Raw genomic sequence first — 60,948 nt, forward strand, 5'->3', positions numbered from 1 at the left:
ACTACAGATGAATGATCTGAAAATCAAACATTCTGTGATTCACAGATAATACCTGGAGATATTAAATATATAAACAAGTGAATAGTTACAGCATTTTACAACCTTAAACCCAAATAAAAATATAGGCTGTGTTAAGTCTCTATGGTGGAAATATGAAATAAACTTATTTTTGTCTCCTGTTGACTGGTTGATGTTTTAAAGTTCTGCAGTCAAAGCAAATGAGGTGAAAATTATGTGTTCCTTCATCTCATTTTCATGAGGCGGATCAAAATGTGATCAAACACTGTCTGCAATAAACTTTGAACCTTTGAAGAAAGGTCCTTCATGGGAGAAGAAAAATATATACACAGTATACACGTGTGTGTGTGTGTGTGTGTGTGTGTGTGTGAGAGAGAGAGAGAGAGAGACAGATATGGAAAGAAGAAGAGCGAGAGAACTGTTTTTCTTAAAAGTGTTGCCCAGGGCTTTTTATGCTACAAAGTCTATCCTCAGATCAAATATGATGCGTTAGGTCTTCATAATTCGGAGAAATCGTGCACACAACACCCCCACAAGAGAAAAGCTATATTTGTGCAGACATTCGCAGCATTTCACCCATGTAGCTGCTTTAAATATATGGTATTTACACATGTAATATATGATTAAGACCATACAAGACACTTGACACTGCTCTCATAATAAATTACTTCCACATCCATCCACATTAAGCTGGTTCTTGAACCATTTTTGAGTACCTACCGGCTCCAAGCCTTATCTTTATTTTCTTCTCTTGCTACAAATGTAAATTGTCTGTATACATGAGTAGAGGACCACTGTATTTTCTCTCAACCAGTTTTAAGCATTGTTCTGGGAGGTTTTAGTAGGCTGAGAGCCAAAGACAGGCTGGGGAAGTTGAAAAGTATTGAGAGAGAATAACACATTGTTGGTTTTAGGCTTTTCTTGGGATTTGTTGACAATGACAAAAATTTTGAAACAGCCTGTTTAAGTTAACACTGTTTAAGTGTTTTTCTGTAAAATAACAGCAGCATGTTCATTAGTGTTACTTAAAGCAGCTATAGTGGATATTTTTATAATAATGTATCAAGTGACAATGTGAAAACAATGTGTAAGGTGTCGCTCGTAGTGATGAACCTACACAAAATTCTCATTCAAATTTGCAGCTCTGCTTTGCTTTACAGAGCTTTATATGGAGTTTCAACTCATAGTTTAGCTGTCTAACCTGCAACTTTACTGTTTTGGTTCACTCTCACCACTTTCATAGCATTGTTTTCGGCAGCAGCAGGCAGCTGTTTTCATTGAAAAAGCTCTTAAAACAAACTGTACACTACCTGCTCAGCACCACACAGCAGACACAGTTAGCAACTAGCTGGTACACATGGTGGAGCATTTAGCAGCTAAAGAGGCAGATATTTCCCTTGGAAGTTGGTGGAGACAAAAGTACTGCTAAATTATAGTGAATATTGCTCCAGAACTGCTGAATGTGTAAATAATCAACTGTTTGCTATCAAGATAGTCATATCAACTTAAAAGGACTTGTTTCCGTTGCCCCTAAGTGGCCAAAGAAATCAGTTATTGCAGGTTTAAATTAAGTTTATTGTGCAGGTTCAAAATATAAACAAGAAGTAATGTAATCTACTCATCATAAACTTTTCTCACTGATTACAAGCTACACCCCCATTCACATAAAGAATAAATAAAATGCACCACCCACACCTCCAGCCTTCACCCATATATTATTTGATTTAGCTGATTCATGAACTATAATTTAACCTTCAATATATCTATTATACAATTCAGGAATTTGAACCTGTATTTCATCCAGTTATTTTGATGGTATTTGTACAAATATTTACTCAGTCCCAGCAGACGGTTGTGTTTTTGTCGTGCACAATATGACATGGCTTAGACAAAGAAGCTGCTGTAGTGGCTTATTAATAAAATGTTCATGAATTAAGTTTCTCATATTGGGAAAACAACATTTCTGCCACGTGCTGGTACGCCAAGCCTTGGATGTTTTGACCTTCAATTTTTTCTTTCTAATCGGGGTCCATTGGATGTTTGAAGTGTCGCAACCAGTCTCCACGACAACCTCCACAGTAATGCAGAAAACAGAGTGCACTAAATTACTGATGCATGTCTTCAAATAGGGCTAGTATAATCTGAGAACATTGGAATTAATTACAGTCACAAATGCTTACCGTTACTCACTGGACATAATTTATATTTTCACCACATGGGCACATTGTGTTTTAAGGTGTGTATCTGTTTTTGCTAACTTGACTGATGCTGATATGATGGGGAAAAAAAGAAAAGCCATTAGGAGAGCCAGATCCCGCAAGCTCATTAAATGGCCTGTTGGAAGCTCAGCTACAGGTCAGCATGCAAGTCAAGTAAACATTATAGTGAGTGAGCTACTTTCTGGATCCATGATGTGTTATGCAGACTGTCACACAACAGTATAAATGCACAGTTAAGTATTTTAGATTATTATACAGCTGCACCACATAAAGACTAATATCCTATTGATTTTCTGTACAGCTTGATATGTAGCCTCCAATAAAAAATATTTCATTGAGACAGTGAATTCTTGTGCAGTATATAATACAAGGGTCATTATATTATTGACATGTCCATTTTTTCAGATATAAAACACAAACTAAACGAGTTTTCAAAAAAGTAAAATGGAAACAACCTTAATGTTTCAAGCATGTGATCAAGTAGCAGGTTTATTGATTTTTGCATTTACATAATCTGTCTTTTAAAAATGCTCACACACATATTAAGAGACATATCACAAGAAGTAAGTACTGAGGGTGAAAGCAGTTGTGCAGGTGTGTGTGTGTGTGTGAGAGAGAGTGAGAGAGAAAAAACAAATCTATCCAGTCTTTAATCCAGATCTATTTTCAGTTTGAATTTACACACATCTAAGAAGACCAAACATCATCTCTGCTCCACTTTTCTGTTTGAAAACAAGTTTAAAAATAGCTTAGCCAACAACTGACTGACACAGTATTCAGGGTACTATTAATAGATCATTGAGAATCATTAATACATCATGTCTACAATGTCATGCAAAATGTATCACTTGTACTTTCTATTGTTTAGCAAAATGAAAAGTTAAATGTGTTGAGTCCTGTTTATAAAAGGCTATGATCCAGGAAAGCTTTATAAAAAACTCTGTATGTATGTCTGCAAGTATGTAACTCTTTCCTGTAACAGTGTGCCTTATGACTTATCTAAGACACTCTCATCTGTGAAGAAAATCTTGCTGCAAAAGGTGAAACGTTTTTTGGTAAGCTGCTAGCCAATGGTCACATCTCTCTATAAAGGGACAGTTGACCCCAAAATCAGAAATACATATTTTTCCTTTTACCTGTAGTGCATCTATCCATCCATCTAGATTGATTTGGTGTGAGTGGCCATGTTTTGGAGATATCGGTCATAGGGATGTCGTAGGGACTATATGGCACTCAGCTTGTGGTGCTCAAAGCACCAAAAAAATACATTTGAAAAACTCAACAGCAATGTCTCTTTCCAGAAATCGTGTCCCGGTTACTCAAAATAATACACAGATTTGTTGAGCAATTTCATGTAGGAACTATTTTTTTTCTACCGATAGTTCCTACATGAAACTGCTCAGAACAAGGTCTGTGGACAAAACTGAAGTTATTGTTCTTGGCCCCAAACACCAATGTTATCTAAAGATATAGTTACCCTAGATGGCATAGCCCTGGCCAGCACCACTGTAAGGAAACTCAGAGTTACCTTTGATCATGATTTGTCCTTTAACTTCCACATAAAACAAACTTCAAGGACTACCTTTTATTTCCTATGTAACATTGCAAAATTTAATCACATTCTGTCTGAAAATGATGCAGAAAAACTAGTCCATGCATTTGTTACTTCTAGGCTGGATTATTGCAATTCCATAGTTAGGGCTGGCTTGGGTGAGTCCTGAACCATCCCTTAGTTATGCTGCTATAGGTCCAGACTTCCGAGAGACTTCCCATGACGCACCTCTCTCCTCTCTCCTCCTCTCCATCTGTATGCATTCTTATCGCATTACTGCATGTTACTAACTTTGCATCTTCTCTCTCTGGTAATTGTGTGCTTTCTCGTCTCTCTCCTCTCTCCTTCTGTCACTTTCCACAGGTATTTCTGCCTGCGGAGCTGCAGAGTCTGGATATATGATTGCATAAATATATATATGTATGATTGAATTGAATTTTGTGTTTCCCACCAGTTTTGAAAATCCAATAATTAAAAAGTCTATTAGCAATTGTTTTCATGCCATCCATCTGTGCAGGTAGCCAGCATGAAGTCAGCTAGCTTGGCTAAAGAAGAACTCTAGTGTGCATGCACATGGGCCCACAAAGTCAGTGGGAATGAATGGGGTGCCATCTTGGAACATGGTATCCAGTTCTCTCAATGCATCCGTGGCACGTGATTTGAAAGACATGAGCGTTTACCAGGCATGGAGGGTCTAATGAAAGACGCTATTGAGTTGTGTTATGGGAACTGTAGGATCCAGAATATTTGGTACTAAGTCAGCATATCTCTTATTTGCTTGTTTTTTGATAATGCCAGCTCTCTTAGCCTCTTATCAAATCAGACTCTTAACAGATTTTACATTAGTTTAGTAGAGAATCTTCCCTCACTGTGTTATGCCCCATCAAACTATTTCAACAGGAATTACATCATATGTAGGAAGCTAGACCTTCTTGCATATTAACATGCAAGGCTCGTGTCTTTTTTGATGCTACCACAAGGAGTAGCCAAAGTCAGAAATTTAAAATCCTACATAGGGGTGTTAAAAATGTAAAGTCAGTTATCAAGTCATCAAGAGATCAGTTATTTCTACACTGTAAGCCACACTCCAATAACATCTTTTCTTTTGCCCTGAAAGACTAATAGATACTGAGTTAGCGGCAATTTATATTACTTCAAGGCTGCTGGTCACAATAATGTGACCAAATAAACTAATTGGCAATTGAAGAATGAGGTCCAGTCCTGCAAAATATACTGAAAGCACATCACAGAAGGGAATGGCTAATGGGTCCTCTTTGTTAGACAAAGGAGGGAAATGAAGGTTATTGGCTCTGGCTTCTTTCTGTAGTTATAGCAGTAATAAATATCACCTAAGCACATATATTACATGAGCAAGAGAAGGCCAATAATCTGGCTGGTCTCTGGGGAGGCCTTGTCTCAGCCAGGTCTTTCTTTAGACTTTATATCTGGCATAGAAAAAGGGAAACATATGCATAGTCTGGCACCCATCATTACACTCCCATACACTGCTTTCCCAGTGGCAGTGTGCATCTGGCAGAGATGGATAGTAGTTTCTGGAATATACTAGTGCTCAGATCCAGGATCAGTTATTCCAATAAACAATGCTTTCTCATCAAAACATTTAAAGTATTAAGAAATTATAGTAATCCCCTCCCTTTATGTTTGCAAAGCAAACCATTTCCAATAGCAGCTTATTACTTGAAAGCTGTTGTGTGTACATGCAGATTTTTATATGTATGTGTCATCTAGATTTCCCAAATGGGCTGGAAGGTGCAAAAGCAAGAGCAGATTAATAGTACAATAAAATAGATTTACCTTGACTTATATTGTAGGTGTCCTAGTATGGATGTGCAACTGTGAGTGTCTTGGGTGCATATATATATGTGTGTGTGTGTGTGTGTGTGTGTGTGTGTGTGTGTGTGTGTGTTCTCATATGTCTATCTTTATGAGGACCCTGTGTCCATGCAACAATAATTAGGTGAGGAAAAGCCTCCAAAGTGAGGCCTGTTGGTCTGTCTTTGCAGGTTAATTCTGGGTTATTTGGGAGCTTATGGTTAAATTCAGGGCTAGGATTCAAATTTGGTTTAGGATTAAGGTTAAGTTTAAGGTTAGGCATTGCACTTAGGATCATATTTAGGCTTTTGGGTTAGGGGTTATCTGAAGGCTTAAAGGTTAGGGTTGGCTGAAGTGTTTTGGGGTTAGAAAAATAGGATTTGACTGGTACGCCTCAATTCATATGTTCTGATGTATATGCGTCAGCCTCAGTGTATTTATGTGGTGTTTATGTTGAGTTCATGCATAATGCAGCATGTGGGGGATTCATATAGTGCATATGAAGTGTTTCTCTGTGTCAGAGAGATAAAACACAATTAGTAGTTTATCAAAAAGGCCATGGTGGTGCTAAGCAATATACCAGGGGGTATGGGTGTGTATTTGAAGTCTGCCATATGTCAGACTGTAATCACATTAGTGGAGAGGTGAATGACAGTCATTTTCCCTTCCACCATCTGCATCAAGAGGCTCCCCTTATATCCATTAAGCCATATTTTTTCTCTGTTTTGTCTCCACAGGTAAATGTCACATAGGACAAAGTTGTTTAGTAACCTTTATCTTTTAATCAGTCTGCAAGTCACCTCGTTGCCCTCAGATGTGACCTCACTGTTGATGAGGTTAAAACTGTCTAACAGTTTCAGTGCTCTTTGTCTCTGTCTCCCCCCCTAAGGCCAGTCATTGTGCCCATTTTGTCGCCTGTCTTCTCTAGTGTGCTGCCTTGTCAAGTCCCAGTAGCGAATTGCTTAAAAAACACCAAAGAAATAGGACGGGGGAGAGGGAGTCTGTGGCCTCAAGTATTCTATTCAGGGTTATGATAACACTACACAGGGTTATTATTAACATCATCATCACTCCTGGTCAGAAATAAGATCTTCAAAAGCAAGACCACGACAAGAGGTTTTGACAAAAGAGGCGCCAAGGGCCAAAGATCTGCACTGAATAAAACAGTAAAGGCTTTGCAGAAGGTGTGTGTGTGTGTAGGAGAGGTTGTGGGGATTCATGTCTGACAGTTTTCCTCACTTCCAGACACTCAGGAGGGTGCAATACAGTGACTCTGGAGGCGATTTTGGAAGAGTGTGTCACAGTTACCCCTGTTGGTATGGTGGTGGTGTTGTTACATGGTCAGCATAAGGTCCCTGTTGTCACAGTGGCAATGCTAACATGCTGATGTTTAGCAGGTATAATGTTCACCATGTTCACCATCTTTCAGCATGCTAACATTTGCTTATTAGCACATTAGCTGAGGCTGATGGGAATGTCATTAGTTTTGCAGAAATTTGGTCATAAACAAAAGTTGAGGACAAATCTAAATTGTGACCAGATGATGGCGCTAGATGAAAAGTCAGGCAATAACTAAAGTCATTAGGATTTCATCATCGTGAAATCATGAATGGCTGTACAAAATTTCAAGGCAATCCATCAAAAAGTTGTTGAGATATTTCAGTCTGGACCAAAGTGGTGAACCAACCGACAGACTGACATTGCCATGCTTAGCATGGCTTAAAACAATGCATCATCTCTCTGGACCAACATAAAACATTAGATCTGTTTCATACATCATGTTGTCCACATATTTTCCAAATTTATCAGTATGCAATTGCATTTATTAAAAATGCACAAAGCTACAAAAACATTATTTGTCAAAATATCTGTTTTATTTTAATGACCTTTATGTCTTCTGATTTCTCTTTTCTTGACATGTTAGTCTCCCACAGTCCTACTTTTATGTGTTGATGAGCTTCATTACTTCCTATTTTCACTTGTATTCAATGCGAGTCATCTCGCATAAGTTTCTACCCTCTGATCTCCTGCACAACTCTGTTTTTGTTTTTGATTTGACATTTCAAAAGATTCCAAAAAGCAGATTTACAAGCAGCAGTTCACTACATAACACCTAACACTACTTTTCTCAAGTTTAATTTGTTAGTAGCACACTCCTGCATGTCTGATTCCATCATGTCAATCCTTACCAAATACTAGTGTTTGCTGAATACTAAGGTACATATAAACTAGTAAACTAATGGCCTCAAACAACAGTCTACAAAGCTGCAGGTAAAATTTGACAAAACATGTAGAGATGTTCTGATTTGTACATATTTTATGAGGACAGCAAATTATATTGTTGATCTTCTTTGAGCAAAATTTAAACATCCAAGTTTTTTAATACATTGCATTTTTCAATAAATAATACATTTTTAAATTTAATAGGTTATGAATGTTTTTAATTCATTTAGCCGTCATGTATTTCCAGTGCAGACACTTGTGTAATTGAATTAGCACAGGCAAATTCTCATATTAAAATGCACCACCACGCTGTTCTTATTTACATAATTAGAATATGCAAGCAAAGCCTTCATGTGATCTTTCTGTAACTGCATTAGGAAGCTGCTACAAATGTTTGATTAGGATATTGGAGTCCACTTTCAAACATAAAAGGCAGATTTGAAGAAGCTTATTCACAGATCAGTAGGAGAGTTGTAAATATTCATTCAACTTTGAGGTCAAATAATTGCAACAATGGTTTTAATGACACACCTACAAACAAACAGGAAGAAACAAGGTGGATCATAGGGTGACCTAGTGCAGTGATTACCAGCCAGGGAGATCTGGAAAGATTGTGCAGTTGTCATTGTGTGGTAGAGCCTGGTAGATATGCTGTGGAGACTGATGAATGATTAATGTCAGGTGTGCCGGTGATCAGCAGCAGGAGGGAGACCAGGAAGCCAGACCAGAATGCACACACACACACACACGCACGCACGCGCACGCACGCACAAACAGCAATGAACAGGGGACACCCAAGAAACGCAAGGAGAGGAAAAGCACACAGGGATCAGGGGGGAATAGAGGCTAACTATAACAGCAGTGTCTCAGCTAATTAAAATAAAAATAGAAATTATGATTTATATCATGACACACCTCCCACCATCATATATATATATATTTTAAGTGGAACATGCCAGGTGGTGTGGATGAAGGGATACTTGAGCCCCATTTGATGTTGCTGTGGTGGTACTGACTTTTAGTGAGCAGAGAAATCTAAAAAAACTACAAATCAACAAGCATCTGCCTTGATGAAGTGTTTGTGAGCAAGAAACTGAATTTCTTCCAACTGTGATGATCCTCTGAAGCCGGTCTTGATCCGTGACCTCACTTGAGGGACAAGTGAAAAGAGGATTCAGCTAGCTTGTTATGTTTGTAAATGCTCACTGCATAGGAGCGCACAACAGTCACACGCCCTCGTTTCCTTATTCCGCCTGCAGGGAAGGTCCCGAGGGGGATCAGTTTCATCACAATCCATGCACACCATCCACTCACTTCACTTGGCACACAGATGCCCAAGTTCTGGTTTTAAAAAGAAGAAGAAAAAAAGAATGAAGCATATCTCCTTTTGTCCCACTTCCTCTTATCTGTCTCCTATTGGTATAAATGACATTCGAACCGAGCTGCCGATTTATATTTAGTCATGCGATGTACTATGATCCTATCAGTGCTCATCCCTACAAGCTTTGTTAATACAGATTCTGGCTCCACTGTAAGAGCCTGCCTGGGGATTGCTTTCTAGATTTAGTTTGGCCCTCACCTAATCTTCTCCTCTGCGCTGTTGCACTGTTTCTTCCCATCTCATCATTCTCGCTCTATTTCTCTTCATCTCTCTCTTCCTGTCTGTCTGTCTCTCTGTTTCTCTGACTGTGACTCCCTCTCTTTTTTTGTGTGTTCCTCAGAAACAGCCAGCGGAGGAGCAGTGCGGCAGGACTGTATGATTATTCATCCAGAGAAAGGCAGAGAGCTTTTTCCACTTACTCACTCACCTACTCAGCCCACGGCCAGTTTGCCTATCTGTGATTAAATTCATCAACACCCTCCCCTTCTTCCCTGCACACACACACAGACACACACTTCTCCTCAGAGAGAGAGAGACCTCTGATGGTAACTCTGTTAAAGATAGCGTCAAGCAAAAAAACTTCCTTTACACCAAGTTCAGTGGAAGTCTACACTTTGCACATTCAAGCATATATTCCCTCACTGCTTACACTGTAAGAGCAGAAGTTGTAGCTTTGTGCTTTGACCATAAACATCACTTGAATTAGGCATATGCATTTTTTGTCTTAATTATGCAAACTTGCAGACTGTGTTCCCCAATAGGCCATTACAAACCAAATTGATATTATGCAAATTCGGACTGAAAATGAGCGCAAGGGATGAGAGTTATACTATAGGGACGGTCCAATGCTGCCAGAAGTATGAATTAATTGTGTCCTGGCATGTGGGGCCGGAGGAAGCAAAAACAGGAGGGGGTTTTATCCCTCTTAGTGCGGCCCGGAGCTCTGCTGGAGTTTTAGATCTGGTGATTAGGCTGTGAGGTCGAGCTACTCAGCGGAAATCTCCTCTGAATTCTGAGGAAGCGCTGAAGGCATGTTCTTCAGTGTATCAGAAGAGGAGGAAAAAAAGTTGGGGTTTTTTTTAGATGCAGGCTCAGATACAGCTGGCCAGTACACAAAAGATGAAAGGACTTCAAGGTCTTTTGATTTGAATCCAGTCTCTCATTGTGAGACTTCTGATTGAACCATTTTAGGGCAGGGCCAATGCTCTTTTACACAGGGCTAAGTTTTCTTGCTTTGACTCAACTTTGTCTCTGTAAGTCTATGTTTCAGCTTGTGTTTAGCAACTTGAGTGTCTCACTTTGCCATCACTATTCAGTACTGCATGTGAATGTCATTATAGAACACCTAACCAGGCACACTCGAGTACTCCAATTTGTAGTATTACACACAATCCACATGAAAATAACTGGCTGAAATACAAATTCCCAGGAGATTCATACTGCAAAGGAAAGAAAAATGCCTAAGGCTGTATTTCCACCTAAGGCACTGCATTATTCAAGAGACAGTCTGCAGTGGGTTTTGGTGAACAGCATGAACACAACCTCCCATCCCTGATAAGACAATGCAGGCCTACTCTGTTTTTTCAACCAATGATATAGGCAGGCATTCATGTGTGAAAGCAAGTGTTCACAGCATTAACATACAGATACTGAAATCAATAAAATGCTTGTTTGAGAAGTGAAATCCCAGAAAATATGCATGCTGTGTTTAAAATCAAAATACACTGAATAGGAATACTTCATAAATTATACTCATTCCATTTCTCACTTGTTTTTTTTCTATTCATCAGCAACTTTTATATTGCGGTGATAAAGTAGCATCTAAGCTAGATTTGTGAGGCAGTACTTATTGACAGGGGACAAACTGTATAATCACCTGAAAATAAGAATTGTTTTCATTACCTTAGAAAAAGCGATTTCCACGTATCCTTCATTATGGGACGGTGTCAGACCTAAACACAATTCTTGAGTATAATGTTTAAATATGCTGTATCAAGTAAAGTTTAAGAGATCTACAATATGCAGTTGTCACGTTAGAAATAAAAGGGAGGCATTACTGAGTGCATTGAGTCGATTAGCAATTTTCTGCCAGCATTCCTCTCTTGCCTTATTTGCAGCAACAGTGTTGCTTTTTGCCATAATAATTTTTTTATACACTTTATAGCTCTCCAAAGCAAAGAAAACCTGGCTATGTCGAAGTTGCTTTGTAGGACACCCCAGTACTTGAGCAGGACATTTTAATATATTGTGCCACATACTGTACTCTAAAGTAAGAACTAAGGCCTCAGTATGCTCTTTAAGTGCCGTGTTGAATGGTCAAACAGGGTCTGAAACCCCCTCTCCCCACACCTCTAGCTGATGTTGGAATTCGATGGGCTGCGTCTGACAATTTCCATGACTCTCTGAAACCGACAATCCGCAGTTTACGCCCATTTCATGTTGTAACTTTGTACAAACTACTTTGTTTCAAGCATACCCTGGCCGTAAAGTTTCATTTATACTTCTGCGTTAAGGGTTGACCCTAATCCACTGAAGCTAAGCCATAGGCTATGCTGTAGCTGACCTGTGTCTCCTCAAAAAAGGAACTACACATCAGTGCTACAGTCGCTGTGGTGATATCATGTTGGGACTGCAAGAACTGGGATTGGTTAGCAATGGGTTGCTTGTGTGTTCTCCTGCAAGTTTCAGTGCTAGTAGAGATTGTTGAGAGTGGATAAAACATGAAACAAGTTGCTGAAAGGCTTTGTTATTTTCTACTTTTCAGTAACACAAATCTATCAGCCATTTTCATTGCAAACCTTCTGCTCACTGTGAACCCCCTCTATATCACAGCAAATGAAAGAACGTAAACAAAATGACTGCACAGAATAGTCTCATATTCTGTAATGAAACAAGGATCTTCTCACTGTCACTCGGATCACAAAGAGAATGAACCAATGTAAACAATGTAACTCTGGGGAATAATTAAAGTACAATATGGCCTGATCATATTGGATACATCCATCTAGTGTTGCGGTGGTGACTTCAGCAGCTGAAATCCAATGCTGAACTATAAATCAAAATAGTAAATAAAGGACTATAAAGTAGTCCTTTATAGTACTATAAATAGTACTATAAAGGAAAACCTAAGTATCTATAGTGGGAGTCCTTTTAAACCCTTGTGCTGACCATAAACACTGCTTCAGTCGATTAATTGGACAGGAAATGAATTGTCAACAATTTTGATAGTCAATCAATCATTTATGCCATTGATTCGAAAATGCCAACAAAGAAATTGCTGTTTCCAACTTCCTAAATATGAGTTCTTGATGCTTTTTTACATAAATGTAAATTGAATATCTTTGGGTTTTGGACTGTTGGTCATACAAAACAAGCAATTTGAAGACGTCACCTTGGGCTCTGGGAAATTGCAATGGGCAATCTGTAGGGGGGCAAGAAAATTATATGATTTTGCAAAAAAAGGTGATTTATAATAATACAACTTTTATTATAGGTTATTTTTGTGTTAATTACCTTGATCTTGGCACAGTCTATCTGTACTGCATTTTTCCTCATTACTCCCTGTCATGTCCCCAACAATATACAGATTATTAACCAAAGCAGGTAGAGAGGTAACCAGTCTGTCAATACCACCTCTTTATAAATACAACTATAAAAATAATTGTTGCAGCTCAATATTACAGCTTAATAATGCAGATTTCTTTAATTTTGCAGTACAATCTTCCGAATTACTGCTATCATAACCCTCATCAGTCCTCAAGAGTTTAGGTAGCCCTGATCTTAATATTAAACATCTCAAGTACATAGTACTGTAATCAGTTTTCTCTTTCTCCATACACACAAGGAAAAGTTATGGCAAGGAACAGTAAACTACAACAACACACTGTCATGGGAATGTGAAGCTGTATCTGTTGGACCTACTGCATCTTTAATCAGACTTACACAACCCTCATGTTTGTCAATGGTGCCCACTGGAATCTGACTGGCTGGCGCTGTTGATTCTTTTAAGAGCAATGAATAAGTCTTTTCCTCATGCGTCTGCCATACATATAACCATTGTGCACACATCTAACATCTCCAGGTCTATTTTTTACGTATGACCGGCATGCTACAAGACATCCATGACATGAAAATGAGCTGCTTCCAATCTACCATTTCCTTTGAGATGCTGCTCCTGGAGTAGTTCCTGTAAAGTGTCTCCAGCACAGCATTTAAGTCCTCCGCTGGGAATTCGTTAATTGCATCACTTGGCAATCATGACACACTGATCCCTTTGGGTAGACAAGTGCTTCTTTCCATTTGTGTCAATCAAATTTGCTGTGCTTAACCTCTGTCACCTGTCACTCATCTGATAAACACTGCAAGTAATGAGGAATACCAACAGGGGAACTCTTGCTGGGTTGAACACTCCAGCTATAACAATTTTCAATAATGATTTATAGTTATTTGCTGCATCCTCACCAGTATGTATACAACTAACTTGTATGTTTTACTTAATCAATATAAAAGTTTCATCAATCAAAACAACTTGATGATGATTTCCATTGCTCATTGAGTTTTCATACCTTTACAATTAATGTTGTAATAGTTTTTTCCATCCTGTCTCAATTACTCTATTATGCAGTTTGTAAAGCAGTTTGATCTGCCGCCATGTATGAAATGTGCTATATAAAGAAAATGTTTTGCCTCACAGTGGAGATGAAAGTGTAGTAACTTTTAGTGCTAATAACAATGATTTCTAATGTGTAATGGAATCTCTTCTCTCTGATAAAAGTAATTTCACTTTGCACTTTTAATTACTGAAAAATATTAGTGTTTTGTTCACAGCATGTATTTCAGGACTGGACGGAAAGTCATTAAAATGCTCATAAACAATGAACATTTGCATGTATACAATTCCATGAAAACTGTGCAAACTCCCTCTGCAGATGAAGATCATGTGGTATGATCAAAAGTCCAGAACACCTACTAATAGACCTTATGGTGAGACTGTTTCGTCAACTGTTGTTTCCAAGGCCAATAATGAAGTTTGAAGCTTAGCCATTGAAATATGTATCAAGATGAAAATAACTCTCTCAGTGCATTTTTTAAGGAAGTGAAAAATTGCAAAGTCGGTAGAAAGTCAGACAGTATAAATAGTGTATATATCCACCCTTGTAGAGAACAAAGACTGACTAAAAATGCCTCAAACTCAGACATTTCAATAAAGTATACATTATAACAGAGTTCATGCCTAAGAACTAGCACATCAAGACACGTGTTTCTGACTTAGAAATAGCTTACATTGTACAACTTTCAGCTAAAATTCTCTCTAGTCTAGTCTCTCTAGGAAGTCATTTCAAAATAATGAGTGTCTCTCCACATTCAGAAGCACCTAATCTCTGCCATTCTTAAATTTGGCAACTCCAGCGTCTGTCATCCCATGCACTCATCTGTCTTCACCCACTTACAGCAGCTGTTGCTAGGTAACAGTTCACACCCGCATGTGCATATTAAGTTTTACATCAAAACAATATTCAGTGTGTAATAAATTGGCCATTAAATTAAGCATCATAGAAGTTCTGTTGAAATTCTATATGTAGGCAAGTTGCTTTCGCTAGTTCAGTACTTTAATATGATTACCAAAAATTAAACTATAATGCATGACACTACTTTATTAGTAAGGGAAGCAATATAATCACACTAATCTGTTATTTAGTAATGAATTAGTCATGTTAAGCCTAAATCTTGATCAGTCTCCCTTTCCCCTTGCGTGACCCAGAAACCCATGGCTGAACTGCTCACAGTAAATATTCTGCTTTGTAACCAAAACCTACAGGGGATTTCTAATTATGTGAGGAAACAGCACAACTCTGCGAGTAGAAGACGGGATGAGAGGGAGGATACTGGAGGAAGTGTGGAGGACAGGGCTGATTGGGGAATGAAGAGAGGAAGCAAATAACAGGAGAGAGGTGGGAAGAGGTGGGAAGAGGGGGAAGACGGAAGGAAAAAACAGCGGAAGATGACAGGAAGACTGGGGACTTATTAATTAATTATAACACAACAGCAAATTAGAGACAGTCAGGAATAGCATGCAGTGAAGGAGTCACAGCAATATGAGGAGAAGTAGAGTGGGACAGACACAGAAAGAAACCAGAAGTATATGGAGATTTGCACATGGATAGAGATGTGCACAAAAAAATTGGATGGAGAAATGTGCACATAAAAAGACCAACATTGAAACTGGATTGAGGGAATGATGAAGATCTGAGAAGGCAGCAGGGCAGCCTTCCAGCCACCTTGTGCCTACATATCTGCCTGTCAGCTTGCCAGCTCTGCATATCCCACGGTTGATGTTCCAGAGGGGCCAGGCTCCGTGCCGACACATTCCAACACAGAGGCCCTTTGAGTAGGCATGAGACGGTGGTTATCTGGCCAGGGACCAGTCTGGGTCAGCCAGCGCTGCAGAGCTAAAACGTGCCTAGACTTTTACCACAAAGCCTCTCAGGCCCCACAGTCAATGAGTCCAGAGATTGCTGTGCCGCTTTCACTTTGGGAGCTCGGGATCTGAGAGTAAGAGTGGAGGTGCGAAGCCACAGTGCCTTAGAATGAGAAGTAAAACAAACAGACGTTTTAGCAGAGGATACAGCTGGCTGCTTCTACATCTTGCTAGCCCCTGATGTGTATTCAACATTAGTAGCAACACAACATCTGAGCAACACACTGTATCTTCTCTCCTGTCATCCATGGCTAAAATTGTATTTTAAATATGAAGCTGAAATGAGTGTTTCAACAGGATTGTTGCAAGGTAAGACACCACATAGCCAACCCAAAATCTAAACCAATGTTTCTGGAAATACCCCATTGAGAGAAGCCTTGCAGAGTGAGCTTAGTCAAGGCAGTTAAGACACTTCCTTGAAGCCAACAACAAGCTGCAGTGGCAGTGCCATTCAAATGTTACAGGTGTAACATTTTGACAGTATGAATCTGTTTAACAGACGTTAGTTGTGAATGGTAGAGAGAGCACCTGAATGAGACACCTTCAGGATAAATACAGAAATAAATACAGAACAAATGTCCTCTATTTTACAAGCTTTGGTCAGATATTGTAGATGATACCCCCTCCCTTTTATAAAGCCTGTTTTTTTTGGATAAAGACTTTTCAACGACAAGAAACACAGAATAATTCAAGATACATACATACATTGATTCATTCAGGAGACATACCAGATTTAGCATATTTTAAAGCCGGTGCACAAGTGTTTCCACATTTGTAAAAGACATTGACTACTTCAAATGGTTAATGGGACAAAATGAAAAACAGAGCCAGTGGATGATGAACTGCAAGCACGCTACCTCATAGCTGAGCTCATCATAACGGCGGAGGGTGGGGGGTTGCCATCCTCCTTGTTAGCAAAAAGAAGAAAAATGTATCCCCCTTGTTAACCTGCCATCCCCCTCTCTATCCCCTAGTAACAGAGAGTGCAGGGGCAGAGGGTTTGTTTAGTTGATTATGTTAGTATAGTCTGCCTGACTCATTGATCCTTTATCTGACTGAGGTTTGTACACTGAATCTATGGCCCCAACCATGGCTCTGAAATATGTGAAATATGACTATGCTGTGTACTGATAAATTCATGGTGCTGTCCATGGTGCTGAAGTAGCAGACAGATTTGTAATTGCGACTTTTTTTCTGAGTCCTGCCCTTTCTCCACTTTCTGTAACTTAGGTTTAATCAGTCTACCAAAGCGTGATGTCTTTACAGGAATGGAATTGCTGTACGCATTTAAGGTGTTATAGTTTCTTTCACAGGGGAAGGAACAGGTGCTGGCATCACCAATGTGATGTAGCCCTAGCAGATGCCAGGAAGTCTTCCTGATCTGTACTTTTCAGTTATGGAAAATTGTCCTTTCTGTTCTTCAGCAGGTGTTACCTATTTCTCCAAAAGGCAGGCAGGAGACAGTTTCACTCGTATGTCTGTACTCAAGAAGAGCAAGATATGGGTCCCCTTGGCTCTCTTGTTGTTACGAACAGAGCAGAACGGAGACACCGTGAAGAGACTGAGAAAGTTTATTGCAAACAATGGTAATGTGAAGGTGATAATGCTACTGTCCTTTAGCTGGTCGTAGAGGAGCTCTGGGGTTGAGGAGACACACACTGGAGGGTTGAAACACACGGGACCGGGATCTGGAGTGACACACACGGGAGGCTGGAGATGGTTGGAACTGGGATCGAAGCACTGGAGTCAGGTAGGCATCTTGCTGAGACGTAGGTGAGTCTGTGACGTTTGTGGAAGCAGGATAAAGAGTTCTGTCCTTAATTCAAACGAGACCGGACACTGACTGAGGTGAGGGATGGTGTTTTATAGGGGAGTGGAGTGATGATTAGGTGCAGGTGTGTAATGAGTGCCAGGTGACTGGGATTAGTGCTCAGATGAGGGAGTGCGATGTGTGTGGTTAATGACAGGTGAGTGTGACTACTGGCTGGTGAGAACATGACATTGAGCAGGTTTTTTTTTAATCTAGACTGCTCGTTCACTTTGACTGTTGGATTGTGGGAATCCTGGGCTTGATGGCATGTGCTTAAACTCCCACTCTTCTGCAAACTGTCTGAACTGCAGTCCATTGTCTGACATGACCTCATCTGGGATCCCTTGTCTTGCAAACATGGATTTAAGAGCTGTGATGACATGCTTGCTTGTTGTCTGGAGCAGTTTGGCAATTTCAGGATACTAGTAATAGTACACACAGTAGATATTCACTTTGATCAAAATGGAAAAGATCCACACCCAGTTTTGCCCATGATCTGTCTGGAATGTCATGGCACAGAAGTGGTTCTTTCACATTGCTCTTTTTGAAAGTGTTACAGATGGCACATTTCAACACAATGCCCTCAATTTGTTTGAAAATGCCAGGCCAAAACAGTACATCTCTTGCTCTCTCTTTGCATTTCACAATCCCAAGCATTTCTGCCTTCAGTCTTCGAGGGACAACAAGTCTGGAGTTGTCTTTCTGGGCAACTGAGTTCTTTTCTGAATGTCCAATATTTCGTTATTTCTGTCAGAACTTGGCTAACCTGCACTGGCTACCCCGACTGAACTACTTTCATTACTAATTGCAGTTCACCATCCTCTGCTGTTGCAGTTTTGAACTGACTGAGTTTTTCTGCTGAGATTGGAAGGTGTGCTGATAGAAGATTAACTTCTAATTCCTCCTCTAGTAGTAGTTCAGTCTGCTCTTGCAGATAAGCTCTGCTGAGTGTGTCCGCAATGTGCAAATCTTTTCCTGGTTTGTAGGCTACACTCAAGTCAAAAGCCAGCAATCTCATCAATTCAATTCAATTTTATTTATATAACACCAATTCATAACAGAAGTTATCTCATTGCACTTTTCCTATAGAGCAGGTCTAGACCGTATTCTTTATAATATTATTTACAAAGACCCAACAAATCCCACCATGAGCAAGCACTTGGCGACAGTGGCAAGAAAAAACTTCCTTTAAGCCCTGGAAAGAACCAGACGCAGGTTAGGTTTGGGTAGTGGTAATATTAATATTAATAAAGTAAAAATAATAGGAATCATAGTGATAGGAATAATGATAATAATAGTAATAAGACTAATAATAACAATTGTAGTAGCATGAACATGAGGGCAGCAGGTGGCCCACAATCACAGATCCAGGCTCTGCAGTTCCGGAGGCAGAAATACCTGCTGAAAGCGACAGAAGGAGAGAGGAGCATCCTCTGCAGTCTGGGAGAAGCTTTGAGCCATATGCCACAGGTTGTCCTTCCTGGATTATTACAGCTCCCAATCATTCAGAGCTTGCATCCACTGACAATGTGAGTTCCTTGTTTACATCATAAAACTTGAGCACTGGGGCATTGCTTACTAGTTTCTTCAAACATTCAAGGCTGTGTTGCTGCTGTGCTTCCCAATGCCACACAACATCCCCTTCCAAAAGCTTTCTGAGTGGTGCACTCACATCAGACTGGTTCTGGATGAACTTTGAGAGGGTATTTTGGGAAGAACTTAATCAGTGCAGCTTTGTGGTTGTGGCATGTCCATTGTTGCTTTGACCCTTTCTTGGTCTGGCTTCAGGCCCTCTGCCCTCAGAATGTGTCCAATATATTGTATCTCTGTCTTTCCAAACTTGCACTTTACTTTGTTCAGCTTGAGACTGATGCTCCTTATTCTGTCAAGAAGCCTTTTGTCGTGTTGTTCCTTGTCTGTACCCCACACCATAATGTCGTCCATAATATTCACACCTCCTTCAAGTCCTCCGGTCTCTGAGCAATGCATTTCTGGAAAACTTCTGAAGCTGATGAGACACCAAAGGGAATGGGAACCTACCAAATGGTGTGTGAAAGGTACTTTTAACTGTCCTCATCTAGTTGTATTTGCCAGCACCCTTGGTTTGCATCCAATACTGAAAAGAACTTTGCATTTGGCATCTCTGCCACAACCTCCTCTGCTGTCCGCACGGGCTTTGTTGAGGTCTTGTGTGTCAATGCATACTCTATTTTTTGTTTGGCTTTTGGACAGTGACCATGCTGTTAACCCAGTCAGTGGGTTCTGTCTGTTTTTCAACCACATTAAGTTTCTCCATCCTTTCTAGTTCACTTTTGATTTTGACTTTCAGTGCTAAAGACACCTTTCTGGGTGGGTGAATAATTGGAACTACTGCTGAATCAATCTGAATGTGATGCCGTTTCAGGTACACACCCCAACCCTGTAAACACATTCCTTTGTACTCCCTCAGGATGTCTGTTTCCTCTTCCCTGTCTACCTTGCAGTCTTTTTATTAATCCCATTTGTGTGCAGCAATCTCCTCCTAAGATAGCTGGGAAGTTGGCTTCATTATCTGGAATTCCAACTCATGCACTTCAGTTTTGTACTTACACTTCAGCTTTGCCATGCCCAATGGCACCACCTTGTGGCAGGAATAGGTCACCAACTTGGAGCTGGACTCCAGTAGCCGCACATCCTTTTAGAAAGGTTGTAACTTGTAAGAACACGCTGCAATCTGCATCAGTATCTAACCTGAAAGTGAGCTTTTGGCCATTCCCTTTAAGTACTTAAGTCCATTTTTTTCTGTTTGTTTCTATGGTAGCTTCTTTTTCAATCTGAGTCGTTTTTTCTTTCCACTCTTCTTTAACTCAAGAGCTCCAATAAAAATTGCACTTTCTTCTCGTTCAATTTCATTAACACTTCTCTCCATTTCCCGAAAGCTTTCCTTTGGTTTCTTTGTTCGGTACATGCAACCAAAGTGTTTTTTTCGTGAACAAACTTTAAATGTTTGACCATAGGCAGGACACTTGCGAGGCTCATGTTTGTATCCACATTTACTGCATTCACTTTTATTACTGACACTGCTATCTTTGGGCCTTTTTGTTAGCTTCATTTTACTTAGCTTGTTCAGTGCCACTTCATTCATAGCTCTGCAGATATCAACAGCTTTACTCAATGATAAGTTGGGTTCCCTGAGCAGTCTGGCTCTGACCTGATCATTAGTGACTCCACACATGATGCGGTCTCTTATCAGCGAGTCTGTGATCTGCCCAAACTCGCAGTTCTTTGCTTTACTTTTCAGGTCAGTCACGTATGCATCAATTGACTCACTCTTTCCTTGGACCCTCTTGAAAAACATGTGTCTCAGGTATATTATGTTCCTCCTTGGCTCACAATACTGCCGAAACGTTTCTTTCATTACATCCAAGTCATCCACATCATTATCAAAATCCATGGTATTAAATACCTTTATAGCTTCATTTCCAGCCAGTTTTCCTTCCAGGCACAAACTGTTCGGCAGCTTTAGTTGCTCCATTGTGTACCTTTGAGACCATGGTATATATTATTATAGTTACTGAATGCTTATTCTACCTCATTGTTGCAGGGCTTCTTCTTCTTCTTCTGATGACATTTGTGGCTGACTAGACGCAGCAAAGGCGTGTTGCTGCCCTGCACAGGTCATTTGTAGACAATGACTGAGTTAAATCCTTATATGGAGTCCAGTGCGATGGAGAAAATCAATTACAGTTTTTGTTGTTTCACAATGTTCTGCTATGAGTAGTGATTATCAATGAATGATCTGTAACTCCAGTTTCTGACAGCCTTGCTTGCATGACGCTTCCCTTTGTGTGATAGTTGGTGCATTCCATCAAAGCGTGATTCACAGTTTCTGCCTCTCCACAGATGCATTTTCCATCCTGATGCTTACCAACCAGGGCAAGCCCATGATTCAGTGCACAGTGACCCAGTAGCATGAAATGCAATTACTCAAGTGATGTACAAGTACCTCAAAATTGTACTTGAAAAGTACAGTACTTGAGTAAATGTACTTAGTTACTTTCCACCATTCGACAACAACATATCCCACAGAATGGCTCTCAAAGTCTCATGGGAGCTGTAGTTGATGAAGGTTAATAAATAATACTCTTTTATCAACAGATTTTACTAATCAGTAGTCACTAGTTGTAGCAGATTCCCACCAAGCACAGATTATGGACAGAAACATATTTCAGCTTTTCTGAAAAACTGAAACTGAAACTCTTGAATACAGTGAGAAATGAAAGCTAGTGGAACAGAAGCAGACACAGCAGTGTTTAGTGCAGTTCCTTCTATTCTCAAGTGTGCATTGACGTGATCAAGCTGAAACAAAAGAGTTTCCCCTCAGGGATCAATGAAAATCAATCAAAAAGTATTTCTGATTCTGAATCTATAGGGCCATTCTATTTAATACAGTAAATATCTTAATATTTTTATTATTAAAGATTTTTTTTCTCTTTTCAACAAAGTTTCATGCCATTTGGTCATCTGTATTCTTCTATTGTGACAGCAGCACAACAGGTGTTCCTCTAAATAATTCAGAAAAAGTAAGAGTTCAAATAACAATGAGGCAGGTGCTTGTGTTTAACTATGCACTGATTCACTGCAATCACAGGATCAAAGAATCCAACATGTCTAGATCAGTTTCATGATAGATTCATCATAGTTGAGTCGGTGTGTTTGATTGAACATCCTTAAAGCTTCTTGATCACTGCATGGCCCCGAAACCTGATTCTCCACTCAAACATAAAGAGAGATGGGATTTTTTCTCTCTCTCTCCTCAGTCAAATCCCAGTTTACTGCAGGGTGGATATTATCATCACTGCTTCTGAAGCATCAACATGAAAGCCCCATCATCTGATGGCCATTTGATTTTTCTGTGAGCACAATATATTTCAAAGACCCTGTGAGGTTGAACACTATTTTGGTCTTAGCGCAGGGTGGCTTCAGGTGAAGTCCATACTGAGTGTTGGTGTGATTGGCATACTGAGTGACAGCACACCAATAAAGCAGGATGCGACAGAGAAAGAAAGAAGAAGAAAATTAATAAGAGGTTTAAAATTAAATTATAAACAAAGAAAAGAAAGAGAAAAGGCATGCAGCCAAAAATAACAATCATGCAGACAAATCCAACAATCCATCTTGATAGTGAGCCTGTTAGTATTGAACTCTACAAGAGAGGTTGGGTAACACTTTAAGAATAAAGTACACGAAATCCAGAGCAGTCATGAGAAAAAAAGCAATCAGGAACTAATTTGTCAGTTTGGTAGGATGACGCACCACTGAGGGGGACACAGAAATGTTTAGTAATGGTGAGCTAACCATAAAGTAATGATGCATTCCTTTATAACTCAGCATCATGCATTACTTTATTTGGGGAAGCACAAAAATAGAAATTATTTGCACATAATAAGGAAGTCATGATTGATTATTCGTTATGTACCATTTAGCAGCTGATTCAGAGCTAATTAGAAAGATTAATTAAGAAAGTGGTCAGAAGATTTAGGAATTAAAAATTGGTTCATTAACACAGAGTCTTACAATCTGTTCTCAAGCATCTTATTGGTATCTACATTACAGACCTTGATCATAGACTGAATTGATTCAGTCTTCAGGAACTACTTGTTAGCTATTCATTAATTAGATTTGTTTGTTCTTTGTTTGTGTAATTATTCAGGATTTTGTATATTTTATTGCTGCAGATTTAGATGTTAAAGCTGCACTAATCAATATTTTTCTATTAACAACGGATCAAGTGACAAGTGTAAAGTGAAAAGGGTTGCTTGTTGTGATGAAACCACATGGGGGAATACAACTTAGCTTAAAAAGAATGTGTCAAACACAAAGATTTACTTCAAAAAACATATTTCAGAAACATGTTTGTTTGATTATGTTGTTGTTGTTGTTGTTGAACCTATTCTTCACTGTCTCCTTCACAGTCTCCTCCACATTGACATGGAGCTGTGCACTTTGCAATGCTCCAGCAGCCCTATTTGTAGCGAGAGTTCAAGGATGGACTGGTTTGCCTGTGGAAGAGTTGACCACAATGGTTACCAATCGCTTGAGTCAATCAAACCCCAGTCTGTTGGAGATGGCATATTTGGTGCCACGTCAACTGCTTGTCCCTGACAGTGTCCTCCTTGGTACACTGCTCTTTTGAGGTGCTGCAACAGTGCAGCGTTAGTTGGGGGGATTTGCTCCATTCCTCTTCCTTTCTTTGTGAACAACTCAAGACAAGCTTGATCAATGTTGAGTTGGCTGCTGGTGTGATCGTTGAGGAGAATTGTAAAGCGCTCCACAATGGAAATTACCTCCTCTGGAATGCTTTTTGGAGCTTTTGACATGAAGGCCTCTGTTGCCATGTCATCGGCATTCCAGAAATCCCATGCTGTCCTCTTGCCCCTGGTTGCAAATGCAGGTACTGAAGAACACAGGAAGGGCCTTGGATTTGTCAGGACCCAGAGACTTGGCAATCTCATGAACTGGTATGTATCTGAAGTTCTTGCCAGTCCCAAATGCCACCCACAGCTCCTCAGTGTCCAGCTCTGTCACATGTGCAATGGCTAGGACCACAACAATTGTCCACAGTGCACAGAGTGATCTTTTTAAATAATTTTCTTGCAGCATCCACCTCATGGAGTATCATCCTTGCATCTGCCTCTCCATGCTTGGAAGGGGCAATCTGATCTGTCTCTTGTGGGTGAGATGATATAACATTGGGTCCTCAAGTGGAAACAACTTGTTTGGACAATTCTACAGGGTTCCTGGCCAGAAAGTGAAAGAGCTCTGTTTTGTTTTCATCCACTCTCAAGCCTTTCTAGTTGGTTGGTATCTTGTTTTTTCCATCCACTCTTGTTCTTGTCCCCGCTTCTGTCTTGTCTGGGACTTTAAGCTGTTAACTTCATAGCAGTCCCATACAACATCCACTCTGTTGGCTCTTTCAAGTTTCTCTTTGATATAAGGTATGAAGATCTTGCTGGAAACGTCATTGTAGGTTTTAGCTATTCCTGGTGTTAGCATGTTGATGACTGCTGACCCATCCAGTATTTGGACCTCACTGTCTGGGGCACTACTTATACTGTTTTCTAAGCAACTTAACAGATCAGAATTATTTCCCAAGCGTAGTCCACCATGAAGGGAGAGTGATGGAGGGTAGGCCTGATTTTCGTGTTTGAAGAAGTTTTCTCGGTTCCCATCACAGGTCTGACAGGCAGTGTAGAGTCTGAAAAACCATACACAGTGATTTTTCGTTGAGTTTAGTCTTGGGCTGTCCTTTTATTGGAGCTGTTTTAAAAAGAGGAAGCTTGTTCCTCTTTAAAGGGGCAGTGATTGGTTTCATGCCCTGCATCCTCTCTGCAACAAAGAGTTTGTTCTGCTCTTGGCCCATCCTCTCTACAACCCGAACAGCACCCAAAACAGCTTGGTCTGCTAATTCTTTTGAGTCCACCTTCAGAAGGTTGTTGCTGTCCTCTGCGAAGGGGATTTCCTCAATCACGTCAACTAATGCACTCACATGTCTTTTGAATTTCAGCAGGACACTTGGCTTTAAGAGACACCTTTACTGCTGAACTCCATGGCATTCTCAAACTCATCAATCACACGAGACACTTCTGGTCCAGCAACTGTCTAGTGACAGAGGGAATCCTAGTTTTGCATCAGACCAACTGCTCCTCCATCTCCCTTCACTGTAGCATTGTTTTGCTCATGCGCTTGATCTATAGCCATTGCTGAAAACATTTTTTGACTCTTTGTGAATTTCCCTTCCAAAAATGAATTTGCCATACCTGGATTGGTTCTGGAAAGGCCTGCCATGCCTTTAACATGAATAGGTAACCAGCGTGCATAATAATATTTCATAATTTCACATACAAGAAATTCATTTACTATATTTGTTATATAAGGAAGACACTATATTTACCTTCTTTCCTCTCATTGCATCAATGAAATCAGACCCATTTCCCTGGACTGGACCGATGACTTTGGGGATAGTTGTTTCTGTATTTCTCAGGTAGGTAGGTTGGATGGTGGTGAAAGATGCGGGCATGACAGAGATTCTCCTTGAAAGAAAGAGTGTGTTGATGAGGTCTTTTAAAGGAAAATGTGTTTCTCTCAGAGGAAATGCATTCTGCTGCATTAAGAATGCATGGGGAGTATTGATTAAGGATGGCCTCCACGCAAAAACGTTGCATAATTGTACATCTTTACTATTACATCAGTCCATCAGTGCTCACAGTTAAGTAAAATAAATCGGATCTAATTATTTTTTTAATTCACAGGGATGATTATGACATTCCTGAGGCGACCTTAATGAAATTAGCTGTTTGATTAGTGATTTCACGCAGTGTAGTGTAAATTCTGTTTCTGCCTCGTTAAAAAAGCTAATGAATTGACTGCTGCACCGAACCAGAGGACTCACGCATATCCGTCCCAGGTGTTACCCCCATATTTAAAATCCAAATCGGTTTTTGCCCTTCACACCATGACAGAACCTCTGAAACCTGATTAGCAGGGTTCACAGCACCATGCATTGGTCAACAGCAGTGCTGTCATTATTGCTGTCACTAAACCCTCGCCACAGTGTGAGTCTGCACTGTGCGTCAATATCGCTGTGCCCCAACAACCGAGCAGCCTGGCAGGCCTGAAATTAGACGCAGCATCCCAGCAGGAGGCTGGTCCCCAGAGGCACGTGGTCACCTGGCTGATTGCTAAGCTGACGCTCTGATGGAGAAGGTAATTAAAGGAGATGAGTGCATTAATAGTGCATGAGACAGTGTGTGTGCGTGCATGTGTGTGCAGGGAGCTGGTTGAATGGATAGCAGGAGGGTATAACGTTGATCTGGGTCTCATATGTAACACATTATTTCTCTACATCCGAGTGTAAGAACATACAAAAGGCTTCAGTGTCCATTAAACCTTGAATCACACTCACACAACCATTCATAAACCACACACATCAACAACAGGTCAGAAGGGTCAGTCAGAGGAACATGCAGGGGTGTTCATCCTACATTAAAGCCCTCCACTGCCGCTGCTTCCATGGCTACCACAAATAGCCAACAAGACACACAGAAACACACACACATTCACACTTAGGAACACAGAGTACATTCATATCAAAACAAAGAAAACATAGAGATGACACACAACAAAAGGAGGTCACATCAATAGTAAATGCATATGCTGTACAGTAGGTAACAATATATGTGTATTTGCAAATTCAAGTGTTTTTCTCTGTCCAATATGTTACGTGGATTCTTGTTTTAGAAACCTATCGCAATACTTTTTCTGTCTGTGTGCTGTCAGAGCCTGAGCAAGAACAGAATATGAGCAGAGATTGGAAACACCGTGGACAGTGACTTTGGGAATGAATAAGAATGGATGAGGGAGTCAGAAACAGAAGCGGATGTAGAGAGACAGAAGAGAGTTATGAGGTTAAAAAAAATGGATATGTATTCTTCCCCCATTGCATAATTTGTTCTAATGGACAGATTTTTTTTTGGTTCAGGTGTATCAGAGCATAGATGCAGAAACTCCAAGTGAACTTTGCAAAGTCTGCCAGGCTCATGGCTCACTCAATACAAGCAGGAGCTTAGGGAGAGCAAGGGAAACACACATTGTTGTTCTGGATTTACCATGCAAATGTTTTTAGCCACGCATGGATTAAGAACAACAAAGCCACATTAACACCGGCAACCTCCGTTTAAAATGTTTTCATGCCTGGCAGACTCACCTCAACTCTTAAAAAGGTACAACACTCTGGAAACACTCTGAAGATAGATGGATAGGTCTACCTTTACAAGCAGAAAAGACCTCCTCCTGGTTGATATCCATTGTGTGAAAGGAGTAAGCGAGAGTTGTAGTTACATATTCAAGTTTCCCTCCACATTAATGACCTCCTGCCTCAACAAAGGCAACATTTCTTCTAATATTTTTATGCAGAGATATGATCGGGATGTTAAGTAGACTAACTTGTCATTCCCTTTGCCCGTTAAGGTCTTATGGCTCAGAACAGTGGAGCAGGGCAAGTTCATATTTTTCATGTTAATTTCTTGCTATAAGGTGAATAGAAGCTCTCCACTAAGCTTAATTAGTAGTCACTTCCATTGTTCCAGGCTTCTTTTTATGTACATTTGTTAAATAGCAGGTAAAATATTGTATTGTAAAGTATTAAACACGTCACCATTTTTCTCAGTAAATATATTTCTAAAGGTGCTATTGAAATTAAATTTTCACCAGATGTTGGTAACAACTCATGAAATCCACACATGCAAAGAAATCAAGCCATAGATGTCCATAAATGAAGTGTCATAAACTACTTTGTGTTTAGTGCTAATTAGCAAATGTTAGCATGCTGAACAAAGATTGCAACAATGGTAAATGTTATACCTGCTTAAAGCATGTTAGCATTGTCATTATGAGTATGTTAGCAGACTGAAGTTAGCATTTTGCTTAAAGCTGTGTACAGCCTCACAGAGCCGCCCGCGTGGCTGTGATCTTGACTGCATATTTTCAGTATGCCTGGGTGTGAGATTAAAAGTTTTATGGCTCTGGCCAGGTAGAAATCACAAGCAAATTGTTAGTGTACTATGCAGTACAAATATCCACAGAAAAGTTCACCCTTGGATGTTCCTAAAGATTGTGTCAGTTTTTGGTTAATGTATATATATATCTTTATGGCAGAGTATTCAAAGAACACAAAAACCTACACATTTACCACGGTTGGAGTAGCTCATTATACTCAATAACATACTTATAAAGGGTGTTCAGAACAGTCAACAAACTGGATAAGCAAACTTTTTTCCCACTTTCCTGAAAATTTCTTGTAGACATTTTTACTTCAGACAGTGACTTCCTAGAATGACTTTCAACAACGAAAAAATGTGTGAAATTGTTGAATTTAGCTGTGGGTTATAGTGGAGAGAGAACTGGTGATATGGACAAGTATAGCAATAACATAATGAGACCAAGACAGTGACAGTTTTTTTTTCCAATAAAAAAGTGAGACTTGTTTTACTCAAACACTGCATGTCTTCTCAATTGCATCATGGTCTATTAAAGGTGCTGCTGCTGGAGGAGAAACTGGCATCTCTGCTGTCTGTGGTTGTGATAGATTTCTCCCTGTGTGATTGTTGGTGCAAACTGTTAGTCTAAAAAGAAAATCATGCTTAAATAACCCTAAAACCCTATGATCATGTTGCTTTAGATGACCGAAAATAATTTTTCTTCTGTGAACGAAATGTCTCACATTCAAAGTCAAACTAAAACACAATAAAAATGGACTCAGAACTGCAAACACATGGCCAATAGTTTTGTTTTAACACTATTTTCCTGTAAGTAAACATTTTGTGCCATGTGTTTTGCTATTTCCTGCTTGTGATCTGTGTTTGTGCTCAACAAGTTCAATGTTCTGGTGATTTATATGACTTAGAAATCATAAATCAGCACAAAATCAGCCTCTGTATAATTTCATGAATTGAGGAGGTTTCTGATTTTGTCTCTTGGCACCTGTAAATTATATCACAGATTAAAATCTTGAATATTTTAATGGTAGCCTTGAGGAAATTCAGTCTAGTTTACAAATTAGAATTACAGCTGCCCAAAGTCATAAAATCAACAAGAGTCATTCTTATTCATTATGGATCTGTGCTTTAATTTTGATGGTGGAGGAGCTCTCTCCAGCAAACACTGAATTTCAAATTTCCTCATAATGTGCACCTGAGCATGCAGCGAAGACTGGAAAATGAGTTATCTGAAGATACAGAAGGTAACAATGCTGAACTGAGGAGTATAACATGCCTAGAGGGTGTTTTATCATCTCTCCACTCTGGTGAACACACCAGTCTTTTACTTTATACAAGTTTTTATGTGTTGCCAATGTACAATGTGCACAGCAACAAGTTTGAGCTAATTAAAAAACACTCCACACCTGGATTCCTTATTATATACCTGAAAGACATTTAGATTTTGATGATGAATGCAAAGAGATAAAAGTTGTTTGCAGGACCTGAAATAGAGTGATAAAGAGTAAAAAATGCTCACATACTGTATAAATTCCAGTGGTGTCATGAAGCTAGAAGTTGTAATCAGTAAGGCTGGAAGCAAAATACAACACTTGGGAGATATTGGCCTTAAAGTTTGCCTCGCTCTAAACTGTTAACACTCTCACAGGGAATTAACTGCTTGTGTGCAAGTGTCATCGGCTTGAAGGAAAATCCAAAACAGGGTAATGAAAGAAAAAGTTTCTCTGAGTAAAAGCTCTTAGCAGGTTAGTTCAGTTTAGAGTGTTAAGAAAATCCTAAGCAGTCCAGCAGCGAATCCATTCAGGCAAAATAAAATGCTAAACATATTCCACTTTGCGACAGAGGAGACAAAACACTCCCAGATCGATGCTTTCCTTTGTTAAAAGCATAACCACAAACTTTTCCTCACCCTCAGGGGCTAAACTGTTTTTATTTAAGTTTTTTAACCATGAAAAAGTTTCACAGTTCCTTTCTTCCTTATTTCCCCCTCTTTCTTGCTCCTCTATCTTTGTAGTCAACAAGATGCATCTCAGGAGTATCGCTGTCCTCCACCAACAAGAAATAGGCTTCCCTATACAGTATTTCCATTCCATTTTCCATAATGTTATCACATTTCACAATGGCAGCTATTCATGTATTCATTCAATGTAATTATGCATTTATCATTAATCCATCTTCATCCTTTCATACAGGTATTTTCCAAACCTGTAAGACTTTATTTTAACCCAACCTATTTAACATTTATCTGCAGCATATAAACACTTAATAAATGGTTAATTACACATTTTAACACTAAAATGTAGCTGTATACAGAGACAAGGACTATAATCAATATTTTTAATAATTTTTTTAATTAACACTGGATCACATGACTACATGTAAGTGAAAGGAATCGCTTGTAGGGACGAACCCACAGAGAATTATTGCCAAACGTTGCAGGTCCCCTCAGATCTACAGAGCTTTATAACGTCTTTCAGCTCACTGTTTTAGTTTATGCCCACAAGTTTTTCTGACAGAGTTCAAATGAATGCTAATGTTGCACTGTATCTGTTTGATGTGTAAAAAGACACAGTTTGCTAACATGTTCCCCATATCAACTTAAAATGTATGTCAGTGTTGTAATTAGTTTTTTTCTGTTGCAACCAAGTGGTCAAAAAAAAAAAAATCACTTAATGCAGATTTGAGTGTTTCATGTATTTGTCAACAACTTGCCCTGTGAAGCATTCGTAACCGGTGTATAAACAGATAATGAATGATTTGTAATTATATAAAATATGTCTTCACATTTTGGATGAATATGGATCATGAAGTGTATTTATTATATATATTAATCAAATATTTATTTATAAATACGTCAGTTTCACTCTTGAGAGAACGCAATCTGCTGATGAAGACCATGAGATGCTGTTAAAAGCTCCAGGAGAACTACTAAGTATACCTTTAGTTAAAACATTTTTGCCAACTACTTTTTCGAGGTCAAAAATGAACCCTCAAGCTCAACATGTCTGCATGTGTTTTAAACACATTTATAAACAGTTTTAAACCCGCCTAAATAAATGCTTTATAGCACACTGTAAAGATTTGTTTGTGTGTAATCATATATCACTAAACATTATTTAAGCTATGTTATACTGTGTTATCAACCATCCATTAATTGTTTATACACCAGTTATGGATGCTTCATAGGAGAAGTTAGAATTGTTGACAAAAACATGAATAAACACTTAGAACTGTCCATATATCTGTTTAAAACGACGTTATAGTGTTTAAGTGTTTATAGAATGCTTAGAAATCCTAAATAGTGGATTTAAAGTAAAGTGTTACCTATAAAACATTTATCAACTGATATTAAAAGAAAGTAAGTATCAAAAAAGAATAAAAAATCTTCATGGTTTGAGCCCCTTAGGCTTGTGTTAATGGCTCCCTCTCATTTCCTTTCCACATTTTACATTGAAAGTATGCAGCAAATCCTCCAAGAAAATCTTACTCCCTCTGCAGACCATAGTGCAAAGTGCTATAGTTTCCCGGGAGTGCAGTGTTCACAAATTTGGCTCTACTCCATGTGATAACTTCAACAAAATCTGTAGCCTACATTTCACAGCACATGCATACAACTTTCTCTGTCAGGTGGCAACTTGCACTTACTGCTGCTGTTTCCTGAGCTGTTGTCAAGTCGTCCAGTGAGTGTGTAAGTATAACCTAGCAATGCGCTGGATTTAGAGGATGGTGTGAAGTTCTACTTTATTACACCTCCACCCCCATGGAGCCCAGGCTTCTGGGGGCTCATAAGTCAAACCCTACAAAGCATCGTTTAGCCACCTTCTTTATGACGCTTAATGTTTTACTTGAAGAGGATCTTGGCATGTTCTCCCCAGTGTGCCTCTGTGTTCTCCCCCAGGCGCTACAGCCTAACAGGGCACCGCGCCACAGGAAAGGATTAATATTAATTCCTTCCAAATTACTCACAGATTCAATTAAGCGAGATAATGCAAACACAGAGTCTTTCAGGTCTGTTTTACTTCCTACACACACGAAAGACAAAAACAATCTGCCAATTGAAGCAGCACTGTCTGACAGCTACTTATGTGCTGCTTTAGTGAGCTGGCTTTTTCTCTGTGAAATATCTGGGTGTAAGGGTAATGACATCTGGGCGATATTGCCACTGCTAATGTATAATACAACCAAAACTTGCCACTTTCCCCTTGCCATCTCTCAGTGCTGCATTGAAAGTTTTGCCTAGCTGAACGCCAGCCCCTGGGGAAGTATCACAGGGACCATTAGATCAGAAAAAAGGAGGTCTTCAAACTCTGTTTAGAGGCTTGTGCTGCTGATATTTTGGTTTGCTTTTCGGAAGCCACAGGGGTCTGCTAGTTGGGCTGGCCTGCCCTCAAATGCTTCACACCGACAGTTAATCACTTAGATCTCCAACAACAAAACCAGCCAGGCCAAGTGAGAAAGAAATATATAAGAGAGAGAAAAGAGCATGACAGAGAAAAGTGGGGGAGAGAAGTCAGTCAGAAGAAGGAAAGAAATAGTGCAGAAAAAGAGGTAAAGGAAAGAGAAAGAAAGTAATGGTGTGAAACATGGCTACTGCAAACATAGCTTTTCTCAATTAATTTTGAGTTTTATCTAGAGCCCAAGCATACAAGCAACTACGTTTACTAACTGACAGTTAGCAAGCTCACTAGCTTTGAGAGAATTTTTTTTTGACATCCCTTGAGTCTCTGCCTGCACTTGCTATTGGGAGCATTATGGTTAATTATAGTATCCAGTGTTTTTGGACCTTCATGCAAAGGGACTAAAGGTCAGGATATCCGTCTCTGCTGCATCGAGTTTTACCTTTTTTCTTTTTAAAACATCTCCTGTGAGTCCCTCAACCTTATAGAAGTGCAATACTATATCACTGGCGAACCCCTTAAAAAAGATAGCCCCAGTAGACAGAAATAATCTACCACTGAAGAAAACCTGGAACTGTGCTGTACCCTATTATCTGCTATCTACTGTGAAAATGTGTTTCAGTAGTTAAACATGGCAGGATAAATTGTAAGTACAGACAGGCACCATGGAGGACTAGGGATCCAAGATACTTCTAAGAAAAAGATAAGATAAGACAAGATACACCAAAACTGCCTGATTCAGATTGGAGCAGCCAGGGATCTTTGTTGCATGTCATCAACCTCTTTCTCTCACTATGTTTCCTGTAAGTCTCCACAATCACCCTTCAAATTAAGGCAAAATGCCAAAAATAAGTACAGATGCTGACTGTGTGCAAACATTCTGCATGCACAGGTTTTACAGTATGGAACAGTTATGGTTTACACAGCAGGAGAAATCTTTTAATGTCTTTTAATTGCTATTATTATATCCCTTCTGTTGGACACATTTCTCTCTCTCCATGGATCCTATGATCTCAGGACCAACACAAACACACAGATGCTGTGAATGAACAAGTGTCCCTGAGCTCCTCATAACGTTCTTACAACCCAACCCACACACTTAGCCTCCTTTCACAGCAACCAGCCTGAGAATCAGTCGTGTAAAAAAAATTAAATTAAATTCAAAACACTAAAGAAAATCAGAGATAGAATATTATCCAGCTGCTGGTTTGTGAATGTGTATTCTGGGGGTGTTTGGGTGAGCCGTGGGAATTACCTTGTGAATGTATGCAGTATATGCGTTTATGCAGAAACAGATGTGTGTCTAAGTGATTTGTGCTATGCACTGAAATGAAACTCTTTGCAGTTGACCCAAGAGCTTCCACTCAGGATCAACTGAAGGCGCTTGCAACGACGTCCGTCTCAAATGAACAACCTCCTGTCCCCTTAACATACACACACCCACACAGCTTCTGGTCCTAATGCATACACAGATGGACAGGAATTAACACACACAACACTCGTCAGCTGCCACCCTGCCACCACAGACAGAAAGGAAGCTGACTGAGCCTGGAGGTGGAGAATAGCAAAAGGCAGAGGCAGTGCGGGGTAGTGATACTACCACTCTGCTCTGCTCCTCATCTGGCTCGCCCGTGGACAAAGCCCATCCATTAGAGTGCAGGTCACGCACACCCAGGAATACAGATGGGCTAGCGAGTCTTTCTGCCCTGCCACTCAATGATTTAAGGGGTGAGATTAAACAAGAGGAGCTACCTGAACGTGTATGAGCAGAGAGCGATGTGTATTGGCTTTGTTTTGTTAGGATGTGAATGTATTTGTGGCAGCGTGTTTACACATTTGACACAGTGCAAGTGTACCTACTGTCGTGCCTTTGTTCACTGCTTTTATTGCGAGGTATTTGTAGGCCTGTGTGTATTTTTTTTATATGCCTGGCTGACTGTGTGTTTACCTGCAAATGTGTGCATATGTGTGTGTGAGTAAACAAGACAGCAGTGAAAGCATCCATTTAGGCTGCAAAGCACAGTGTGCTGTGGCAGCAGAATAGGACAAACAGTTTGAATAAATCCTTTGTAGTAAAAGCGAAATTCTCCAAGGCTTGTAGACAACTCAGTGAGTGCTGGCTCTATCACCGCTCGGCAGTGTGGTCAAGAGCAAAGTTCCTCATTGGCAGTTGACAGTGTGGTGCTCAGGGTTGGTTCTAGGTTCTCCTGCAGTTTCAAGATAATATGCTCAGTTCAACTTCACTGTTTACCCTCTGACTTAATATGTCTTGACATATAAATTGAAAGGCAGAAGTTGGAGGGAAAAGAGTTGTTGGTCTTGATTTTAACACCAATGGTGGAAAGTACAATTACTCAAGCACTGTTAAGTACAGATCAGAGCTACTTGTACCTTCTTAATGCTACTTTATACTTGTCAGAGGTATGTCAGAGGTAAATATTGCATTTTTTTTCTCTGCTGCATTTATTTGACAGCTATTACAAAAAATGACTTGTTATAAACGCCCAAACAGAATACAAAGTTGGTTTAATTAGCTCCACCCTGACCAGCTACAATATTAAAATACTGCTTACATGTTCATGCATCAGTAATAATAAGAAAAAAATCAATAGTTTAAAAATATCACATTGTAAAAGGTCAGTATAATGAGTACTTCTCCTTAACTTCAAGGAAAAGTCTGATGATTTTCTATATTTTTCTCTGTCAAAAACAATCCAGGAAAAAGAGCAAAACCAACCATGAATTGATCCTTCTAACAAGTATCTCCTCTGTAGCCAAAGCCTGATAGAGCTAAATTTCTGTGTCACAGACCTCCATTGTTGTCAAAACTATTAAAAATACATCATGCCATAAATACTCACTAGGGCACCAAATCGGTGACAGAATTGTCCCCAACAAGTGCACTTTCACTCTGTTCGAATAGCATTGGTAAAATACTAGTGCCGAGGTTGAGCCTCTTAAAAAATATTGAGTAGTTTTTAAATATTTACATCCTCAGTAGGAAGCAATGGGCTTGGGGATTGTGCCACGTTCATGTCACATTAGAGTTCATATCTTAATTATAAGTTCCCAAATTGTAAATAGCATTCACTGCAACTTCCAAGTTGTAATTATGACTGGCAAACTGATTTTTCTTAAAGCTCCAATACCAGACTTGGTAATTACTACTACTACTACTAATAACGGAAATCCAATACAGTTTTACTAATACGGAGAACCAAGCACACATGGACACCTCACATCAGCCAAAGTGCCTCGTTCAATGCAATTAAACCAAAATGTAGTGGATATAGTGTTGTATTGTCCTGAGGAGAACACTCGCAAGTCATTAACATAGAAACCCTCCCCTTCTTTCCCATCCATCCGACATGACATGAACGCAGCATTAGAGCAAAAGACAGACTTCTGAAAGTATTGAGAGAGACTAACATGCTGTTGGTTTTGGAATTTTTATGATTTTGTTGAAAATATGAAAAATACATATATTGCCAGCCTTATTCTTTATTTACATTTTGCCAACAATACTTCTGTGCATATTCTGAAGTAAAATTTTGAATTTAGGACTTTTACTTGTAGTATTTTTACATTGTGGTATTGCTACTTTTACTTAACAGATCTGAATACTTCTTCCAGTACCCTGCTTTTCTCTATGCCTAAATGCTCCAGTTGATCTTTTAATAGAGGTATGGAGAGTGGGTGTGTATCCTCTAAATATTACATTTGTTAAACACACATTAGAAATGTTGCAATATGAATAAAACGTATCTGAAAGCAAAAAGCCAGACTGGCCAGGAGTCTTTTTTTTTCCTCTTCACCCACATAACTGTCATCAAAAGCACTCAGCGCTCTGCAGATTTAAGAGTTGAATGGGTCTGTTGGTACACAGGCGGTAAAAGGTTTCCGTCCTGTGACAGCTTGATTTAAATTTACTGAATAAGGGTGTCGATGGTCTGCAACTATTGAGTCATTTCATAAATGTTCCACCACTCTACGGTGTGCGCGCAGGTGTTTGTGTGCATGTGACTCCATGAGACGAGGTCATTTATCTCTCCAAAGACAGCAGAGTTGCAGCAGAACATACTTGTACGTGTGGGTGTGTGCACTTCACTTCAGCCGTTCAGGCACTGCGGTCAGAAGCTGAGCACTCACACCACCTAGTGGCATTCAGGCTTTGTATAATTCTGCCTTCAAAGAAAACAGCAAGAAGATGAAAAGACAAGCAATATTTACTCCTGTAGGCTAAGGTTCCATTCACAACAACGCAGGCATGAAATGAAACATCAAATGGAGTCACATGGAGTTAAATAGATCATTTTTGTTGGAGTAGATCTCGCAATAAACACCACCACGGGGAACAGGAAGCCAACAGGTTATGAAAAAGTAAAACAGCATGAGCGCAGGGGAGAGGCAAGGCTGAGAAGACAAATGAGTTGAGCCAGGGAAAAATGTGGACAGACGGAGGGAGATGAAAGGATGAACGTTGGGGAAGATGCAAAATTCTGCTGCAGTTCTCCGCCTTAGGCTGTGCAGCTTCACTGAGGCTTTTGATTGGCAGGTGGGAAATGCTAATCCCCAGTGCTCTGCATCCTTTTCTCCCTCATTCTTCTCTCTGCCATCCCTTGCATTCTCAGTGGAGAACATCCTATCAATCCGGTTAACCTATAGGAAACGCTGTGTCTTTTCTCCTCATGTTCACTCTCATCCACTTCCTTGCCACTGATCATCACAGGGGGAATTGCTCTCTCTGCCTTTGACTTCCTACAACTGAAGAACTGTCATGTATAATGTATAGCAACGGATGAAAAGCAGAGGTGCCTGTCATCTATATGCTCTTTGGAATTTAAACCTGCACACCTCCACAATCTAGACATAATTACATGTTATTTCTGCACTGTTTACTAAAGTTGTTACCCCGTCTCGTCAATTCCTTAGAGCCTGCATTTGTCCCTGCTTGTTGTATCACAGTTGACACAGCTGTCGCCTCCATGGAATCCATGTTGCCAGATTGTATTTCACTACATTCCACAGGCTCCCCGAGCTATTTGTAAGTTTGACTCTCAGCTAGCAAGTGCAACAAGAATCTTTTGTTTCCATTATGCAGCAGCCAGTCAAGCTGAGGGGCCATGTCCACAAACTGTCACTGCTGAGTGCTGTTAAGTATACCGACCACGCTTTGGACTCTCGCTCCAACCCAGCCAGTTTGTCAGGGATGAAAGAAACAGGGGTTACTACACACACACACACACACACACACACAGAAACAAGCTATAATACAAAATTAAACATTCAACAGCTGCTACACGCATGAATACCAAAAGAAAACTACACATCACTTCTGTTCGGTAAAGTGTTTACCTCCCGTAGCTCTGAATTCATAAAAAAAAGTTCAACTCACAAGTCTGGAAATGAACAAAAGCACTCCTGTTGTTCAAACAATTCAAAGAAGAAAACACATAGGGAGTGTACTGAAAGTAGCAACTTTTTTTTTCTTTTTGAGATACAACTATTTACATGTAAGCAAAGACAATGTCCTTGAAACGGGTACAAACAATCCCCCCCCCCCTCTCTTCCTGCGATTTTTGTTTTTTCAAATGACAACTCAGAAATATTTGTATAAAATAAAAATATCAGCTTCAGGGAAAAAAGTAGTCTAAGCATTTTAAATGCCCATTAACTGCTATTTACAGGAGTATTTACAGTCTAAAATTCCATTCAGACCAGAATTTTGCAAAGTAATTAACAGTAAACACAGTTGCAGTCATGTTCACTGCAGCCCTACAAACCAGATAAAACTAATCTGCGTATACAGGTATGGCTGTCATTCAAATCAGTGATCGTACATGTGAAGGCGGCGGCGTTTTGAAGGTTCATCTGCATCATCACAGGTAAAATGACACCACAAAAGAATAAATAAATGGGAGCTTAATGCATGTCGTCCAATGCAGAGACAGCATGATACAATAAGTAAAAACATGAAGCTACATGTGGCTGGACATACAGAAACATGAAGCCGTCAGGAAATCCCCCACGTCAATTAACATGAGCATAAAAATGACATTTCCTATTTTATTAAATGCAGCAGGTTTTGATGAAATTTGTATGGGTTTAAGCCAAAACCATAAAATCTGTCACTTACATGTACTATGTCCAGCCATTGAGCTGTGTAACATGGGATATATTCTAATGAAACATGATGTGAAACTTGACACAATGACATCTCACTAGGTAAAGGCTTTGCATTTACAAAAGGAGGAGAAAGCATTAAAATAAATACATTTAAAAAAATTTACTTCATTACAAATTCAAAAGGAAGCACAACCATCAATTTTTTTTAGCAATTCATCACATCTGTTATATCGGTGAGTATAAATGCATACTGTAATTACACACTGTTGAATTAATTCAAATTTAAAAAATCTAAACAAATTAAAATATGACCAAATGGATAATGGGTAAGTTCAAAAATCATAACAGCATGTAATTTGCAAATGCCATTATCAGTTAAATAAAGGACATCCTATCAAAGTCGGCATGTCACGCAGTCATGATTTCTTTAAAAGTAATTCATAGTTTGGGTGAAAAAAATTGTCCTCAAGGAAAAAGGAAAAATCTAAGAACTTGTGAGAGAACGCCTACACGACTTGCTAACTCTGTTTATAAAATTAATGGGCACAATGAGAACATAAAAATAAATGCTTAAAAATACTCTTCCCCCTACACATACAAGTCAATTGCAAACATGTACATGTAAATGGATGTATGCATTCCACACAAGTTTACACATACAGATGTAATTTTAACATCCATGAAAAAGACAGTTTTTCATGCTAATCAATGATTTCACCCTTGGCTTTGATGTGGATGAGTAGAGATTAAAATGTAATGATCCATAAAATTTGATTCAGAGGTTCACACTCCAGCTAAGCGACCAAGAATCGAGACCAGACAGCGGACAGAAGACTCTACCTCAGTTACTAGCCTCTGCCATATTCCCCGTTACCTGAGGATGAATCTCGATCTCACTCTGAATGTGGCGTTAGTTGAGTGGAACTGAAGGAATCTGCATGTCTGTCAGCTAAGCAGGGCTTTGGTTCAGGCTGTGCTCCAGAGAGGGAGTGAAACTTTTATATTTGTGTGTTTACACACAGACACACACACACACACACACATCAGCGTATGCCTTTATCGGAGAAAATTCAGTGATCACAGCATTGGGTGATCTGGTGAAGTCAAGGGAATGCTGCTGAGTCTCCAATGACCCCTTGCGGCTCCTGTCAGGTAGGGGGAACCAGAATAGCCTGGGATCCCTTTAATGTGCAGAGTGTGAGTTCGCTGTCTGGCTGTCTGTTAACAGTGCTCCAGGTAGTCGATGACCCGCGAGATGGACTTCTGTCCTGTAGTGCCCATTGCACACTGTGTGTGGAGACAGAATAAGAAAAACAAAAACACGAGTGTGAGGGTGCTAACATGTACTGCTGAACTTGTGAGGTCTTGAAGCACAGACCGTGAGGATTTTTGAGGACGTCTGAGCTTCTGTTCACTTGAAAAGACGATATTCATGAAACAGATGGTTCCAGTCTTCAGTTCTGACAGGATGAGTCACATTCAAAGCTACTGCAAAATGCACATCTGTGACTGTGTAACTGTTCAATTTAATATTAATGCTTGACGTATTTTTGAATTACCAGTCATATCACTACTTGAATTATACTGCTTGGATACACAAGAATCATATTTAATTAATAACAATTTATTGATTACATTTTGTATGATAATGACAGTATTTTATAAAAGCTAAATACCACTGGAGGCTGTGCAAGTGATTTTAGACTGGCTAAGTTTTTGCGGATATTTTAAATGAGCGACAATCAGAAAGCCTTTCCATATGTTGGTCTTTACAGCCATTTCAGACATTATGCATTCCTCAGTACCTGTGTTAATGAAATAAACAGAAATAAAAGCTTCCATTTTAATCCAAATTCTACTATTTTCTCAGAAAGGAACTGAATGAAGATGCAGGAAATGAGGCAATTATATTTGAAACTAAAAGGAATTCTGGTGTACAGAATCACTGGTCAGCAAAAATGTTCATTTGATCCAGGACGCAACACTGCACAAATGCACTTTTGCTCATTAGGTCCAATTAAATGGCTTTTTGTAATCTCAATACAATTTGCCTGTAGGTAAGGATCGCATCAACATTTTTAGGCGTTTACAAAATATTTATTTGATTTGTCACTATAGTATAACACTATAGTTTAATTCTAATGTATGTCTTGTTTCTTTTCTCATAATGGTGACAGTATCATCATGCAACGATGATGACAGAAGGTCTGTATTGTCATACTCACAGTGAGGTTCATGAAACTCAAGAACTTCTTCAGCATTTCTGTCATGATGGAGAAATCCCCTTTAGGTAGATGCTCTCTCACAGTAGTCACATTTATCTGAGAGGAACAGAAAGGTGGGTGAGCAACAACATGGATATCTTTGAGTAGGAAAAAAGAATCTCCAGTCATACTGTGTGTGTCTGATATTCTCACCTGGCTGCCCTGGCAGAGGCAGCCCAGCAGCAGAGCGGTGTAGGAGGCAACAATACTGTCCTCCATATGCTTGCCTGCATGCTGCAGAGCTGGAGCAAACACAAGGGAGAGAGAAAAAGACAATTACAGATAAATACACTGCGTTGTTTGGAGGAGAGGGTTTTAAACTCTCATGGTAGGAACTGCCGAATAGATACAAAACATCCCTGTGAGAAGGACTTTGTGTGTAGCTGTAATACACAACAGGCTGTACTGTGGCTAAAACATTCAGTGAAAGTCGCTAATGGTGATAAGCTAATAAGTCCTAATTGTTTTACTTTGCTTATTGGTGGCCACATTCAAAGGAACAGCAAAAAAGTAAAGAATAGAGGTTTGCATTTCTGAACTTGAGATTTAAGCATCTGAACAACATTGCAATGCAGTACATAAGCTGTTTTACCGTGAATTCATCCTGTTTTCACTGACACATGAAAATAACTACAATTTATTAGTTGTAGGCTTGGGCGACAGGACAAACATAAGTTGTCGATAATAGGCTGAATCTGACTTTCACAGCTGATTTAAAATCACCAATAATTGTCTTTATAACACACAATTGAGAAAAAAAGCGGATTCAGTGGTTGCAATGTTAATGTGCCTGCACAATTTCCTACACAATGTAAAAAACTGTTCAACTGCAGTACAAGACTAGAGAAATCATGTGGGTGTTAGGGCTGCAACAAAATAATTTTCAATATAGATTAATCTGCTGATTACTTCCTCGATTCATTGTCTATAAAATATCAGAAAATGGTAATAAAGTCAGTGAGAAACTGGAACTAGGTAATGTTGGTTAATTTTTGCTTGAAAGATGACAATTATCAAAGTAGTTGCAGATTTATTTTCTGTCCATCACTAATCATTAATCGCTTCAGCTATAGCGGGTATATACTTCGTTTAAAGGCTTTGTAATCCAGTGGTATACTGCAGGTTTGTGGACCCAAAACATGACCAAGCAAAAAAGGTAATGAAGTTGTTGTCACGCAGTAATCATTACAGCAACATTAAAACAATTTATCTAGATTATTATTTTAGCCAAAGCTATAAACAGCACCTCTTACATGCACACCAACACAAACGTCTACCTTTATTTAGGTCCAACTCTTCATCCTCCTCCTCTTTCTTCTCACTCTCTTTATTCTCAGTTTGGCTGTCGTTGGTTTCGGCTGCAACCCACTGGATCTCTCCCGACGTCTCCTGCCACTCTCCGCTTTGGTCCAGTGCCGGCTTGGGAGCCTCGCTGATGAGGTCGTCAGTCTTAGCCTCAGCCAGGATGGCAGCACGCTCCCTCTCCAGGAAGAGCTAAGATTTAGAGACAAATAAACAGCTTTCAACTCCAAACATTTAATAATTCAAAGGGAATTAAGGAATAGCAATTAAGCATGATAGCTAAGGGTCAGAAGGCAACTGGGTATGCCCGAAAGTCTGAAACAAGCCTTTAAGTCTTGAAAGTGAAAGGTAATTTAAAATTTAATCACTAATTTATCCTCAAATGGTTCCTTTTAGGCTTTCAGAAGACTTTGTGCTAATGAGTCAGTTGGGCAAGGAGTCTGGTTAAAGTAATACCAATAATAAAGCTAAACGTTAATAAAATGACTTATTTTGAAATTCAAATCCACAAATGAGCATGGACTTACACTTGTTTATTTCTTAATGTTCAAGCTGTCAAATGTATGGAACTTCAGACTTCTGCATAGGGTTAAAATGCACTCAAGGGTATAAGCTTATGGCTGTGTGGTAGGGTCTGTAGCACAGATGGGAAATTGGAAACGATACAGTAAAAGCATCATCCACATTCATTAATGTACCAGACTGATGTTTCAACTATCTCCCTGAGAAAACAGGTGAAACACTGGTTCACCAGTTCATACAATATAAAGTGTTCTTTCAATAGTAAAAACATTGATTTTTCCTCATGACTGCTCATCACTAACTGTTTCTTCTCACATCCTTACTTCAAAAGACATCATGAAAACTCCCCTGTAGCCAAGACAAAAATTTAAAAATAAATAAACTCACAATGACGGCTAAAGTATTTATTAATGAGTCCTGGCATAATTCCTACCTTCACCAGGGCAGCCAAAGCACCGGAGGGCTTGGGTTTGTCAGCCCCGTCTCCCTGAGTCACAGCTGTGCTTGGCGGTGCGGACGCTGCCGCTGTGTCAGATTGGGTTGGGTCAGCAGGCTGCATCAGGCTGTCTTCCAGACAGGTGTCGTCAACACTGTACTCCATGTCTACCAGACAGTGGCGGTTTCTGGAGCTGTACTCCACAAGGTTAATTAGTAGACCCAGGCCCTGTTATACACAACAGAATTTACAAATAAGACACATACGTACATACAGGCACAGTCCTACACAGAGCAAGCATGGGTTGGTGGAATATATTTAACAAGTGTTTTGTTTTGTTCCGTTCAAGAGCGCCTTACCAGTACTCGCACGTCAAAGCGCTGCTCCTGGGGGATGTAGCGCGGAACTCGGAGGACGCAATTCAGAGCAGTTACTGTTAGCTGCTCCTGCTCACCTGTCTTAGTGCTTCCCCACTCTGCAGACAAAAATATCATTATTAACGCTTATACTAGTCGACGTAATTCCCTGCTAATATGGGAATATTAGAATTTGAATATTACATTTCATGGTGAAATCTGAATGAAAGTATACCAACTAAGCCTGAGTGATAAGGTTGCAGTCTATATGACCACATTAATAACAATATATTCCAATACTGACACTATCCATCACAGTATTTCAAAAGCATCCAATATCACATAAAACAAATCAAGGTTTAATGCAATGACCTGTGCTTCATTGTTAGACAAATCAGACAAACAATAACCCATAATACTGAATCACTGTCCAGCTCATAATACCTCGAAATGCTAGATGAAAGCAACAAAACACAGAACAAATGCAAAAAAATCTACAGTTGTAAATGAGAATACCATTGTCATGGGTAAGGTTGAGCAGCACTCCTATGATAGCCCTCATACAGTCCTCCACCGCCTTGCCCACGTTACTGAAGCTGCAGTGAGGCAGTGCTGCACCAGACGATGACAAAGAGCTGTTGTTTAATGCTCTGCTGTACCGCTGGATCATATCCTCGCAGTACCGCAAAGCTCTGATGAAAATAAGAAAAACATAGATGAGAGAAAGTCAAGATCAAAGTGAAATGTTGGACATTTTCAAGAACAAGGGTGAAGGAGAGCGGAGGAAGAGATTAACATAAACAGATGATGAGCAGGAGATTTAAAAAAAAAACAGATTAACTTTCTATCACACGACCCTGACTGCTATTGTGTGCCACCATACAGAAATATTAATCCAAGCTTAATCAGATCCAAATTTGCTGACAATTCCCAGTAACACAGCTTGCAAATCTTGATGGACTCCGATGCTGACAATTATTGTAATCAGGGAGCTAGTTATGTTATTGTCTATTACGTTAAGGTCTATGCTTTACTAATTATTCCTTTGTGTCAATAAAGATGTTTTCATCAACAGACATGCAAGTAAAAGACCCTTAATACCACTGAGGACACTCTTTAATATGATGGGTACATGATGTTACATGTATAAAAAGTAAACAGAATGAACTGTTATAATAGTCAGTGCCTCAGTATGTGTCTGTGTCCAGTCAATAATTGCTCAAAGCTGTATCTGGTGCTCACCTGGCAGAGGAGACAATGAGCTGTGAGTCTTTGTAGGCAATCAAGTAACCCTGGTTTTCTGGGTTCTGGACTGTCACCTGTTGGCAAAAGATCAAAGAGAAAAAAAAAAATCAATAGAGGGACATTGAAAGGCTCAAAAAGGAGTCAAGAAACAAAAAATGAGGGGAGACACTTGTTTGGTTTAGACTTTTGATCGGTGACATTTTAAGTCAGATAAGAGACATTCAGTGTTTTAAACAGTCTTTCATCAGGTAAGAATAAAAGTTACCAATTCACAGCTCTCAGTACTGAACTACTCTTGTTCTTGAGTGTCACTCTTGTATGACTTTGGTGAAAGAGAGAACCCAACTTGACTGAGCAGTACTTACACTTTCAAGCACTCTCAGACACCTCTCAGCCCCCCATAAAGATGCTACGAGGTTCTCCTTGTCATCCTCTTGGCTCAGGTTCTGAACACACTCTTTAACTGTGGCAACACACACAAGGCACATGACTAATACACATCCTGACAGCTCCATGAAAAAGTCAACAGCTGTGACACTTTGCACATATACACAAGAGACTTGCAAACTGCCCACCTATGTACTATGCATCCCACACACCTACCTTTGTCTACAATATGATCCAAACCTCCCAATAGCCGCAGTTCTTCTTTAAACCAATCCCCGGCTCTCTTGGAGGTTAGTGAGAGCAATGTCTCCATAGCAAGGAGGCCCGTCTACAACAGAAAAAAAAACCATGTAAAATATGAGATATCCTTACAGTATTCTTTAAAATTTGCATACACTTCTTTATTTGGGATGACACCTTTTTCCCCACAAGGAAACCTGAAATCTGATAGTGTAATGAGGACATGAGCACATTTTTTTATCATTATTAGACAATATCATCCTGGATGTCTGCATTACAAGTTGACTGTTTCATAATTATTATCTAAAACCCAAAATAGAATCTACTTCTATCCATTTAAGCTGGGTAATAAGGAATACAAAGCACCAAACGTGAATATCACTTCAACATAACAAGGGCATGCAATGAAACAAATGCCTTCATTGGATCAATGAATTTGTGACTAAAAACATCAGCGCAGTTCAACAGAATAATCTTCATGGGAACACCTGTCATTCTTCACATCAACTTCCATATAATAAAACCGTGATGTTCAAGGATCACCATCAGTAGGATAAGCGTATCTACATGTAACCATTCTGAAAATAACAATATATCTCCCACAAACAAATGCTTAGTAAATTCTTTAACACGGCTTAGGGACAGGTGAAGAGTAAAGGAGAGGGAGGTGCATTAAAACCAAATTAGACTGACATTATGCTCAATTTGACAAATTAGGCTTTTACTAAAAACATTTTCAATTAAGCTACTTAAGTATTTATGAAGTTTTGCTTGATAAAGAACGAATCGTTTAAACAGTCAGAGACTATGGTTACTTGTTTGAACTAAGGTACATCCAGAGGTTGTATGTGTTATGTTTATTTCATTATTTAAGGACAACCCACCGTAATGTTCTCCAAGTCGAGGTGCTTGTTGTGTACTGTCTCACACAGCTTCCTGATCTTCTCCTTGACCTTTTCCACCTCCTTTGCGGTGAGCTGATCCTGGTGGGCCGAGTAATCCTGGTCCAGCTCCAGCAGCTTGATCATAAGCTCCAGGCAGGCCCTGTCCAGATCCATGTTAAGACGATCCCGACTCAGAATGTACATCAGGGCGGCCGTGCACAGACCAAGGTTCTGACAGAACGATAGAGACCGGCTTTTACAAAGTGGTGTAGGTGATGTAGAGCATACAGAGGTAGGTGGTCAACAGTTTGAAGGGTGAAAAATGTGAATACCTTTCCACTATCACTACAGCATTCTCTGAAGTAGGAAACTTAGCTTTGATGGTAAACAGTTATGTATGTGTCTGTGCAACCAAAGAAAGTTCTCCCTAGAAATACTCATCAAGGATGACAAACTGTATTTAACACCTCAAGGCTTTGACTTGAATGTAATAATTAAAAGAAGTGATGACTTTTAAATGACTGCAGGCTCGTGGAAATTAAACAGTCTCTTCATTATCAATTAGAACTGATCAAGATATTAAAACAAACATCACCCTCTTCAGATTAAAGTTCAGTTTCTATAATGCTGCTCTTTAGCATGTAGGTCACACTGCCATTGCTGGCTACTTAATGAGTTAAAAACAACTTAACAAAGTTGACAGTACAGACTAACAATGCAGGTCTGCATGTTTTGTCAGAAACCCCCCCCAATATTGGGCCATGGTTTATAATGTGAACAATACATTTAAGTATATATTTGAAGCAATGACTTATGTATTTGTAACTAATAGGAAATACTACATTAAAAACAAAAAATGCATTGAAGAACATATTGGGGATTCTTTTTTTTTTTTTTTAAATAACTAATTCTACTTGTCGAATCAAGTAGTTGAGTCGAGTCAGTGTGGGGTCTCACTGCACTTTTGGGTTATTCACTAGCTAAGGCTCATGGCTCAAATTCACATAACACATCCTGATTAAAAAATTTGGAACTGAACCTTATGAGAATACATTTCCATCCATTCCAACATATTGCCATTTGTCACTACTTTTTTCAAAACATTTTTGAGGAAGATGACAAAATGAAATTGAAGAAATAGGTGACAAAAAAAAAAAAAAAAAAAAAAAAAAAAAAAAAAAAAAAAAGTTTTACTGACTGGGTGTTGTGGAGCATCACTGAGCATTTTGAAGACCTGCGCCACTTTCCCTCTGGCCCGCAGGTGCATCCTGAAACTGGGCATGGCACACCGAGTGGCCAGGCTGATTATACTGGAGCAGTGAAAGAGGAAGAAAATGTGAGGTAGAGAAGAATTAGAGAAATGTTGGGTCAAATATTGATCAGTCGAGTGCTAAAAACTAAGATGAATGAGACAAATCAGTATCACCATTTGTGATTTCCATCTGCAACATGTTGTGTTTTGTATTTCTACTCTGTCTTTTCACCCTCTTCTCTCTGCCGCATGTATAAGATTGAAAAACATCTTAAAAGGGAGGCTAGACTCCCTGTAGCTTTTTCTGAAGTCAAGGTTGTCTCTCCTGAGTGGACTCCATTTTCACAACAGAATAGCTATCTGCTTTATCAGACTACAGAACACTTTATCTCGGCATATTACCAAGCGATGGAAATAAAAGAGACACAAACAGAAAAGGACAGAGATCAAAGAGGAAATATGGGTACACATACTGTCTCTATAAGACAAAAAAAACAAAAACAAAATTTGTTAAACTCAAGTGAAAACCACAAGAATACCAGAAGTGGATGATTCTTCATCCAGAAGTGCAAAAACTGTCACTGTTAGTATATTGCATGTGAACAAGACATTTTGGAGTAAAAAGCAAAACAAAAACAAAAAAAACTGTTTGCATTCTCTGTGGTCTCTTTAAATGTATTCACTTTATATCGCTACCTCCTGCTGTTCTGTTAGAAAACGAATTGTCATTATTTTGTTTTATTTAATTAAGGACTGTTGCACAAATTTCTAAGTTTTGATCAACTAAAGCAGCTGTTCCTCTAATTGCCTTATAAATAGGCTAATACTGGATGACACAAACAAATGTTGGGTGACAGCTGATTGTACCATTAAATCAATTTACTGATACAAACCAATTTCATCAACTTACCACTAGAAAAAAAAAGATCTATGTCAGAGCAGAATTAGAATATCTAAGTGCTCCTCTGTAGAACGCCACAAAAAAGGGAGCACTAAATGTTTTATTCCACTTACCTAAGGCATCTTGTGTTGAGTGGCTGACTGCTCTTCAGCCCCGTCTCCAGGTACTCAAAATCATCTGTGAACTCTTGATTCTCTCCAAACTCCACCACGTCATTGAAGTGCTTCACATGCTGCACCACCGTGTACAGCTGGTGGAAGGGAAATGGGGTTAATTACAGCTAATTGGGAAGCAGTGCATCTGTCCAGAGACACAATCAGCTCACACAAACACAGTGAGAGAGTTGCTCTCATTGTTAAATTCCTCTCTATTGGTTCCATTACCAGTAATAGCTGACTGTGCTAATACCCCTCATCAATAAAAGCTCAGCATGTGGAGTTAGGGCCCGATCAGCAATTGACTCTGTATGTTTACCAGTATCAACAGTCATGCTGTGTGCGCACCCAGCATGACACAGGAGGGAGGACCTGGGTTTAAGATAACACCAGTTTGTAGTGACAGCTTAGCTGAAGCCATTTTACCTCAGGGGATCTGTGGCTAACAGGCTGATCTGGGGGCAGAAGGCCAATCTGTAAATGACACAAGCTGCAGGGGAGTTTAAATTAACAGCAACAGTGCTCATTGCTGCCTCAGACAGATGCTGGGGTTCAAATAGACCATAGTGTGCTTGAAATGCATCAAATGAATGCTATCCCTTTACTGTATATCTTGCATCAAATGGGTAAAAGCAGCTTGGCTGCGTATGAAAAAGAGAGACTCATTCATAGCAGCATGCAAACAAATGTAGTAAAAACTGAACACAAATAAGCATTTAGCTGCAGAAGAGAGTGCCTCCTCTCCCCCCTGTACCTCAGCAGATGTCTAAAACATCTCAGTGTGCTCTGGACTCACCTCCTTGTGCTCCTTCCTGCATTTGAGCGCTGTGACAATATCTTGGTTAAGTCGCGTGGGGATGGTCTCTGACTTAATGACTTTGGGCGGAGGTGGAGGGGCTTTGAACAAGCCATCATCTTTATGGGAGTTGCTGTCCTTGCTGCTGCTCGATAAAATGGCCTGAGGAAGAAAAGAGGCGGAGAAATGGGGCTCGTACCAATGTAACAAAATCTGTTTAATGACATGTCCGCAAGATTTACCACAGTTGACTAGTCTGTTAAGCACACAAGTCTTTAATAAGTGTTGTTAACAGATGTCGGATGAGGTAGTGCAAAGTTAAAAACAACTTTCAAATCCCAGTTGCCAGACTGATTAGTTTGTCTCTGAACAAACATTTATTTCCATGGGGGGAAACATGAGTAAACCCAGGTTCACTTGTCTGGGAAAACAGAAAGAGACTAATTAGAGTAATTAAACACAACTGTTGACTATTAAGAGACCAATAAACAATATCCCGGATTGTGGACAGTAGGGAATGGGGAATTCTGTAAACAAATGGTACTAGTTATTAGCATTCACTTTACATAATACCCTATAATGTTGTTTGCCTTTTAGACAATTATCATAATATTAATTAAAAAAAAAAAACACACACACAGGTTGTATTTTTTCCACATTACACTCAAATTAATGAAGTAGGCCTAAGTGCAATGTCCTGAAGTAATCCTTCACAGTTTTGTGAGTGATCGCACTGTGTGCCCTAAAAAATAATCACAAAATAACACTGGTTAAACAAGGCTTATAGTGAAGGGATTTGAACTGCGATTTGCTCATCCTCCCAAAGTCAGGGTGAAGCCACTAACCAGCTGAAGGGGTATCCTTTTTATTAATTCATCTTATTCATCTTCATCCTATCCATACTCTTATCGGCCCGGTTCTTTATCAATACTCTTACCGATACTTTTTCATACCTAAAGAATGTTTTTTTTTTAATTATCATTTTTAAAAAGAATTCAGGATTAGAATTGATTTATATTTTAAATATAACTAAATATTGTTCCTAGAGCAGCACGTTTACAAAAACAAAGTCACTATATAGACTTAATAATATTTCACTGGAAGCAAATCTAAAATGTCAGTAAAATAAATCGTATTCCTGACATCAAAATACTGAGTCAAGTTTAGAAAGAATGAAGAACAGACATCAGACAGTATCAGTCCTTCCTCCTGTCCTCCTTCCTCTGATGCTGCGATTCACTGCCTGCAGGAGAGGAGGGCTGGTTTGGAGGGGGGCTGCTGTCTCAGACAGTAGCTAAGTTTACAAGAATTTGCCAAATTTTAGATAAACAGTTATGCTACATACAGACAGCTTTCGTTTTAGATTGTTCGTAACAATTCGCTATTAGTTTAACAAGCGCACTGTGGTTGTTACAACAACAACTCTAGGCTGGCTAGGTGGAAATATCGCTTTTCTACTTTTTACTAGAGTTGTCCTCAACTGGAGTGAAACGTTACCTTCACTTCACCTGGTTTACTGTCTCCACTGCGGCCTCTCTGCTCTGCTGTGTGTGCGTGAGTGTGTGCATGAGTGTGTGCGTGCAGGAGCTGAGCCCCGCCCTCTGTCAAACACGCAGAGGACAGGACAGAGAAGCTAGCGCGACCATGAAATACTGTAAAATATTTTTGCCATGGATCTGCTCCAAAATGTAATGGGTTCTTCCTTGGCCCATACTACACCCTTCCACCAAGTTTCATGAAAATTGGGCCAGTAGTTTTTCCATAATCCTGCTGACAGACAAACAAACGGCACCAAAAACATAACCTCCTTGGCAGAGGTGATGACCACTAAGAGAGCGAGATCTTACCGGAGCGGTTTGAGATCGAGAAAGTGGAGGTACAGGGATCTCTTCAGGCTCAGGCTGGTTCCAATGGCGAGCGTTGTACACAGCTTTAGCAGGGGACTGGAACCCAGTAAGAATTTAAAAATTGGTTAGTTAGCTAAACAGAGACATAGCATAACACCTGATATGACATTAAGCGTTCCATGTACATTCATTCATTTACTAATGGATAATTGTCATCACTGCAAAAATCTTCAGACATCCAAAGCACCAAAAGCATTGCCACCTCTACATGAACAAAGACCACATAGAAACATTTTTTATCTCCATAAACCATTGTAGCACAAAGCTTACTTATTGTTCTGAATTAACTGAATATTAGACTGAACGCATAAATATTGCATACTGCAATCATGGTGATAGACTGAGACAACAGCAGCCTCAGTGTGGAGCACAACAGTCCCCAAGCAGCACAAAACATTTCCTGAAAATGACACATTGTGCGACTCAATTATATATTGCAAAAACAATATACAGAGGTTTTTTTTCCGATGATGTAGAAACAGTAACACACAAAGAATTAGGAAGACAGACCACAAATAACCCAAAGCCACTGCAAAACATGATCTAGATAAGCAGAGCAAATGTGGGCATTACACAAAATACCACAAATCAAAGTGGAGTTATTCAGATAAATATGAGCCTGACCAAGAGGTAATATTCAAAGCCCCTTCATACTGGAAGACCATGTAGGGTGCATGCTACATGAACACACATTTAACCCCTTCATGTCAGACTGTTGTCACAAGTTAATCTCTGGTCACCACCATTCAGAGCCTCAAGTCTGCAACTTCTAGCACACATTACTGCTGAATCACAGAATTACATTACATAAAATGACAAGCTAATAAATGTAGGTTTCAGTTTAGCTTCGTTCACGCACCCTTGCTCAATTTTTTTCTGATGTCTCCCATTATCTCAGTCTATTTTTAGACACGCTGGGCACTCTGTTATGTAAATGCAATTTAAATGTCAATAACATTAAAAGAAATGCCTGTTCTGGGTATATGCAGGAATTCTGAAGTTAAATTGAATACCTTTTAAGACCCTTTCCATACATTTTAAGACCTCACTGCCAATTCAGATTGAATTAATTGAGTGACTAACACAATGCATTTATTATAAAGAGTAGCCTAATATCAGTAATCAGGCATGTGACTGGCAAAGGACAAAAAAAAGCAAGAAAATACACAGAGTGTATTTTATGCTGTTATTTTACTAAAAACCCATAATTTTAGACTGTTATCACAATATTTATTTAAAAAAATAAATAAAAAAAACAAACATTGTGGTCACATTACACTCAGACATTAGCAAGAAAAAAGTAAGCGTGTGAAGCCACTAACCAGCTGTAGGGGTGGGTGTCATTAGGATTTTACTGACCAATACTCATACCAGTTCTTTTTCATTACTAAATAATTGTGTTTTTTTAAATTATCATATAAAAAAAAAGAATGAATTCAGAACAGATTAGAATTGATTTATATTTTAAATATAACTAAATATTGTTTCTAGAGCAGCAACAGCAAAGTCACTATACACACTCACTAGAAACAAATCTAAAATGTCAGTAAAATAAATCGTATTCCTGACATCAAAATACTGAGTCAAGTTTAGAAACTTGTCCTCTTTCATTCATTTTAGCTTGTTCATAACAACTGGCTATTAGCTTAACAAGCGCTCTGTGGTTGCAACAACTGCGGACAAAGCAGGTGGAAAAATCTCTGATGTTTTCTATCTTTTACTCAAGTTGTTTTAATGGAACTGCATCTGTATGATTCATGTGGGTCACATTTTCAGGTCGGAAAATCAGGAAAAATCACATCCCTGATACATACTGAAAACAAGCTACAAAATGTAATGCCTCTGAAAATGGTGTTTAAGACTAATACTTTTTATAGGGCCTTAAATGTAGCTAAATTGATTTATCAACTTTTAATACTTATAGACCCCGCAAACACCCTGCTGTTAAAAGCAAAGATGGGTCAACCCTGAACCCCAAGGTCAACCCTGGTCGGGAGGAAGGTCATGAAGGCAAGTTAGATGACAAAATTTACGTTTGAGTAAAGCAAGAAGAGAAACACATAGACAATTTGTAGCATGTTCACATACCTTTTTGGGTCCACTGAAGATCTTTTTGAGTCCACTGCCAATGTCCTTGGATTTGTCACTGGGCTTCCCTGAGCGTCCTTTCTGCACCTCAGTGGCACCAGGACTGGAGTCATCAGAGAAGTCAAAAGCATCTGTTGGAGAAACCAGATGGTGGATGGCGAGAAATGAGCATCTATATGTGAATGGACTGAAGTGGTATGGTTTAGCTTTTATTCATTCATTGTGTAGTAGTTAATCCAACCTCTCCCAAGTTTTTAAAAAAGGCCATGTTTTAGAAGCTTCTGGATTAAATTTGATAGCTTAAACACTGGAAATCCAAATACCCTTGTACACTACTACAGTGGAAAAAAGAAATATATTATTTGAAAATGGAAAAGACAATAGCCATTGAAAAGAACAAATTAACTAAATTTGAAATCATATGGGGAGAAGTATTACAAGCTATGAGTACATAAAAACATGGACTTGGTTTGAGGATTTTTTTTTGCCGGCCAAAACAGCTGACTAATCAAGTCTAGCCGGCTTCTTTATTATATTAAATTTTGAATCTAATAAAATTGTTTGAATTAACAAGTTGCTATTTGCTATGTGTGTACAATTTACAACCACTAGCCTCCGCTTCAAAACAATGCCAGCATGATGATAGAGAAACATGCCTATCTGTCTTTATCAGGCCTGCAACTCCCGCCGGCACATTCTCTACATGAATGTGTGTGCGCGCTCAACTGAGGGGTTGTGTCCTGCTGAGTAGAGAGCGGAGAGTCGTCTGCAGTGTTTGACAAATATTAGCTAAATAATTGATGACAAAACACATTAAGAATTGCATTGATTGCACAGACAGGGGACATCCTCATTAGACAGGCTACTACGGAAAACACCGGTGGCATCAACTTGACGATTGCGCAGTAGGCACAAAAAGTCCATTGAAAGCGATGCATTTTCCACATACGCCACACAGACTTTTATGGGCTTAATGAATGAACGAATTAATAAATTATCGTTATTTACATGCCTCTTTTTACAGAAGAGCCATCTCTAAGAAGCATTGCAAACACAAACTAAAACAGCCAATGTTGTCAAAGTATCAGGCATATGTGATGAGGAAAATGTAGGCTATGCCTCAGCCTCACACTGTCATTTTACAGTTTGTCCTAGAATGCTTTTGTCTTTTTTGCCATTGACCAATTATGCAAACTAATGTTAGATGACCCAAATCATGTTTTAAAAATAAAATGTGATGTAATGGAACTTCCTGCGGTAATATATATGATCAAGTATATATGTTTTTCCATATTATACATTTTATCCATGGTTTACATTTTTGGTTATCCTGTTATTAAATTTTCTCCTGATCTGTGTGTAACAAAGTGAATTTTCATTCTCAAATCAAACCTGCTTACTGCCCGTAGGTGTGGAGTTTATCAATAGAGAAGAAAAGGGAGAGGAAAGATGCCACCCAAAAGGAAGCTAGAGTGTAGTGGAAATCAACAGAATAAATAGACAGACTAGGCAAACACTTTGTGTGTAATTTTCCATTGTGTACTGGATGTACTGTATTCAAAGAGTCATATATGACGTATGTTTGTTTATTTATATTTTACATATTTCGTTAGTTGATAAGATAACTGAGGGTGAGCTTGTTTCTATAAGTTACGGATCAGCTCACCTGTGTTGCTGCTGGCCTGGCTATCCTGAGAGTCACTGGTATGAGGGCTGTCCACACTGGAGCTCAGAGCAGCTAAGGCTGCAGCCGCCTTCTTGGCCTTCTTCTCTTTGGCCTGAGAGCTCTCATCATCGCTGTCACTCTCACTCAAGTCGTCAAAGCCAAAGTACTTGATTTTGTAGCTACTCTTGCCTGCCATGCCACCTTCTGGACCCTCCTCGCCCTCTGGGTCCTCTTTGTCTTCAAAGCCGAAAAACTCTAGCTTGGTCTCAGTCTTGGTCTTCTTGGCCTTTGTCTGTGTGGGCCTGAACCTGTGAAGAAACAGTGAGAAGATTTGTTTTTTGTTTGTTTGTATTGTTTTTTTTTACTGAGACTGTGGGAAAGAGGAGGAAACTGGAGCAGGACAAGCAAAACAAAAAGCACCAATTAAAGCTAAACAAATAAAAGAAAACAAAGTAGACGTCCAAACTTTTGTACAACCCAATGAACAGAACATTTTTTCAAAGTTCACAAGTGTTAACAGAGAAGACAACACAATGTTAGTGTTTAGAAACCATGATACAATAATGGACCACAAACACTACCTACACATATGGCAGTGTCACCAAAGAGCTGACCTAGAGAGTGAAATTTAAACTAATTATCTTCTACTTCAAGTCAATTCAGACAGGGTGAGTGATATGACACTGTATGATATTAACATACAGATCTAGATGTACAGTATACCTTTGTTCTAGTCTTTGCAATTCTGAGTTTTGTTGTAGAATCAACATTCATCTAACGAATCAGAGGCTAAACTAATTTGCTCAGCTTGCTGTGCTTTATCCAATCTATAAATAAGTCTAGTCCTTTCCTGTAACTAATCCACCTACCAAAACCAGCAAAAGTGTACAGATCTCAAACTCTAACACCTTCAAGTGTATTACATGCCTCAAGAATAAAAGCCTTGCAGCACTGCACGTAATTATACTACTTGAATACCACTTCCAGTTTGACTCCATTTTGTAATTGCAATGACTATGACAATGCCATACCTGATAATATAGGCACAATGACAGATTTTTTTCTTTTCAGACATCTATATTTTACAGGCCTATACCTATAATACAGTGTAATTGTTGACAATTTATGAAAACTATATCACTGATAAATTTTGTTAAACTGTGACTTCTATATTTGATAAAATGACTTTGGATTTAACTTTTTAGTTATGTTCTCCACAACGCAGGCTGTTAAGACATACAAAAATAGAAAAGACTTACCTGGTAGGCTTGGATGGGGGAGCGTCTGATTTCTTCTTCATCTGGCCTGCTTCGCCAAGGTCAGCAGGGGCAGCTGGGGTGACCAGTTCATCAATGCTCCGCTCTATTGAGTCCTGGATGGTGACGTTGCACACTGACAGACAGGAAGGGTGCAGAACCGTGTAGTCCCGTACCCTCCCACCACCCCTGCCTGCGGGCTTAGCTGCTGTTTTAGCAGTGGCAGCAGTACTACTTGCACTAGCAGAAAGGACACTGTTGGGTTTATCTTGGGCACTCGCTGTTTCAGTGGGCTTGTTGCTGTGGTTTTCAGCAGGTTCAGAGGATGTTTTGTCATGCCTGTTGGGCCGCTGGTATTTCTTGCAGTTTGAGGCCCTTAAGGTAAATGGGGAAGGGGGAATGTTGTCCACTGGTGCTGGTGGAGGCTCTGTGGGAGGCTCCTGCTCAGCACTTTGCATTTCTTCTGATGGCAGTCCATCATAAGAGGAAGAGGTTTGGAAGTCTCTACTACCACCTGGTGCATTAATGGACAGGTTAAGGGAGGTGTCTATATTGAGAGAGGAGGAAATGGGCCTCTGGGATGCTGAGAAGTTCTGAACACCAGAGGGGACTGCGTCTGACAAAGAGGCTGTGCATGCAGGTTTTTGGTTGCTATCTGATGCAATTTTGTACCAGGGCTGGTTATTCTTAACAACCTTCACTTCAGATGTTTGCTTGCCTACGAATGGAGAAGAAAATTAGAGATGGTCACATAACACAGCTGACATTGTGGCAAAATGGCTAGCAGACAATCAATTAAATTAACAGGTAGAGATAATAATGAAATGACAGGCAAGCAGCAGATAGTAAATTGACTGTTGTGACATAAGACAGTCAGGGGCATTCTTAAAGGCATAGATATGTTAGTCTAGTTTATGTATTGATTACTTACTTGTGAAGCTGGTTGTTGAGCTTGCAGAGTGCTGTGCATTAGTCACAACAGTGGCTGTCACACCGCTCTGCACTGCAGTCGTCTTTGTCAAGTCCTCTTCATTGACTTTTGACTGGGACACGCTGTGAGAGGTTACAGCCTTGGATTCATCATCACTATCAAACCCAAATGGGTCTTCTTCACTGTCGCTGTCCTCAAGCCTGGGCCTCTTGGGAAGCTCAGAAACATCAGATTTTAACAGAGGCCTTTTGGCCCCCAGCTGGGCCTTGTAGGTGGTCTCCCCCCATTTGGTGGTCAGTGTGGGCTTTTTATTGGAGAAGACCTCTTCAAATTTCGAATTAGCCTCCCCTCCCTTGCGGTTGTACGTTTTACCAAATCTGGATGTCATGTCGGTTGCTGTGTGTTACATATTCCCTGTGAAAAGAGGCAGAGAACAATCGACATTTTACATACCGCTCAAGCGTCAAGTTAGTCAAACGTCAGGCAACGCACGGCTCAACTAATGTGTGTCTGATGGGTAACGTTAAACATAACGCAGTATTGTATCACGTTTTAGAACAAGCAAAAGAGATTACCTATGATCTTCAAAAATCACAAGGTTGGGTTAATTAACTTGGCGTTAGCTCGTAAGTCAGGTGTAAACTATTGGTTGATATCACACCAAGTTAGCATGGCTAGCTCGCTAGCTAAAGCAGCAAAGCTTTCAAATAACAATATCGGTCGTATATGAGCAATAAGACAAGAAACTAGAGCGATTTGGTAGAACTTTAGTAAAACTTGGATTTAATTACATTACCTAACGTCACACTTACAGGGTAGTTAACTTACATACGTCCGTTAACCCTAGCTAGGCCTGCCCCTGCTTGCAAAGTTACTATAAAGTTAGCCATTAGCCGTTAGCTATTACACTGCTAAACTATGCTAACGCTAGTCCTCTGTTTACATTTCACACCTGACGGGATCAAATGTTGTGTCAGATGTGTTTTAAATACGATTAAGTCATGTAACATATACATCTGAATACAGAAATCAAGGTTTAAAACGGTCGTGAGTACAAAATAATAGTAGCACAGACTGTTACCTTTCAACTCCTGTGACTAGCTAAACGTCCGCTTGTTTTTTAGCCAGCCGGCTAGGCCTGATCTCCCACTCACGCACAAATCAAGCGGGTAAAGTCTGTTCAGCGCAGTAGAAACAACACTATAAACACATCTCCAATCCGAATATGTCCCCAGAGCAGCGCTCGTTACCAAAAAAAAGAGACCAAAACGCACCCGTAGCTAGCATAGTCTAAATATAGAGGATAATCCGGACTTTTTGCATTCTGTAGTGCTGCTGGCGGCCATTAAAATATCCCCTCCCTTCTCGTTCCCTGGCAAGACCCCCATGCAGTGCGAGTGCGCTGCAAGAAGGGAAATGGCTAATCAGCGGCAGGGAGGTTTTCCTGTGCTTTGAGACTCTGTCAGCAAACGTGACTCTGATTGGTTTAAAACTGAAACCATAATAAACGATAGGGGACGCTGGAGGACCACATTAGTTGATTTAAACTTGAAGACGTACCAAAGAGAGACGTTATTGATGGGGTCGTCCGCTTCTAGCATTTACCTCACATTCCCTTGTGTTTAGGTAACGAGAAACGAGCTCAGCTAAACCAGGGGCCTATACTAGGAAGCAAGTTCAACATACCCCCAGATCTTTTTTCGTTACCTGGCTTCAGGATAAGCCAGATAACCAGGATAAGCGGTCACACGACGCCGGTTATCAACCCAGGTTTTCACAATCCAGCCATGAGCGCGTTCACATGAAAGGGGCGGTGTTTGCGGCATATGACCAATCGCAAACATGCACAAGTCTACTGGCAGCAGAGCGACATAGTTTACAAATAAAGAGCAAACTATAATATTATACGAAGAAGTTACACACATAATCCTGCTGAAAGCAACACAGCTGCAGCTGCAAAATGCAGGAAGGACAGCAGGCAAAAAAAATCGCCGACTGTGTGAATGCATAAATTAATTAATAGGCTTATAATATCACTGCCCCATCATTAGGGCACGAGATCTGACTATAATTACATGTATAATAATAAAATGTGTATAGCACTTATCAAAACCAGCATTACAAAGTGCTTTACACATAAAACACAACAATAAAATACACAGTGAATAAACAGGAGGGTATAGGGAATAAAAGAGGAATAAAACTTAAAAACAATGGAGACCTGTGGTCTCAGTAAAACATAATCAAGTATATCTTACACCATCAATAGAAATGTACTTCTATACAGCCAAGTTTGATTGTTGTGTGCTTACTGGACTGAATGTTCACCTGCAGCATGCTGGAAACAGAAAGCATATAGATCACCAACACTGGCACTGGTTTGGGGCACAAATGGTGTCAAATGAATGGATAGTGTGTTATAAACAGCCTGGCTCTGCAGGGCAAAGTGGTCCCAACTGTATCAACACTGAAACGACCATTACTCAGACATCACAACATCTCCTTCAAAGCATGGAAGTCCTTAAAAAGATTAGGCATGGGGTCACCTTTGTGGAAATGGCTAGTCTCAGTTCAGAAATGGAGGGATACTAATTTCCCACGGGAGGCGTTTGGAATGTTTTTCAGGTGTTTTTAAAGTTTTTTTCTCCATCTCACCCAAAAAGACCATATAGCCCTTTATTTGTAATCATGTCATGGGGTTACAGTTGAAACAAGTCACTCACAGCTGTTCTCTATATTACTGTAATGCCGTGATATCAACAGTAAAGTGGCAAATCCATGAACATATTTCTCAGTTTTTCAGATGAGGAAGAGTCCTGTCTTAGATCACAATTACCCAAATTACCAGAGATTTTCTCTGTCACTCGGTTCTATCATCATTATGCAACATTTGGACAAAGATAAGAGTATGAAAAACACACAGCATATTCAGTCAGTGTTAAACACACAGATTTGTGGCATCTGCATGTATTTGGGCTGACAGAGAGGCACTCAACATCAAGGCAACAAGGCTCAGAGGTGGTGAGGTAATACGGCCATGCCCTGGATGACTGATGGTTTTGAGCTCAGGTCTTGGCAGTCTGGCCGTTATTACTGGACAGGCAAACTTCACCACTGAGTTCAAGGCTACATATACTGTAATCTCTCTGAATCTTTTGCACTCTTGGAATAAATGAGTCAGGAATCAGCCATTGTCATGCCATTGCCAAGTGAAAGAAAAACAGAGAATTTCAACTTTGTGTGTAGCATCTGCCAGAAATATTTGCAACACGGTCAGATGTGTAAATTAAGAAGAGTGACTGCAACTCTGATTCAGAACCATGAGATGGCAGCAACACTTGATGTCACGCTTCTGTCTCAGTCCTTGTTTTTTTTCTTTTTCAAAATTGGACCTTTGGCCTTTGACCGCAAATGTATACATCTATCAATTGGGCGCCCAGTATGTGATCATATTTAACTGAAATGAGTCAAAGTTTTTTTTAATGTCCATTAGATCCTTAAAATGACGTGTGATTATGATACATGCCTGTGGGCAGCTTAATATCATGGGGGAGCATTTTTCTGCAATATAGCTTCCATGTGGTGTATGGGAATGAAAAAAGGGGTGTGAATGATAAACATCCACTGGTTATTAAAGGCATGGTCTGAAATTCAAATGTAAAAACTGGGTAGCCACACTACTGAATGACAAAATATGTTCCTCTGTCTTTTAAACATACTTGTAAAGCTTCCATTGCAGATTTCACATTTAGTGAGTTTTTGGTCAGAGACCTTCTTGTAAATCTTGA

At 39.6% G+C, this 60,948-nt stretch overlaps 1 protein-coding gene across 4 annotated transcripts; it reads right to left on the reverse strand.

Annotated features, from left to right (window-relative positions):
- Positions 1-37,779: 37,779 nt before the first annotated feature.
- On the reverse strand, positions 37,780-58,993 carry wapla (WAPL cohesin release factor a). Of its 4 annotated transcripts, none has more exons than XM_044214409.1 (20): positions 58,847-58,993; positions 57,161-57,574; positions 56,233-56,947; positions 54,974-55,281; positions 53,308-53,438; positions 51,160-51,255; positions 49,313-49,474; positions 48,475-48,611; positions 47,407-47,518; positions 46,209-46,439; positions 45,301-45,412; positions 45,063-45,160; positions 44,695-44,771; positions 43,969-44,144; positions 43,456-43,571; positions 43,094-43,324; positions 42,114-42,330; positions 40,990-41,078; positions 40,798-40,893; positions 37,780-39,859 (listed from the first exon to the last, which is right to left on the reverse strand). In XM_044214409.1, the coding sequence occupies exons 2-20, from the start codon at positions 57,546-57,548 to the stop codon at positions 39,794-39,796; spliced, it is 3,558 nt and encodes a 1,185-aa protein (XP_044070344.1). In that variant the 5' UTR covers positions 57,549-57,574; positions 58,847-58,993; the 3' UTR covers positions 37,780-39,793. The 4 variants fall into 4 exon arrangements, with proteins under 4 accessions (XP_044070344.1, XP_044070345.1, XP_044070343.1 ...); XM_044214410.1 differs by having other exon boundaries at positions 58,721-58,858; XM_044214408.1 differs by lacking the exon at positions 58,847-58,993 and adding an exon at positions 58,435-58,623.
- Between the last annotated feature and the right edge of the window lie 1,955 nt (positions 58,994-60,948).

This window comes from Siniperca chuatsi, linkage group LG11 (assembly GCF_020085105.1).
Source record: "Siniperca chuatsi isolate FFG_IHB_CAS linkage group LG11, ASM2008510v1, whole genome shotgun sequence".
Lineage (NCBI taxonomy): Eukaryota > Metazoa > Chordata > Actinopteri > Centrarchiformes > Sinipercidae > Siniperca > Siniperca chuatsi.

Excerpts from the sequence above, each read along its gene's own strand:
- wapla (XM_044214409.1), bottom strand. The coding sequence starts at position 57,548 with ATGACATCCAGATTTGGTAAAACGTACAACCGCAAGGGAGGGGAGGCT. Across the intron at positions 56,948-57,160 it reads CTCAACAACCAGCTTCACAA|GCAAGCAAACATCTGAAGTG; the intron begins GTAAGTAATCAA and ends CTCCATTCGTAG. Across the intron at positions 45,161-45,300 it reads GGATCATATTGTAGACAAAG|TTAAAGAGTGTGTTCAGAAC; the intron begins GTAGGTGTGTGG and ends GTGTTGCCACAG.